General features: G+C 54.4%; 5 protein-coding genes across 7 annotated transcripts in view; 4 read left to right on the forward strand and 1 right to left on the reverse strand.

Moving 5' to 3' along the window:
* The first annotated feature begins 1789 nt into the window (after positions 1–1789).
* SMARCD3 (SWI/SNF related, matrix associated, actin dependent regulator of chromatin, subfamily d, member 3) lies at positions 1790–29686 on the forward strand. 2 transcript variants are annotated; one of them, XM_040643793.1, is made up of 13 exons: positions 1790–1915; positions 23381–23592; positions 25303–25345; positions 26193–26315; positions 26437–26559; positions 26785–26880; positions 27037–27138; positions 27350–27511; positions 28275–28372; positions 28525–28660; positions 28947–29069; positions 29189–29290; positions 29511–29686. In XM_040643793.1, the coding sequence occupies exons 1-13, from the start codon at positions 1877–1879 to the stop codon at positions 29562–29564; spliced, it is 1413 nt and encodes a 470-aa protein (XP_040499727.1). In that variant the 5' UTR covers positions 1790–1876; the 3' UTR covers positions 29565–29686. The 2 variants fall into 2 exon arrangements, with proteins under 2 accessions (XP_040499727.1, XP_040499726.1); XM_040643792.1 differs by lacking the exon at positions 1790–1915 and adding an exon at positions 20244–20483.
* Positions 29687–29817: 131 nt separating this feature from the next.
* Positions 29818–35535, reverse strand: CHPF2 (chondroitin polymerizing factor 2). Of its 2 annotated transcripts, none has more exons than XM_040643791.1 (5): positions 35434–35535; positions 33709–34911; positions 32723–33287; positions 31944–32126; positions 29818–31270 (listed from the first exon to the last, which is right to left on the reverse strand). In XM_040643791.1, the coding sequence occupies exons 2-5, from the start codon at positions 33993–33995 to the stop codon at positions 29963–29965; spliced, it is 2343 nt and encodes a 780-aa protein (XP_040499725.1). In that variant the 5' UTR covers positions 33996–34911; positions 35434–35535; the 3' UTR covers positions 29818–29962. The 2 variants fall into 2 exon arrangements, with proteins under 2 accessions (XP_040499725.1, XP_040499724.1); XM_040643790.1 differs by having other exon boundaries at positions 35364–35516.
* A 5071-nt stretch (positions 35536–40606) lies between these two features.
* On the forward strand, positions 40607–55032 carry LOC103660948 (ATP-binding cassette sub-family F member 2). Its single transcript, XM_040643794.1, has 15 exons — positions 40607–40731; positions 41388–41586; positions 45791–46003; positions 46492–46674; positions 46758–46929; positions 48085–48180; positions 49008–49110; positions 50298–50393; positions 50563–50682; positions 50766–50855; positions 51228–51338; positions 51996–52058; positions 52261–52389; positions 53073–53276; positions 54410–55032. Exons 2-15 carry the CDS (start codon positions 41430–41432, stop codon positions 54545–54547), a joined length of 1875 nt encoding a protein of 624 aa, XP_040499728.1. The 5' UTR covers positions 40607–40731; positions 41388–41429; the 3' UTR covers positions 54548–55032.
* A 2284-nt stretch (positions 55033–57316) lies between these two features.
* LOC103660949 (histone H2B type 2-E1) lies at positions 57317–60221 on the forward strand. The gene is made up of 2 exons (XM_008688605.2): positions 57317–58035; positions 59951–60221. The coding sequence occupies exons 1-2, from the start codon at positions 57904–57906 to the stop codon at positions 60185–60187; spliced, it is 369 nt and encodes a 122-aa protein (XP_008686827.1). The 5' UTR covers positions 57317–57903; the 3' UTR covers positions 60188–60221.
* A 1864-nt stretch (positions 60222–62085) lies between these two features.
* IQCA1L (IQ motif containing with AAA domain 1 like) overlaps positions 62086–67032 on the forward strand; it is a 13317-nt gene continuing 8370 nt past the window's right edge. Inside the window, exons 1-5 of the mRNA XM_040644528.1 lie at positions 62086–62096; positions 62733–63060; positions 64015–64134; positions 64457–64642; positions 66782–66853. Of these exons, the coding sequence (XP_040500462.1) occupies positions 62086–62096; positions 62733–63060; positions 64015–64134; positions 64457–64642; positions 66782–66853 (717 nt within the window). The remainder of the gene's footprint in view (positions 62097–62732; positions 63061–64014; positions 64135–64456; positions 64643–66781; positions 66854–67032) is intronic.

A 67032-nucleotide genomic window follows, 5' to 3' on the forward strand; every position in this document is an offset into this window, starting at 1 on the left:
CATCCCTCCTTCCCCTGCCTGGCATCCCTCCTCCCCCCTGCCTGGTATCTCCTCTGCTCCCGCCTGCCTGGCATCCCTTCTCCTCCCTGCCTGGCATCCTCCTCCCCCCTGTCTGGCATCTCCCCCTGTCTGACATCCCCCTCCGCCCCCCTGGCCTCTCCCCGTTCTCCTCCCTGCCTGGCATCTCTCTGGTCTCCCCACTGCCTGACACCCCTCCTCCTCCCCTGCCTGGCATCTTCCTTCTCACCCCTTCCTGGCACCTTCCTCTTACCTGGCACTTCCCTTTACCTGGCACCCCCCTCCCTGCCTGGCATCTTCATCCCCTCCTCCTTTCCTGATCTCTCCCCCCACTCCTCACTCTCTTCCTCCCCCTGCCTGGCACCTCCCCCACCCTCAGCCTGGTATCTCCTCCTCCTACCCCCTTTCTTGCACCTCTTCCATGACTGGCAGACTCCCATCTTACCTCCTCTCTGATACTTCCCCCTTCTCATCTCTGCCTGGCATCTTTCCTTCCTTCCCCTACCTGGTACCTTCCCATCCTCCCTCCACCTGCATTTCCCCTCCTTCCCTTTGCCTGGCACTCTCCTGCCTGGTACCTTCCTCTCCTCCCTCATGTCTGGCACCTTCCCTCCTCCCTGATTGCCTTGCACCTACTTCTCCCCCTCGCCTGCCTCCTCCTCCCTGCCTAGCATGTTCCCATCCTGCTCCTGCCTGGCATCCTCTCCCTCCTACCCACTCCCCTGCCTGGCACCTCCCCTCCTTCCCTCCGCCTGGCACCTCCTCTCCTCTCCCCTGCCTGGCACCTCCCCTCCTTCCCTCTTCCTGGCACCTCCCCTCCTCCCATCCTGCCTGGCACCTCCCTCCTCCCCCCACCCCCCGCCTGGCACCTTCCCTGTCTCCACTTGACACCCTCCTGCCTGGATACTTCTCTCCCATTCAGGTTGTCCCCCTGTCTTTAGCCTTCCTGCAGGGCACCCCCCCCCAACCATCCCTGGGCAGGTAACCTCTCCCCCATTGGCATCTTCCTCCTCTCATTGTTCGCCCTGCCTCCTCACACTTCTTGGAGTTGCCTCCTGGCCAACACCACCTACGTGTGACCCTGACCCACTCTCAAGCCCCCCGCCCCATACCTATAACACTGCCTTTTACTTGTCCCCCACACTCCACCTGCTCAAGGACTTGAGTTCACAAGTTGAGTCCTGACCCCAGCCTGTGGCCTTGCTGCTCTTGCAGGAGGGGTGAAACCAGAGGAGAAACCAGGGGTGAAACAGGGAGGGGCCGGCGTGAGCGCAATGGGCAGATTAAGAACAGGCCTACTCAACGTGCCTGCCACCCCTGGGATTCCCTCAGATGTCCCTTCTGGGCTCCAGAAGCCATCCAGGTCCCATCTGGGCCTGACAGTCATGCCCTGTACCTCCAATGCTCAGGTCCCTCTCCCCTGCCTATTGCCAAGTCCCCAGAACTTGCCTCCCCTGCTGGGCCTAGGTCTCACCTGGGTTCTCTGCTCTGTCCTTATAGCTCAGTCCTGCAAGACCTGGTCTCTGCCGACTGCTTCCTGCTCTCACACTGCTCCTGCCCTGTGATCCCCGTGCAGCCCTCTATCCTGGTCCCTTTCTGCACACCTCCTGTTTTCTTTCTCAGACCTCCTTGTCACAGAGTTTGGTCCACCCAGCTGACCCCCTCAGGCTTCCTCACCAGCCCTCGGAGGTCCATCTGGACTCTGCCTTTGGGGCTCAGGTTCTGGCCCACCCCTCCCACTGCCCTCTCCTTTCAGATTCTCCTCACAATGGCCCTTGGTGCTGCAGGTGCAGTGGGCTCCGGGCCCGGGCACCGAGGGGGCACTGGATGACTCCCCTGCTGCAGGACCCTTCCACCTATGACTCCAGGCCTTCAGCACCCACCCGCCGTGGTACAGGTAGGCGCTGCCCCCATGGCCCCAAACCCAGAAGCAGGAGCCCTGGGACCCCACTGAGAGGTGCTGGCTCTTGACCTCCAGTCATAACCCAAGGCCCCCTCTTGGCATTTCTGTCCCGCCCAAGCCGTACCTATGACATGCTTCTTCCCATCCCCTCCCACTGCTGGGCCATCCCCCAGATCCTGCTGACATCTCCTCCCACCCTTCCACTACCCCTTCTGAGTGCCTTCTCCTCCTGGCTCCCTGGGTTCTGCCTATCAAAGCCATTCGGAGCCAGGAAGCAGCGAGCCTGAAACCAGGTTTTGGCTCTGGTGAAAATGGTCTGGGGCTGTGGCTCATTCCATTTCCTCCACTCGTAGACACGCAGACACACACCTCCTCCATCCTCACCGGCGTGTGCGCACGCATGCTCTCTGCTAGCTGGGGGGGGCCTGCTGACACCCAGCACAACTTAGGCTCTAGAAACCTAACCCCAAACCTTCTTTGGCAAACCTCTAAAATCCTTCCAGAATCCAGGCAGGGGTTTGTTCTTGGTGGGAGGGGGAGGTGGTGGCAGCCTGTTGCGTGGCCTTGGGTGGGGCCAGCCCTGTGCTACCACCAGGCAGGCCTCAGACTCAGAGATGCTCCAGGCCCATCGCATGTGAGTTGGACTTCCTGGGCCTCCTCTTGGCAAAGTGTAAGGAGGTTGGCCGGGCTAGTACCGTATCGGTGCCCCTGGTCCAGAAGGAGGCACTGAGGCACTGGGTGGAAAGGCTGCCTGCCTGAGAGCCCTGTTCAGCTGTGGGAAGGGGCAGGATCTGGGTCTGAGGCCTGCCCAGCCCCACCTGTCACCCTGGCTGCCTCACCAGTGGGAGTCTCCTCTGACAGGCTGGGTGCTAGGGGACCCTAGAGGTGTGAAGGACTTTGTCCTTACCCTCAGGACCGGAAGTCCAGCAGGGGGACAGACTTGGGAAAGCCCACGAGAAGTGCTACAGCAGACAGTTCAGGCCCCAGGGCTCTGAGGAGCGGAAAGGCCCCAGAGGAGCAGTGTGAAGTGGGCTTTCAGAGGAAAAGGGGCTGGGTGAAATGAGGGTGGCTTTCCCAACTTCTTCCTCAGAAAGGGCCGAGGAACTCTCTCTATCCTGCCTGGGCTGTTCCCCTCCCTCCCACCCCTGTGGCTGGCTTGTGCCTCCAGGAAGATGGTGCTGTGGCTGGCTGCCAGGGGAGCCCAGTGCTGTCACCTGGTGCTGGCCACGGGGCAGACAAACGCTGGGCGGTGCAGGAAAGTCAGTGCCCCACACAAAGGTCCTGCCTTAGCTTAACTGCGGGCCTGTCTCCCAGCTTGCAGGGGTTGGTTTTTTAATGCAGAAGCCTAAAGAAAAGGCCTAAGCCGGTGTACTTGCTGGGCAACTCTAAAGTTCTTGGTGTCTGAGGGTGGAGGCTTGCCGAGCAGCTGGGGTCCCTGGGAGGTACCCTAGAGCCAGGGGCCCCCATGTGGTGAGTCCTTGTAAGTCGTGGCTGATTTGGGGTACACTGAGCTAAGCCCTAAGCTGGCTCCCCAGCAGCACTAGTTCGGTGCCCTGGGTTGATCCAGACCTTGCCTGAAGGAGGTGATCACCCTGAAGGATGGGCAGCAGGGGAGGGGAGGCATGGGAAGCCTGGGGGGTTGGAGGCTCTGAGAGCTGTGGGTACATCCTAGCGACACCTGGTCCCGGAGTGGCCTGGTCACAAGGTGAACGGAGGGTCCGTCCTGAAACTCCTGGGGGCCTCCCCATGTGATGAAGGAGGCAAGGGGTGAGGTGCTGGGGAAGTTTCTGGCGCATTGTTTTAGAGCCGCATTAACATGAGATGGGGCTTCATTCAGCACGTGCAGTCCCAGGCATGGAGACGGCTTTGACGCTTGGCGGCTCGGGCACGTGCTGTCATTTGGATGCTGACAGGCCCCGTGCTAGCGTCTAGACGGCGCGGTGGGCGCACTCCCAGGCGGGCAGCAGCTGGAGGCTGTCTTCGCCCCGAGTGCTGGCAGTGTGATTGCAAGTGAGAGCTCGTTATTAGTGAGCGTGAAGTGGTGGAGGTAATGAGCTGAAGGTGTCACCAGGAGGGGGTGTCATGGGAGGAGGTGTCAGGAGGTGTCACGAGAGAAGGTGGAGTCGCAGACACGTGGGCTGAGTGAACGGCCCTCAGGTTCCGCTGGATTCTGTGCCCTCTCGGATGACCGTGCCAGAGGCGTCGGCCCGCTTCTGGTGGGCACTCTGGCTGACGGACACCTGGGGAGGCCAGGGCTGTGGCTGCCAGTATCCCCTGCTGGTGAGGGATGTGCAGACCCTTGGTCACTTGTGAGGACCCTGCAGGAGAGGAATTGCTCACTTCAGCCTGGCCCACCTCTTGATTTGCTTCCCAAGCTGTGAACCAATTTCTTTGTTACCTAAACTTAACTTCCAGGAAATTTGAGAATGTGTCTTATGAGCATGTGTCCCGCTCATGCCTTTCCTGGAATTTACAAACTTGGATCATCTCCCATGTCAACCTTCTTTCCAGACCGAAGAACATTCTGGGGCCTGGAGTGAGGAGCAGCGTGCTGTGGGGAGGGGAGAAAGGCAGAGACAAGAAGACACAGGAGGATGTGCTGTGCTCCACCTTACTCCAGAAGGGGTCGGGGGCACTTGGCAAAGACACATGTAGTGAGCAAGTCAGGACATTGGAAATACAGGGAGGGAATATATGGGGCAGCCAAGGATGGCATTAGTGCACAAGGCACAAGCCGCAAGGCCCGGAGGCCCCATCCACAGTGGGAGAACAGGGGCGCTCATGGCATTCGCACCGCCTAGAAGCCAGACCGTTTGCTCCAAGACGCTGTGATTTCGGGCCCTGTGACCCCGAGAAGTGTCTCCTATGTGATGACGTGAGGGGGACACTGGGTGACAGAGCTAAGCACAGGTTTCCTAGGCCAAGGCAAAGACCAACACAATAGTATGCAGCCAAATAAATATTGCTGATCATGGTCAATCCCAAGATAAAAGTTAGAAGGACTAGAGGAAGACATCGCCTGCCTTCAGGAAATGATCTACACTTTAATATTTCCAACAACAGTTTTGAGAACTGTCAGGCAGCAGGAAGGTTTATTTAAAATCGGGAATTAACTACAGAGTCCCACACATTCTTGGGGAAGGGTAATATCCTTGTAGGAACATAGAGACCTCAACCAGCACACATGCCCAGCAGGTGAGTTTGGGTATAGCGTGGGCCCAGTCACTCGCCTTCCACCGTAGATCGTGAGCCCACGTGTCAGGGACATATCAGCTTTATTGCAGGGCCAGCCGGACTAGAGAAAGAAGCTTGAACCTGTGTTTGCTTATCTGGGGCGTAGGAAAAGGTTAAGATGGGCTCCCTCCTGCCAGCAGACACACCCCAAAGGGAAGGGCAGGCTGCACGGAACAGCCCTGATGTCACCACCCCTGACCCAGGAGAGGAACTTGTCCAGCAGACGTCAGACGCCCCCAGCTCCTCAGGCAGAGAGCCCCTCCCAAGGGGTGGGAGAGGTGGCAGGATTATTCCAGAGTCTTCTCTCCAGAGGAATAGAGTAGAGGTCTCCCCGTGAACCCATGATGACAAGAGCACAGGGTTCCCTCCATGGTTGGGTGTGGGGCTAGCCATCTTGCTGACAGCGACACCAAAGCTCAAGTCCTGACCTGGGAGTGACATTTGACCCTCCCCCTTCTCTCTCCATTGGGACAATCACCTCTTCCTTTGATTTGATTTCCTAGACATGTCTTAGTTCCATCCTCTTATGTCTCCGTAATGACGCTGTTGTCTCCTACCTGGACCACTGAGGTAGCCACCCAAGTCGTGGCCCACTCTCAGTCTGGACCCCTCCTCCCAACCCCAGCCCACTGGGGTAGCCAGGGTTCCTGCAACACAGACCTGATCTGTTCTCTCTTCCGTTTCCTCACCGGCTTCAAGGGCCTGCCCTCACTCAGGGCCTTCCCACATGCTGTTCCCTTGGCCTGCAACACACTTCCAGCTCCCTTCACCTCTCTAAATCTGCCCATCCTTCAAGTCTCTACTTAAACGCCACTTCTTCCAGGGACACTTTCTCCCACACTGATTAGGTATGACGTCCTAACTTCTTATGGCTTATAGCGTGTACCAAAGGTTTAAAGATTGCATCATACTGCTCCTTAAAGGCTCAGACTGCATCTGTGGTGTTCCGCACAGTACAGAAAAACATTTCGTGAATGAATGAGGCAGGGGGTGGGAGGAGGTGGCTCTGACAGTTGATCTTAAGAGGACCATGAGGGGCGGGGCGCCTGGGTGGCTCCATCGTAAAGCCTCTGCCTTCAGCTCAGGTCATGATCCCAGAGCCCCTCATCAGGCTCCCTGCTCAGTGGGAAGCCTGCTTCTCCCTCTTCCACTCCCCTTGCTGGTGTTCCCTCTCGCTGTGTCTCTCTCTGTCCAGTAAATAAATAAAAATCTTAAAAAAAAAAAAAAAAGAGGATCCTGAGGGGCACCTGGGCAGCTCAGTCAGTTAAATGTCTGACTCTTGATTTCGCTTCAGATCATGATCTCAGGGGTGTGGGCTCGAGCCCCACGTCAGGCTCTGTGCTGGGCGTGGAGCCTGCTTGGGATTCTCTCTCTCCCTCTCCCTCTGCCCCTTCCCTGCTCTCTTGCTTACGCTCTCTCTGTAAAAAAAAAAAAAAAAAAAAAAAAAAAGAGGACTCTTGGTGATCCCCTTTGTATGGTTGGTCCTGCTCCTCTTCTACCCAAGACACCCAAGGGTAGCCTTCTTTAACTACCCACCTTGGCCTGGTTGACACTCAGAGCAGCCTTGGCCTCATGCCTGGGCAGCAGTCCCCTTTGCAGTATGACCTGTTCACCATGTTCACAGACGCTCCTTCCATATTTAGTTGTTTGGTTTTTTTAAAAAGATTTATTTATTTATTTTAGAGAGAGAGAAAGAGAGCAGGCCTGGGGGAGGGGAGGGTGGGGAGAGGGGGAGGGGCAGAGGGAGAGAGAGAATCTCAAGCAGACTCCCCACTGAGCACAGAGCCCAACATGGGGCTTGAGCCCCCCCCAAACCCACCCCCCCACCCTGAAATCATGACCTGAGCCGAAATCAAGAATCAGATGCTTAACCGATTGAGGCACCCGGGCACCCCGTCTTTAGTTGTTCTTGTGATGAGGAGAATCTTCCTTCCGGGGACCCTGGTCTTGCCCTTTGGAGTTCTAGAGAATAAACGCTCTTCTGCTTCCATGACATCTGACTGCCTCCAGTCGTTTGCCTCCCCTCCCCGGGTCCGCTCTCAGGAACATTCAGGTCTGGCTTCCTCAAATGTTCCTCACCTGGGGGCCCGTGCAGGCTGCTCTCGCCCTTGGTGCCCACTGCGAGAGCCAGAGGGGGGTGCTGCCTGATGCCGGCAAACAGGCTTCGGGGCTCCCGGGGCTCCGTTGGAAGGTGGGCTCTGCCCCTCATCAGCTAGGCTGATGTGGGAAGACGCACTTAGTTCTCTGAGCCTCAGTGTCCCCGTCTGTAAGGTGGGACTTGATGCCCCTTCTATAAAGATTCAGAGGGCTGCTAAGTACCGAGCACTCAGCTCAACAGCCAGCACCTGGTACCCCTCATCAGCCCGCGGGCTAAAATGTGGTGCCCGGTGCCGCCCTGCGCACTACGGCATCCAGGCGTCATCCACAGACCCTGTGACCATGTCCCCCCAGGTTCCAGGCCCAGCTTCCATTCTCGCCACCCTTATAGTGTGGGCTCATAAAGGCCTGGAGTCAGTGAGCAACCCCTGGGCCTTTCCTCCCCTCAGCTGAGAACGCCATTCTCCCTGCTCCCACATCTTGAACTCAGATGCAGAGTTAGCTTTAGCCTGGCTTCCCAGTCTGACGCAGTCTGCATATTTAAGCCTTTAATAAAGTTTCAAGTTGGAAATAAAAAGCCAGCCAGCAGGGTGGAGGAGAGAGCTCCGTGGTGCTCTGGCTGTCCTGGGCTGTAAGCAGCTGAATCCACAGCAGGGGCCCGGTGGGTGGGCTTGGGGGAGGGGCCCCAGCCATCAAGGGCCCAGAGGAGGGGCAGAAGCTGAGCTCCAGCTCCCTCCGAGGACCCCACTTCATCCCACCCAGCAGGAAGCACTCTTGCTTTTGTGCCTCAGTTTCTCCTTTGACCACTTACTTTTACCACCCCACCACCATCTTACTCTGGCCTCTTCCTTCAGGAGAAAACTGTCTCAGACACCCTTTCAAAGAATGCCCAACGGGTGGACTAGGGCCCCACCTATCCAGACTCTCCCACCCCACCCCCAACAGTCCCACCCCTCACTTCAGCAGCCCCCGGGACTCCAGAGCAGCTCCCACAGGATGGAGAAGGGCCAAGCAGGCCCAGGGCAGAAGAGTGGCAACCACTGTTGACTGAGATCTTAGTGCAGGTTTTAGGAACTGTTTTAAGAATTTGTCATGGTTTAGCTGATTTATCCTCACCGCAAGACTAAAATGATAGTATTATCATCATCACTTTCGAGATGAGAAACTGAAACACAGAGAGGTTGAGTAAACTTCCCAATGGTTAGTGCAAGAGCCCCAGTTGGGGTCTGTCCACCACATCTAGCCCCCAGAGGGGTGCAGTGACCCAAACCAGACGGGCCCTCAAAGAGACAAAGCAGCCAGCCTTTTCTGTAGACCCAGGCCAGCCCCTTGTACCCCAGCACCTAGACCCAAGGTCAAAGGCTAGTTGTCCTGGTGCTCAAAGCTCACACAACTCATTTACATTCATTGCTGGGTGCCTAGGACTTTAGAGTTTGCAACCCCCAAAATGGTGTGTGTGTGTGTGTGTGTGTGTAGTAAATTGGAGAAGTCTTGCCACTTAGAAAAGGGATAGCCCCTCCCCAATTCCATCTGACTGTTTCCAAGTATATTGGTGGGCTTGTATTGCTAGATTTCCAGGTTTTTAAGAGATTCTGGAAATCTGGCTTTTTATGTGAAATCTCTCAATTTTTAAGATTTTAAAAAGTGTTCAAGAAAGACACTATGAGTTAAGCCAAACCTGTTTGCTTTGCACCTTCCTTCTTGGGCTCCCCTCATGCCATCACCCCCAACTGGTCACCTCTTCTAGCCTTCGGGCCCAGAGCCCTAAATCAGCATTGCTAGTCCAGAGAACTCGAGGGGCCCAGGCATCATTGGACCCCAGGCTGAGAAACACCACACTGAGTTGGGGTCACTTTAAGCAGTCTCTTGCCATCAACGATTTTTAAACAGAATGCAGAGAGTCTTGTCAAAAACTTGAGAATCCTGCCCTAGAAACAGGGATCCCAATGGGGGGTGCTAATGGAAAGGACTGGAGGTAGAATCCCCAGTTGCAGAATCCCCCTCAAAGTTTGAGTTTTAAACCCAGAACAGCGGCTGGTGAGGGAATTCAGGGCACCTCTGACAACCAACGGTATGACCTTGAGATCAGAACATGGCAGTCTGAGCCCCATCTTTGACACTAGTTCCCTGTCTGGCTCTGAGTCAATCATTAACCTTGTGTTCTCATCTTTAAAATGGGTATAGTAATATTCAGCCCTTTAACTTCCTGGGATGTTGAAAGAACCAAATTAAATAATGCATACTGCACTGTTTTGTAGGCTATGAAGCTCCGTAAAGATGTATGTGTGAATTTGGAGGTGTTTGACAAAGTCTCTCCCAATATCTTGAGTGTGACACATAAACGTGGGCTGGATGCAGTAGTGTGCGGGTAAATATTTAACAACTGGCTCTTGACAGGGTGGGAAGGGGGAGCTGAAATCTGATTTGTATTATTTGCCAATTTCCATGGTATAAATACTCCTACCACGGCTGATTTTAAACTACCAACATGACACTCCAGCACATCACTGCATGTTACTACGATTGAGTAAATTTGCTGCCAATTGAAGACTCAACCCAAAGGTTGTAGATTGTCTGTCTGGAACGAGGGCTTTGTCTTTCCTCTTCCAGTACAGTCAGCACGGACCTGGGTGAGGAGAGAAGGTCATGCTCATGGATCTGTGAATGACACATAGCTGGAAAGGATGGCAAATATATCGGATTACCGAATTGAGATTCAAGGGATCTCAAGCTGGAATAATGGGCTGATTCCTACAAGATGGATATCAACAGGAATAAATATAAGTTATCTGTTCTTGAATCCAAATAGGCAATGTTAGAAGTAGGGGATGGGAGACACGTTTTGGCACAATCAGAGTAGAAAGAGAATTGAGGTTTTAATTGACAGCAAGTTCAATGAAAGTCCAAAGTGGGATGGATGGTTACCAAGGAGTGATATGCTACTAACAGTGATGGCTTCGTTTGGACCTCCAGGACTTAAAGAAAATTCCCGCATGTGTCCCCTCAGTACTGTTTTGCTATTCGCAATAAGCTGGTGAGAGAGCTGAAGTGGCAGTGTACCCATTTTAAAGATAAACAGACTGAGGCTAAGAGAAATTGACACAATGTGGCCCTTTTGTGCTCCTGTCAATTGGTGGTGGCAGAAAGACTCAACCTCAGCTGTTCTGGCCCCAGGCTTGGCCCTGCGTTGTGCCCATAAGCACGTTGTTCTCAGTGCCGTGCTTTCGGGGTCGAGGGGAGAGGCGGGTGGCCCTTGGACAGGCAGGCCGGTCACAGTGGGTGGCTTTAAGGCTGGAAATGTATTTTCTGGAGGCAGGATGCCAGAGAACAAGGTGTCGACAGGGGGCTTGGGTCCTTCTGAGGCTGTGAGGGCAGATCTGCCCCGGACCTCGCTGCTTGACTTGCAGACAGCCGTCTTCCCCGAGTCACGCGTCTTCCCTCTGTGTGTACCTGACCCTGTGTCGTAAATTTCCCCTATTTTATGATCCCGGTCATATTGGATTAGGGTTACCCTATTGACCTCATTTTAACTGGATTACCTTTGTAAAGACCCTATCTCCAAGTAAGAACACATTCTGAGGGAGGGGGGTTAGGACTCCAGCAAACGAGTTTGGTGGGGGGAGACACACTTCAGCCTGTGCTGGGGGTACTATGACGTCTGCTTCGGAATTTGGAGCTGTGTCTTATGGAGGAGGGAGAAGATGAGTTCCAGGTAGCCAGAACGTCTGGGAGGTGACCCAGGCTCACACGCACCACAGGAAGGTCCGAGGTCCCCGCTGCCCCCTGCTGCGGGGACACCAGCTCCTCCCTGGGCTGGAGCTTTCCTCACTAGGGGCTGCGTGGAGCTGGAGGGAGGTCCCGAGCCCTCTGTTCCCACAGACACCCCCGGCATTCACCAGTGTGCACTGGTACAGCCCCATGGCGGGCTCCACCACTGCCCCCCACGGGCTGCCCCTGCAACCTCTGCTGGGGCTTGGGCACAGCGACTGGGGACACCCTCGGCCATGGCTGCAGCTAGCTGCTGACTTCTCCACCACTGCCACAAGGCTGGCCACCCTGCCAAGCCACAGCCCCACTGAAGACATAGCTGTTGGGGGCTGAATGCCTCTTTTTCCCCATAAGGAAGCCCAGAGCTCTGGAATGGGGTGCACGGTGCCTGCTCCCCCCAACCCCCTGCCAGAGCAGCAGCTGTCCTGGGGCAGGAGCTGACATGAGCTTCTCACGGCTTCGATGCCGTCAGCCCCACCCTACTCTATCCAGTCCTCCAACATTGTGTCCCAGGGGCTGAGGCTGTGTCTCATGGGTGCGTGGGCAGCACTTGGCACCAAGCGCTCACACAGGAGGTGCTCACTAAGTGCGCGGCAGGATGGCAGAGGAGGAGGGGGACAGGTGCAGGAGGAGGCCCTGCTTTTCCTCCGGATGCTTCCAGCAGCAGCTCCTGAACCTCTGCTTCTCTTGGCCCGACGGTCGCCCTTACGAACTCTTCGGTGAGAGTCCAGTGGCTTTGCCACTTCTGGTGGCCTCTGAATGTCTTCCTTCCCCCCTTTCCTGCAGTCTTTACCAAGTTTTTGCACTGCATGGATAAGCTTCCCATACAAGACCCACCCTGCCTACTAATGCGCTCAAGGAGGCTTCCAGCGGTTGGGCCAGAACCCAGACTCCGCTTGGGCTCCCAGAGCCACCAGAATTAGCCACTGTGAATAATTGCCCAGCTGAGCCCTCAGACGTCCCCTCCGTGGTATTTGTGATGGTTCCTCAGCAGAGGGGCTCTGAGGGCTCCCTGTTTTCACCAGTCTCCTAGCTGGGGGTCGTTGGACAACAGGACCGCCAGGACCCAGAGATAAGGCAGGGCAGTGCAGCCTCGCCCGCAGAGTCGGGCAGGCTCAGCATCAGGAAGCTCTAAGAGCAGCAACTGTTAAGTGTCTCCTCTGTGCTGGACCCTGTGCCCAATTCTGCACGTGCACGACTTTATTTCAAGCCTCACATCGACCTGTGAGTCAGGCGTAGGGCGCCCTGTCTTGAGGACAGGGAAGACGAGGCTCGGACAGGTGAAATAACTTGTGCAAGGTTCTGAGCTGAGTGTGAACCCGGGACCATCAGACTCTAGATCAGAGGTTCTTCACCCAGGGCAATTGTACCCTCCAGGGACAAAGGACAGTGTTGGGAGATATTTTTGTTTGTTGCACTGAGGGTGGGGGTGAGGGCGGGGGGCGTGCTGGTAGAATTTCCTGGATAGAGGCCAGGGATGTTACCAACATCATGAGGCAGCCCCCACAATAAAGACTTATCCAGCCCAAAATGTCAGTGGTGCTAAGGCTGAGAAGTCCTGTTCTGGAGTCTAAGCTCAGAGTCATCGCACTGTGGTGCCTGCAGAGACCCTACCCAGGGCAGTGTGTTCAGAGCCTGGGAGAGGACAGGACCCCGAAAGAACTGGAGTGACGTGCAGGGCATTAAGGCCTCATTGTCACAGCCCGGTCCCAAGACAGACTAGGTTGCAATGGCCAAAGCAAAAGCCCAGATCTGGGAGCAAGGGCAGGGGGGCAGGGTTGGCTGAGGGGCTACCTGGAGGGGATTCACTGGGTTGGGGGGGCACCAGCTGGCCTTAATTACAAAGGACTGTGAAGCTCAGGGCTGAGCACCATGCAGGTCCTGAGGCCATCCTCCTCCATTTCCCTACTGCCTGCTCCCTGGTGAGTCTTCACGAGGCCTCTTGGCCATCACCACAGCTCTTTGAGCCCAGGAGTAAAGACGGTATGCTGTGTGGGGACACGGGGGAGACTGAGCCCTGCTTTGACTGCGAGACCTTGATCATAGAGCAGCTTCAAAGACCATCTCCTCTTGATCCCATGCACTTTTGGCCCTGTTCCCCCAAGAAACCTGCAGTCCTTTGCACACGGGTGGAGCTTTTGCCTTTTGCTCAGCTCACTTCTACCCTCCTTAGGCCCAGTGAGAGTCTCCGAGTTCTCCAGACCTATGGCCACCAAGCGGCACGGGGAGAGCAGGACAAGGTTGCTCTGGGGCTGCGCCGGAGCACTGCCCGCTTCCGGCCTATGGCTAGGACCACGCGTTCCCAAAGCAGGCAAGCACTGAGGTGGCTAGGTGGAAGTTCTTTGGAAGCTTCTGTGTCTCAGTGCAGTGAGAAGCAAGGGCGTCAGCTCAGGAAGGGGAGCAGATGTGGAAACTCGCATAGAGAGCAGAGCGGGGAAGGGCGTGCGTGGAGGAGGGACAGCGGGACAGCTGCGCAGCATGAGGCCAGGTGAAGGGGGTGCTCCTGAACAGGGAGACCCCGTCAGGGTGCTTAGGTGTCTCTCTGGCCACATTCAGGTGCCAGGTGTGGGGCAAGAGTTGGTGAAGCTGGATTTAACTCTTAAGTAAGAGAGTCAGGAGTATATGCAAAGGAGGTGAAATGATGAATTTTATGTTACGTATGTTTTATCATAATTTTTAAAAAAGAATCCTATGTAACAGTGTAGTTGTGATGAGGGGTGTGGGTCAGAGAAATGGACCAGAGGTTCCAGTGGAGTTACAGGCTTCGGGAATCAGGGAAGTGGACAGAGTGAGCTGGAAGGACAGGAGATGGTGGTCGGAGTGAGGTGTTTAAGGCTGATTTTGGGGTGTGGGGCTGCAGCTGCTGGAATGATAAGACCCAATAGGTGACCTGGAGCAAATGGCTGAGGGAGGGTGGGGGACTTCTAGAGGAGAGGTGGCCGAGGGACGAGAGACCGAGGTATGGCAAGGACCACCCATGAAGATCCCAAAAAGCAGCAAGAAGAGGACAGGCGTCAATGAGTGTCCTCGAGTGGCAGGGAGGGTCCCTACCCCACTTTGAGTCCAGGGGTGGGGAGCTCTGGAGAAAATACTGACACCACCAGTGGCAGTTTCGAGGGCAGTGGTTTCTGGAGGGCTTCTCTTGCAAGAAGGCAAAAGGGCTGTTCACAGAAGTGGCCCAGCGTTTTGGAAATTTTACTTATGACAGACCGCACAGTAGAAGGGTTCAGGTTGGGAGATGGGCCTCTGAGGGGAGTCCGGGGCCTTCTGTGGGGCTGGACTCAAGGGAGGAAGTACATCGTGACAGGAAGGCAGGTGCACTCAAGGCTGACCATGGGGAGGGACAGAGTGTCGTGTTGGGGGGGGCACTCGCAGCCCCCACCCGTGCAGTGTAAAAGTGTCCTCAGACCCTGAGGGCAGGTCGGGGCCTGCCCTTGATCCCTCACAGAGCTGCAGGTATCTGGGAGACCAGGTTCAAGGGTTGCTTCCAGGCAGGTTTTATCTGTACATTCCACTGCCCCCCAACATTTGGTTTGGTTTCACTGAAACATTTGCCAAGGGAATGTACATGAATTTTTTTCTACTCAGTTTTCTTCACTCAGGTGACATCCCAGACCTCAGAATGTAGTGGTTGGCCGAAATCCCTCGGACCACCTGGTCAGAGCAGTAGCTGAGACCTCAGAAGCTTCCCCGGGGATGAGGGGCAGGACATTAAGCCACCAGGAGACTGTCCTGACACTGGTCATGAGGGAGCAGTGAGCTGTGGGGGAGAGAGGAGAGGAATCAGAGGTGCCGGGATGGGGCTCCTTTCTGCCAAGAGAAAGGAGGGCCGGGGCCTGGGAGCCATGGGGTGCAAGCAGGGCAGGAGTGATGGCTTCAGCCAGACAGAGGGCACTGTGGGATGGGTGGGCTTCCTGGGCTCTGGCTGGGGGGCAGCCAGGAGGCTGGTGGAGGGAGGTAGGTGGTGAGAAGGAGGGGCTTGCTGCTCCTTGGAGTCTTGATAGCCTGTGAGTCCTGAGAACATGGATCCCTTGTTTTTGCCCCTGCAGCTAGCTAGATAGGCCGGTGTTGGTCTAGAGGCAGATGGGTGGGGAGCAAGGATGGTTCTGTGGACACCTACCTGCCCCCCGCACCAAGGAGAGCCCTGCCCCATGTCCCACCCCCTAGGCTGCAGGATGGGAGCTGGGGCAGTTAGAGCACACCTCAGGGTCCCACATAAATACCTCCCCACAGACCAACCCCATCCTGGCCAAAATGGGGAGCAGACCAGTGTGGCTCGTTTTTGCTCAGCATTGTAAGCCGTAGGATGTTGCTACAAGGAACCATCTCATTTAACGGCCGTCATGAGGGGAGAGTGCAAAGCTGCTACAAATCCAAAATGTGCCCCCCTCTGGGCTGGTGGGAGCTCCGGCCCCCAGTGACCAGCAGTTTCAACATGCTGCCGTTTGCAGTTATCCTGTGTATGTGAGGTGTAGGTGCGGGGCAGGGAGGGGGCACAGAGCACCCCATTAGACTGAAGAGATCCACACAGAACAAGAGAGGAAGGATTAACTCATTCCACTAACCTTTATCATACACCTGCTAACTGAGCAGGACCCTGGAGATCCCAAGGCAAGGCTTGCCCTGCTCCCAGGAGGCTGACGGCACAGTGGTGAAGGCTCACTGGAAGTGAGTGACAGTGAGTGACAAGGACCAGGCTCCACCTCGGGTTAGCAGCAGCCCTTAAATGGTGTGGGCCTATCTCTGTATGTCTCTGTCTCCCTTTCCTTCCCACCTTGTCTGCCTTGGTTCCTGTCTCTGTCTTACGGAATCCTTGGATTTCAGGGCAGGAAGGCCCTAGGAATCATCTGGCCACCCCCCTCCTTTTACTCCTGAGAAAGCTGAGGGACAGAGAGATACAGCGACTTGCCCAAGGTCACACAATTATTTTGGTGTCCTAGTTTATCTTTGCGTTTTGCTTCTTTCTATCATATTTGTCTTTCTTGTGTGTGTTTGCAAAACTGACACAGAAGCCGAAGTCATACAAAGAGGCAGACAGCCCCCTGGCTAGTAGCAGAGGGTGTCCAGGCACAGAAACATTCTCGCACAGAGAGGGAGGTACCCAGTGCTGCTCTGGCCTGGGAAGAGTAGTGGGGGGAGCCAGGAGGAGGAGGAAGATTGTGCTATGATGTCCCAGGCCTGTTCTGCCAATGTCCTGTCTGCTGGCTGGAGGAAGCCCCTCACCAGAGGTGGGGAGGGGGGGCGGTGAAGGTGCAGATTCCCTTCCACCCATCTCTGGGGACTGGGCCTGGCCCCAAGGCCTAGCTGGAGTTCCTCGGGGGCTGGGATTTAGGCCTGGTGGGTGGGCTGAGTCAGAGCTGCCTCTGGGACCCCTGGCATGCCCTGGGGTTTAATGACCAGAGGAGAAGTTGGGGGCTGAGTTTAGTGATGGGCCAGAACACGGACATCAGAGGTCCTCAGCCTGAGAGTTCCAGGTGATCTCACTGTCTCTCTGTGTCTCTGTGTCTGTCTGTCTGTCTGTCTCTCTCTCTCACACACACACACACACACATACACACACGCTGCCGTCCCAATCAGTGAGGGTAATTTCATTTTGCTAAGGAAAGCTTTATTGCTGGGGGTATACGGAAAAGGGGGCAGCAGAAAGAGGTCTCTCCCTTCAGTCTGGTTTCCTTTGTTCCTCCCTCGCCTTCCTCCCTCTCCCCTTCCCAGCTTCCCTCCTCTCCTAGCCTCCTTCTTCCATTCTCCCTCCCGTGCCCCTCCTCCCCCCTCCCCCCCCGGCCGCCACTGAGTCCTGCAGCTAGGCCCTGGGCTGACCTTCACCGGGAGGGAGGCCGCAGTGCGCATGCCCGGGCCGGCTCCCGTCCGGCTCCAGCCGCTGCCCGGGCCCCTGGCGGGCGAGGGCGAGGGAGGGAGGCAGCGGGCCGGGACGTGCCCCCCGCGCCCGGCCGCCCTCCGCTCCCGCGCGGTGGTGGTGATGGAGGGGGTGGGGGATGCCGAGGCCGTCCCGCCGGCCGCGGCGCATCTCTCCCTGAGCGGGGAGAGGCGCTTTGCCATTTGGTGCTGGTGGTGCTTCGGAGGGAAGGAGAGATGGGGGGACGGCAGGGGGGACTCCGGCTCCGAGCCGCAGGGCGGCCGCCCTCTGCCCGGACACGCGCACGGTCGTCCCGGAGCACGGCCTGGGCCGGTCGGGCCGGGGCTAAGGGCCCAGGAGGGCTGGGAGGAAGCCCCCGCCATCTGGAAGCGGGGCTTTCCCTGGGCCTCCACCGGACCGGGGCCGGAGCCTGTGGTGGTGGCACTGCTGAGCGCTCTTCTGGGGCTGAGCCGTTGGGGATCCTGGCCTTTGTGAGGTGGGAGTCTTGGCTCAGGGGGCCCACACCTGCGCCTCTGCTTTCTGGTCTTCAGGCTCCCCCGTGTCTGCACAGCTAGGGTTGCCCCCGTAAAAGCAGCATGCAAATGTACCTAGTGGCTGGTGCCTTGTCAATCGCACCTTGTGAGTGGGATGGGGAGATGGTGCAGACGTGCCTGTGTGTGCAAATCCACGTGGTTCCCTGTCCCTCTGGCATTCGCACTGGTGTGCGTGCCTGAGGGGCATGCATGCATTGTGTATCTGTTGTCTGTGCTGGAGAAGTATGTCTCCCAGAGAAATGGCTGGGATAGGTGGGGAGGAGGCCCAGAGGCTGGGGTGGCCCCGGGAGGGAGTTAGTTGTGTCTTGAGTGATACTCTCCAGCTCCTTGGGTAGCACCAGAGCCTTTGGTCTAACCACCTCCTGCAGTCTCCTCCCCACCAGGACCAGTCCCCTCACAGATGCAGGGTATTCCCACTCTCCTTCGTGTCCCTCCCTCAAATATAGCTGCCCAAGCTGGGGTGCCCATCCGCCTCTGCTGTCTTCTTTACCCAAAAGGCCTCTCCGGGAGTTGAGAACTCTGAGCTTTACACAAAGCCTAAAGCTTTACACAAAGACCTCTAAGGTCTGTGGTTCACGTGTCCATGCTAGAAGCCCCCACAGCGGGTGGGGGTGCCCATGGCGACTCACACCTTCAGGTAAGTGGCAGAGTACGAGCTCCATCCACTGGCCCACTGAGCTTTGGGTGGTTGCAAGTGTTAGCAGGCATTTGATGCTAATTCCCCGTGTCTCAGCATGGGGTTGGGTGGGGAGGGTAGATAGGGACTTAAAGACCAGTTCCAGTTTGGAAAACCAAACCTGACCTCTCAGACACTGGTCAGGCAAGTGCCAATTCATGACATAGCATAAATGGCAATGGGTATTCAAAGAAAAGAAAGGTTGGTGCACAGGAGTGGGATCAGGGAAGGCTTCCTGAAGGAGGTGGGGCCCTCACTAGGCTTTAAAGGATGAATGTGATCTGGATAGGCAGATGAGCAGTAGGTAGAGGGATTCCAGGCAAAAGAATAGTGGGAGCAGAGGCTTAGACATGGGAGGGGTTTGGAGGTTAGCAGGCAAACCGGAGAGGTCACCTCCCCAGGTCACCAGTAGCCACTTTCATGGCCTGTGGCAGCCACCCACCTGTTCCCACCCTGCCAGGACCCAGTTTCTGCATGGGTGAGTCTAAGGGGAAGCTGGGTAGAGATTTGGTGGGAAGGGGACCTCTTGGTTCCTTGCTAAGCCAGCGGAAAAGGAGAGTTATCCTGGGCCACTCTGGCCTTTCAGAGGACTGACAGTGGACACCCAACTGAACGGTGGCTGCCAGGAGCACAACTAGGGCCCAGGGAAATCAGGCTGCAGGCAAGAGGACTCTCCACACAGAACACTCCCTTGGTTCTTTGTCTGACCTCTGAAGGCGTTCTGAAGGGGTTGAGGGTGAGGATCCCCAAGTGCAATTCTGGGTCTTGAAGGTGTACCTTCAAATAAATTTTCCAACAAATTCCCCCAGGCACTGCCCCACCCTCACCTGGGTTCTGACAGTGCAGCCCCAAGAGGCACGTAAACTGGACCCACTGTCACTGTCGTCCCAAAGCCCTTGGGCTCTTCCTCCAGAAGGAGGAGAGAGGGGTGTGGCCTTTGGGGGCCTGGGTGGTGCTACGGATCCCAGCCTGGAGATCTCAGGATTTGCCCCTCCTGTTTCCTGTCCCTCCTTCACCCCAGGGAATGCCAGCTCCCTCCACACTGCCTCTTCTGGGGCTCCCTCACAATCCCACACTTAGCCCCGCTTTCTTTGGGATCTTGAGGCTGGTCCTACCATACCCAGCAGCCCCAGCACCTCTGGGTCCCCTGCCCCCACCTCATGCCCGGTTCCAAAGCCGTGAGGCTCTGCTTGCCTCATTCCCTCTGCCCATCCACCCAAGCACCCACCCCAACCCCTCTCCTTCCCTCACATTTTCTCTTCCTGTTCTCAGGAGTCGGATCCACCCCTCTTTTCCGAAATACTTCCCCTCTTGCCCTCACTTTCTCACATAGAGACAAACAAAGACTCCCATACCCAGAAATAGACTCACACAGAGCTGGAAGACACAGGCCATGTCCTGCCACACACGCACCCGCAAGCGCGCACACGCACTGGCGGCTCTCGTGGAGGGAGGCACACAGAGAAGGCATTTGTCTGTGCACGCACATAAACATCCACACCCACAGCCACCGAGCCATGCCCACACAAGGGTGCAGACACACACGGCGGGCGAGACAAGGGCGCACACATCTGTGGACCGAGGGGACACCGCCTCCCTGGGCACACCCACCACTGACGGCCTGGTGCAGGAGGAAGGCCTCCTCCGGGCTCGGCTCCCCCCGGATTCCTTCCAGCGAATGTTTCCCTACTTGGCCTGCCAGGTCTCTGGGGAAAGGGCCTCAGAAATGCAGCAGGAGCCACTTGGGGGACAGTTGGAACTGACTGTTCCCTGCCTGGCCCTGCCGGCGAATTCCCTAACCGAGAAACTATTTGTGGCGAGAGCCCGGGTGGCCGGCGAGCCCCCCGCCACCTCCCCTCGCGTCCCCTCCCCGCGCCGCCTCCCCGCGGCCCTCGGGCGGCCTCGGGCTGCAGTGCCGCTGCCCAGCGCCCGGGAGCCGGGCTTGCCGGCGTGCCTCGCCGCTTATCTGCGCTGTTTGGACAGCGAGGGCTGGAAAGGCAGGCGTTTCTGTCCCCGCCGAGTCAACAGGCAGACCCCGGGCCGCCGGACTATTTCTGTCTTATCAGTGCAGGAATGCGGCAGCCGCGGCGGCGGCGGCGGCGGCGGCGGGCGGGCGGCGGCGGCGTGGGCCGTGGGCCGTCAGGGCAGCCCTGAAGGGGCCCCCTCCCCACTCCGCTCGAGTAGAAGTGTGAGAGAGCCCAGCAGGACTCAGAGGGGAGAGTTGGAGGAAAAAAAAAGGCAGAAAAGGGAAAGAAAGAGGAAGAGAGAGAGAGAGTGAGAAGAGCCGCTGAGCCCACCCCGATGGCCGCGGACGAAGTTGCCGGAGGGGCGCGCAAAGCCACGAAAAGCAAACTTTTTGAGTTTCTGGTCCATGGGGTGGTGAGTGGGGGAAAGTTAGCGGGGGAGGGTGAGCGAGCTGGCTCGGGCTGAATGGAGGGATGATCGGGAGGGGCCGGGAGGGGGCTCTCGCTCTCCCACCCCTCTGGCAGGGGCGCCACGGCCCGCGGCCCAGCCCCAGGACTGTGCCGGCGCCCTGGCACTCGAACACGTCGTCAGGCGGCGGGCCGGGGATGGGTGCCCGGGCGGGGACGGGAGGCGTTTGCATGGGTTCTTGTCAGGGGCTGGGGGTGGGACTTGGGGACTGTCCCCCCCAAGTGTGTGGGGGGTCCCCTCTGTACCAGATGTGTTGTCTTCTGTTTTTTTCCTCGTTGGCCCAGGTGTTCCCCTGCTCTGGGGGTGGGGGTGGGGGACAAGGCTTCTGGTGGGCTGGGTTGTCTGCTCATCCGTTGGGACAGTGTCTCTGATTGTGTCTCTGGGAGCAAGGAGCAGGTGACCCTGGAGGCACTGTGCGCGGGAAGCTCTCTGGCTGAACGACCTCTGCATCCTGGCAGGAGGGCTCTGGGGCTTTGCTGATGGCCTCTGCCATCAGGGTCAGAGAGAGACCCTCTCTAGGGACAGACCCCAAGTTAAGGTGTCTGAAGATTCCCTTGGCAGACTCAGCCACCAGAAGCTGATGTCCTTCAATCCTCAAAGGTGTGAAGGAAGGGCTGGAGTCAGGGACGTGAGGCCTAGAGGCCAAAGGGGCAGGGTGGCACCTTCCTGCCAGGAGCAGACCTGGAAGGCACACAGGGAGCCTAAGGGAGCCCAGGGGGACCTGAGGGGATGGGACCCCAGGCTGAGGCAGCAGGAGCCAGGCTGGGAGAGGTGTGGAGGGCAGCAGAATGGGAGAGGCAGGGGCCGTAGGACTTGGAATGGCTAGTGGGGTTGGAGCTGGGTGCAGAGGAGGCTGTCAAGTTGACTATGGCCAAATTTGGTTGTGACCCCAAAGAAGGCACATTCTTGGAGAGGGAGGCCAGAGTCCCTAGAATCTTGGCCCTTCGTTGGGGTGGTCCCAGCAGCTGGCACAGCCCTCTGGGGGCTCTGGAAGCTTCTCTCTCAGGGCCTCTTCAGCAGATCAGCAAGTATCACTGGCCTTGAAAAATAGGAGAGCAGCTGATTGGGTAAAGGGGCTTCCCTGGGGCAGCCTGTCCTCCAGTCCCAAAGATCTCTGAAGCAACTTCCCAGGGGTGCTCGTGTCAGTCAGCCAAGTTGCCAGTCCTAACCATGCTGCTTGGTGAGGTCCCTTTAAAAAGGCCCATCTAGGGAAGAGAGGGGGCTATATGTGTGGGGTTTTTGTTGTTGTTGTTGTTGTTTTTAATTTGGCCAACTTAGAGCTTCAGTTCTTGGGTGGCTGTGAGTCCCACCGCTTCACTCCCAGTACCCCATCTGCACTGGTGGGGCTGGGCCTAGGCTCCATTCTGGGCCACCACTCTAGAGATATGAGTGACAGGATCAGGTGGGGTGGGGGAAGCAGACACATGGACGGGCAGTTTTCACTGTGGGAGAGATGGGCAGAGACAGCTGGCTGGCTGGCAGTTAGGGTTAGACCTAGTGCAGGGCAAGGGACAGGAGGGAGAGTGGGCAGTTAGAAGGAATTCACCCAGCTGGGGTTCAGGGCTCCTCCTTGTGCCTGGGGGCATCTGCACTCTAGGGGGCAAAGTGGGTAAAAGGTAATGGGGATACAGGGGCTACATCCCTTGCTCCCTAATCTCCTTCGTGCTCTCTTTGTCCCCATCACACCCACCCTCCACTTTACAGCCCCTCTGGCCTTCCCCAATCCCTCTTCTGGAATCTGGACAAGTGGGGTTTTTAAAAGTCTGTGAAACACTTCACTCAATGAATTTGCATCTCATCTACATCCCATCTGAGGTGGCAAGGGAATACACCTGCCTCATCTTGCTCTCCATGGCCCCCTTTCAGCCCTGACTTCCTACCTCACTGGGGCGGGGTGGGAAGTGGAGGAGTTCTGGAGGATGGAACCATCTCTGGTAATGCAGGCGGACAGGAAGGGAGAGATGGATGGAAGAGGAAATGCCGCTGCTTTTGAGCTCTCCAAGCCCTCTGGGCAGCCCACCTCCAGCCCAGCTGCCTCCTGTCCTGTTAGGGAGTCCTGGTAGGGTGTGACCTCACCGGCTCCCATGGCCTCCAGCCTTCCCCTTAGGAGCAAATTAGGGGGGGGGGGCTAAGTCGTCAAAGCCCCTGGGTGTGGAGGCCTGGACTCAGCCAAAGGGGGTGTGGGTTGGAGCTGAGGGGTCAAAAGCAGGGGCCCAGAGAGAAGGCTGGGTTAAGGTGGGGAGGGCAAGGGCCGGGCAGGACAACCCAGGAAGTGGACCCAGAAGCAAGGAGGGGAAAGAGGGGCAGAAGTCCTAGCAGGGAGCTGGGCCTCTAACCCGGATGAAGCTGCAGAGAGCAAACAGCCCCAGCCCCTCGGGAAACGGCCGTTCAGTGCTGCCGTTGCCAGAAGGAGCTGCGTGACCTTGGCCAGGTCGCTTTTCTCCTTGAGCCGCGGTTGCCTCATCTGTCCAGTGGGGTTGGAAGGACCCCTCAGTCTGTCTTGCGGAGGAACATGTGGATGTGAACATCCTTTGAAAAGGTTGAAAGGCGCCATTAATATTCATTTTCGCGGTACCTTCCGCAAATCCGAGGCTGGCGATGCCCAGTGCAGTTGCCTGGCTTCAGTTAGCTTCCTGCGGCGAGACGCAAAGCCCCCTCCGCCAAGTCGCGCGGTTGCGGCGCCCCTGCCCCTCCCACCCCTCGTTCGCGCTGGCGGCATCAGGGTCACCGGCCGGGGGGCTTGGGGTGAGAGAGACGCGGCTCACGGCGCCTGGAACCGGGCCCTGGTCTGACGGGCGGGCGCCTGTTTCTGCTTCACCTCCGCCCCCGCCCCCCCCCACCAGCGCCCCGGGATGCCGTCTGGAGCCCGGATGCCCCACCAGGGGGCGCCCATGGGCCCCCCGGGCTCCCCGTACATGGGCAGCCCCGCCGTGCGACCCGGCCTGGCCCCCGCGGGCATGGAGCCCGCCCGCAAGCGAGCAGCGCCCCCGCCCGGCCAGAGCCAGGCCCAGAGCCAGGGCCAGCCGGTGCCCACCGCCCCCGCGCGGAGCCGCAGGTGAGTGGGGCCCAGCGCGGAGGGGGCGGGCCACGGGACCCCAGGGACGGGGTGGGTGAGGAGCGAGATTAGAAGGAGCGAGGAAGAAGGATCAGCCAGGAACGAGCCGTCCTGGGTGGGATGCCCTCTGGGGAGGTGGGCCGAGGGGGCACTGGTCTGGTTCCTTTGTGTGCCCACCGTAGAGACTGAAGCTGCGGCCGTCGCGCCCTTCTCCTTGTCACCTGCTCGGTCCTTCTCTCCACCCCTTGTCCCCAGGTTCTGGGAGATGCTTCAGTCTTTGGGGTGGGGGTGGGGCTGGCGGCAGGACTGAGGGCTGAGCTCTAGGGACTGTGTTTCTCCAAGTGTGGCTGTCCAGTGCACGGTGCTCAGTCCCCTGGCTTGACTGTTGAAAAGCCCCACTCCAGATATTCTCAGTCTGACTCTCTGGCCAGGGGGGTGGAGCCTGGGGATTTGCCCTGTGGGTGGGTGGTCTCCTGCACAGTCCTGCTCTGGGGTGATTCCTAGGCACTCAGAGGTTGAAGAGCTGCCATAGTCTGTTCTCGGGGACCAGGTCGGCCCCCCTAGCCACCAGGGGCCAGCCCATTTCCCTGTCTGAGCCAGCTGGTGGCACCCCAAAAGCCCCTGCTGGCGTCTGGCAAGAGAGATGCCCCTCTGGGTTTCACTATTCCACCAAACACACATGCTTCCCTTTGCACCCCAGATGGAGTCCTATAACAGGAGTAATATGGATTTTACCTCATTATTAAATATTTTTTACACATCAAGGAAAATTCACCATTTATAGGAATCCCATGATGAATTCTTTTGCAAAGTGAATCATCCTTTTATACAGTAAACAAGTTCCTGGTTTGTCTGGTATAAATGGAGAGTTTCACATAGATAATTTCTTCAAAACAAATCAGACCTTTAATGAAAGGTGCTTATCTGGCCTTTGAATAGGCTTTTGGACAGGAGGGGGCAGTGGTTATCACCACACAGGGACGGTACAGAGCCATCCTCCAGGCAGGGTTCTAATCTCAACTCGCCAAGGATCTTCTGGGGGTGCTTTTGGAAATCAGAAGCAGCTAGCAGGGTCAAGAAGAGTCCAAGTCCCAGCTGCCACCCCAAATCCAGCCTCACACCCCACAGGAGAACCCTCTCTGTGGATCCCTCTGGGTGTGTTTCCGGACCGTGTTGGCAGGTGATCTGAGGGCCTGTCAGCATCCCCCTCCAAGCCCAGGGTGCCAGGGGTGCAAGTGCGCACCAGCTTCACCCATCATCTCCTGCTCCAGGGAGGGAAGAGGGTGTTGGCTCCCCTCCCTCTGAGCTCAGGCCAGCTTGGACTGTGCACCCCTGCTTAACAGAAAGGGAAAGTCCTCAGAATCCCTCCTCCCTCTCCTCTGTCCTCCCCCTCCCTAGCTTTTCTCAAACAGTTTTGCAGCTCCCCCACCCCCCCAACCCCTCCTAAGTCTAAATTTCTCTGGCCTGAGGATGTGGTGGGGTAGAAAGGGGCTCCCGGGCTAGAGAAGGGATGGGGCCACGTCTGCTCCCCACAAGAGGACATAGTGCCATGCCACACACCACTGCCCGTAGCCCCTTGGGCAGGCAGACAAGCGGGCTGTGGGAACCCCAGCCAGGCGGGTGGAGATGTCGGGATAATTTAGCAGGTGGCCTCGTTACTCCCAGATCTGTCGCCATGGTAACCTGGTTTTTTCTTTAAAAAATGTACAGTGCCAAGAGGAGGAAGATGGCTGACAAAATCCTCCCTCAAAGGGTGAGTGCCTTTCACAGCAGCCCCCAGCCCACCCCCCATCCTTTGCTGCTCTGCCTCCTCTCCCCCCACCCCACCACCCTGGGCCGCTTCCCCTCCCCCCTGAGGAGCAGAGCTTCATCGTCACAGCCACTTTCACTTTTTGTTTAAAAAGCTAATTAAGAAGTGGGGCTCCCTGGCCAGAGGGAGGGGGTGGGGCAGAGGGAAGGAGCGGATCCGCAAGAGGTAGGGTACTGGGCCCCGGGGGTGCAGTGGACTGAGCTCCAGCTCCCCGCAGACATAAATAAAGGTGTGGGACAAAGAGGCACAAGAGCTAGGGGACCAAAGGCTGGCAGGGGGAGAGAAGGGAGCTGAGGCTGGCCAGAAGGCCTGGACGTCATAAGTGAACCCAGGCCGAGCTAGGCGTGGGGGTAGTACGGCTGAGATGTCAGGTGGAGCGACAAGGTGGGGTGTCAGGGTAGAGGCAAGCAGCAACATCTTCTGTCTCAGGCACCCCAGGGTCCTAGGCACTTTGCAGACACCCCAGGAAGGTCCAGAGGCCATGTGACAAGGGCAAGGACAAGATGAAGAGGTGAAGCCGTATGCTGGGCTCCGTGGCTGCTACGGCCTCTCCTAGTGATGAAGTGCTTCTCCCTCAAGGGAGAAGCAGCTTGTATCCCTGCATGTCGAGGTCCTTTCTGCTGGATATGCAGTTCTGGGGAGAAGTCCCCGTTTGCACTCTCAAAGTTGCGTGCCTGGAACCTGGCCAGCTCCCCTCTATGCTCTTTGTACCCTGGGACCGCATGACATGCACTTTCCACCTACAAGACTGGCTGAGCCCCTCGTTCCCGCCTTGCTCCTTCTCTTCCAGATCCGGGAGCTGGTCCCCGAGTCCCAGGCTTATATGGACCTCCTGGCATTTGAGAGGAAACTGGATCAAACCATCATGCGGAAGCGGGTGGACATCCAGGAGGCTCTGAAGAGGCCAATGAAGGTGTCTTGATTTGGGGGCAGTAAGAGGGCTCTAGGTCCTGTTCCAAGAATGGAGGAGTGGGATCGCCCCGGGAATGGGAGCACACAGTGTTTGCTCTGTACTACACTCTTTATTTCTACAGCAAAAGCGGAAGCTGCGTCTTTATATCTCCAATACTTTTAACCCTGCGAAGCCCGATGCTGAGGATTCTGATGGCAGCATTGCCTCCTGGGAGCTGCGGGTGGAGGGGAAGCTCCTGGATGACGTACGTCCTGGCCCAGGTCTCTCCAGGTGTCCTGGGGTGGGTATGGGGCTGAGCTGAGGACAGAGCGAGATGTTTGCACTACGGGTTAGGGAGTCAGCCCCGGCCAGGGGTGGGCGGCCTGAAGAGACAGCCCGGGTGCAGAGGCCTGCTTCTAACCATGCTGCCCTACCCGACCGGCCCCACGGTCCCTGTCCTGCCCCCACGGTCCCTGTCCCTCTCCCACAGCCCAGCAAGCAGAAGCGGAAGTTCTCTTCCTTCTTCAAGAGTTTGGTCATTGAGCTGGACAAAGACCTTTATGGGCCTGACAACCACCTAGTTGAGGTAAGACCCAGACCTCTTCTGCCCGGGAACTGCCACCCTTCCGCAGACCACCGTTCCCTCAGCTGCACGGACCCGGATCAGGGACCACCCGAGAGCCCCTGGCCCCAGCAGCCCAGATGGGCCTGTGAAGTGACCCAGCTCTCCTCCCCCGGGCAGTGGCACCGCACACCCACCACCCAGGAGACCGATGGGTTCCAGGTGAAGAGGCCGGGGGACCTGAGCGTACGCTGCACACTGCTCCTCATGCTGGACTACCAGGTCCGTGCCCCTCCCCCAGGCATCGCCCGAGGCCCCCCACCTTGGCTTCAGGGGAGCACACATCCCGAGAGACCCCATCTCCTCCCTACCTCACCTTCTCCAGAAGCATGTTTCCCAGGAGCCCAATCATCACGTCCCCCCAAGTCCCAAGCTGCCTGGCCCTGAGCGCTTCCCACTCCCCCTTTTTTATTTTCACGGCCTCTTTTCTCAGCCTCCCCAGTTCAAACTGGATCCCCGCCTGGCTCGGCTGCTGGGATTGCACACGCAGAGCCGCTCAGCCATCGTGCAGGCCCTGTGGCAGTACGTGAAGACCAACAGGCTGCAGGACTCGCATGACAAGGAATACATCAATGGGGACAAATACTTCCAGCAGGTACCCTCTCCCCTGATCTCAGGGATGTGGGGGACAGGCAGAGGTCCCAATAAGGCAACACCACCCCCCTCTTCTAGATTCCTGGGTATCACAAATGGTAATCAGGGTCCTAGTGCAGGCGCTACCCTACCATGGCGTAGCTTTGCACTGCAGCCCATCCCTTTTAGCCAAGCCAGTTTAGAAAGATCTAGAACCTTAAAAGGCCGACAGTTTGGGGACCACAATATTCTTGGCACCTGGGAGTTAGGATGCCTGGGTTCTAGTCCTGGATCCAGACTGTACCAAAGTAGAGATTATTATTCCTAAAGCTGTTTAAATAAATACGCCAGATAAGCCTGAGGAGTAAAATAACAGTCGATGTTTATTGAGCACTTGCCGTGTGCCAGGCACTGTTGCAGGCAGCGTGGGCTCATCCACTTAGTTTTCCCAACCGCCCTGGTAGTTGCCATCCCCACTCTGGACATGAAGAAACCGAGGCCCGAGAGCTTAGGGGACTGGCTCGAGGTTGCAGTGTTAACAGAAGAGGCAGGATTTACACCTTGGCGGCCACAGACCCAGGGCCAGTGCTTACAACCACTGCCCCGTGCCAACCCACGTCCTTGTCACACTCCACCGCCCACAGACACCCTGTCCCAACCCCAGCAGCGCTGAGGAGTTAGACTTGCTCTTGGCGTCTTGTGGCCGTCCCAGAATGGAAGGATCTAGGACTATAGTTACACCCTTTTCAAGCAGATGAGATTGGTCTCTTTCTCTCCTACTTCAGATTTTTGATTGCCCGCGGCTGAAGTTTTCTGAGATTCCCCAGCGCCTCACAGCTCTGCTATTGCCCCCTGACCCCATTGTCATCAACCACGTCATCAGGTGAGGCCCCAGCTTGATCCTCAGACCAGGGAATCACTGCAGTCCTGCCCTCCCTCTTCCTCCCACCCCCGTCCCACCCCGCCATCTGCCCCCGGGACCCTTTGGCCTCTGTGGGAGCAGCACGGATGCCAAGGGCCGGACTTCCCTGGCAGCGTGGACCCGTCGGACCAGAAGAAGACGGCATGCTATGACATTGACGTGGAGGTGGAGGAGCCGCTGAAGGGACAGATGAGCAGCTTCCTCCTGTCCACGGCCAACCAGCAGGAGATCAGCGCTCTGGACAGTAAGGTGGGGCCGGAGCCCACAGCCGGAGTGGGACATTAACCCAGAAATGACAAAATACAACAGACGAGAGCACGGGCCTGTGGAGAGATGAAGGGGGCAGGTGGCCCTTCCCTGGCTACTTGGAGCTCTGCCCATCCCCCCTCCCCCGGACGCAGAGGCAGCAGGGACCTGAGGGATTGCCCTTCAAAGGAACAGCAGCCAATCCCTCCCCCCACCGGCCCCCCTCCTCCTTCCCCTCCTCTCCCACATCACCATGGCCAGGTGAAAGCGCCTGACTTTCTACCTGTAGATCCATGAGACGATTGAGTCCATAAACCAGCTCAAGATCCAGAGGGACTTCATGCTAAGCTTCTCCAGAGACCCCAAAGGCTACATCCAAGACCTGCTCCGCTCCCAGAGCCGGGACCTCAAGGTGAAGGGGACTCAGGGAGCACTGGATGGAAGACAAGCATATTGGGAAGACAGTAAAGGTTGTTACACAAGGGCTGGCGGGGGTCCGGGCTCAGGGCTGACCCCACTGCTCCCTCCCAGGTGATGACAGATGTGGCAGGCAACCCTGAGGAGGAGCGCCGGGCTGAGTTTTACCACCAGCCCTGGTCCCAGGAAGCCGTCAGCCGCTATTTCTACTGCAAGGTGTGGAGGGGCCCGGGTACCTCGGGCCTCCCCCTCCCCTCGCTCCAAGAGAAGCCTCCCTTCCCAGCCCCGTCTGTGGCCCTTGCCCCTGCACCAGCCCCTTGGCACAGAGGAGCCCTCCCTGCCCCCAGATGCTCTTCCGGGGTGGCTGGGTGGTCGGGACTGCCCTGTCACTCACCAGCAACAGCGTCACCCTGCTACTGCTCTTATTTCCCTAAAGATCCAGCAGCGCAGGCAGGAGCTGGAGCAGTCGCTGGTTGTACGCAACACCTAGGAGCCCCCGTGAAGGAGCCACCGCGGGCCTCCGGGCCTGAGCCCTGTCCCCCGGGGCTCTGCCCTCACTTCTCTGACACCTTCCGGGTGAGGCAGGGGAATGATTAAAGGTCATGCATCTGAGAGCAGCCTTGTGTGTCATTGGCAACTGGGGAGGAAGGACAAGGGGAAGGCGGTGGGTCCCTCGGGGAAAATTCCCCACCCCCTCCCTCAGATTCTTCTCTTTACTCCATTTTCCCTAGACCTAAAAACAGTTTGGCAGAAGACACTTTTAATAACATTTTTCTTATTAAAAAAATACAGCAACAAGCTCTCCATCTGTCCGTCCGTCTTGCCTTGCCCTTCCCGGGGCTGAGGCAGAAAGGGGAACGCCACGGAGGGGCAGGGCGCCAGGCTGTGCTAGGTGCTGTTGGCCTGCTCCTGCTCGAACAGCGCCATGGCGAGCTGCGCCCGGCCCCCCAGCCCCTCCAGGTTGCTGAGGCGGCAGCGGTGGTAGAGCTCCTCGCTGAGCCGGGGGCTACAGTCCCGCACGGAGAACTTCTGCACCAGCCCTGGCTCCACGGCCCGGAAGAGGTGGAGCCCTGAGAACCGGAGGAACACATCCATCACCTCCAGCCCCTCCAGGGCTTCCTCCTCTTCCTGGCCTGCCAGCTCGCCAGCCAGCCGGGCTCGGGCCGCCAGGTAGTCGGCGTTGTAGAAGCAGCCCTCCGCGGAAGCCTGTCGGTCAAACCTGCCTCCTACAGGAGCCCCCCGGGCGGGGTCAGCACCAGGGGGGGACGGGGGGTCGGGGCCAGCTCCCGGGGGCCCCGGGGGAGATCTCTGTGGTGCCAGGGCAGGGTTGAACTCCTGGAAGTGCACCGGGAAGAAGGCCTGCCAGCCGGAGATGGCATTCATTCGGCAGCGGTTGAGGACTTCGGGCCCAGGCCTGGTCCACACGGTGGTGAGAAAGAAGAGCGTGTCCACGGGGTGCTTCTTAGAGACCACGTCCATGAGCCGCACCTGGGAAGGGGCCTCGGCGCGCACGGCGAGCCAGGCCAGCCTGGTCCCAGGGTACCGTCGCTCTAACTCAGCCGCTGCCGCCTTCACCCCAAGGAACGGGTCTGGGGCCCCTCGGCCACCTTCCCGAGGCCCGTAGACCAGTAAGAGCGTGAGCAGCGCGTGCTCGCGTGGCTCCAGGACACCGGCCGCGAAGGCCTCGAGGAAAGCCAGGGCTGCGGCAGCTTCGGCCACTAGGAGCGGCAGCACGAGCTGCACGCGGGTGGCCTCTGTGACGTAGGGCATGGGCAGGATCTCCACCCGGCTCAGCGGCCGCAGCAGGCTGACCCTGCGGGCCAGGGCCCGCCGGTGGCCGCGCTGCGTCACGGCTTCCAGCAGGAGGTCCAGGGTGTACTCCATGCCCCGCGCCGGGTCGAAGCGCCGGTAGCCGTTGAGCAGCCGCTGCTTCTGAAAGCGCAGGCGGGGCTGGTAGCGCCGATTGAGCTGCTCCAGAGCAGTCTCCACGGCGTCCCCCACATCGGCCCTGCTGGCCCCCTGCAGCGGGCACTTGGGGGACCCGTCTGCGCAGGAGAACGTATGCTGCTCTGTGAAGTAGTCCCAGCCCAGCACCTCAAATCGAGAGTGTGGTGTGAAAGGGGCCGGGAGCCCAATGGGCCAGCTCAGCCCTGCCTCGCCCTCGGGGGTCAGCATGGTCAGGTTCTGGATCTGAGCCTAGGGTGGGAGGGACGCACAGTTAGTGCCCTCTAGGGAGTCAGGGCCCGGCCCGGCTCGAGCGTCCCGGGTTCTGAGCTGTCCTGACTCCGCCAACACGGAGGGAAGTGCCCCTGGGCTAATCATTTAATTCCCTTTCCATTCTTGTCTGTAAAATGCAGAAAGCACACGAATCGTCCACACCGTACACAGCTGGCGCGAGAAGGAACAGGTGGTGCTTCTGCAGAGGTGAAAGCCCCGCAGCCCTTCTCTCCCATACCCCAAGTGCGCCTTCTTCATGCCGGAACCTTGGCTTTCACCCACACTCCACCCCTCCCAACCACGATCCACTGGATTGTTCTTCCACGTCTACCTGGGCTTTTTAAGGACAGTGCTACAAATTCAGGGCCTTCTAGGCTTCCGCTTCTCCAGTGGAGGGGCACTAAAACAATCGCGTCTAAGCGCTGTACTAAGCCCCAGTGCAAATCCTTTTAACTGCTTCCAAGTCGGGCCAGGAGCTTCTCTTATGATTGACCTGGGTCCCCATGGGCCCCTTCTCCTTGGAGATGTTTACACTTAGGTCCGGTCAGCCTCTTCCTACCTCGCCAGCCTCCCCGCGCACTCAGCTGCCCCCTCACTGGGAGCCTGGACAGCTGAAGCTCCCGCTGACCTCCAACCACGGACCCAGGCTCACCTGCAGTTGCTCTATCTCGCTGTATGCCTGCTCCAGCTCCAGAGCACTGAAGCGTTTATGGAGCCTGTACATGAGGGTTCCCTCGGAGACGGGGTGCACTGCGAAGGCACTCAGGAAAGCCGAGCTCCCCTCCTTCTCAGGGTCCCTATTTTTGGCCAGTTCAAATGAACGATACTGCTGCCCCTAAAGGGACCAATCAGATCAATCAAAACCACAAACGGAGGGCTGCCTGTCCCCACCACCCTTAACCGGACTCCACATTCACACCCGCTGCTGCCACAGAAGGGGAGAGAGCAGGAGCTCGCTCCAGGGTCCCCTTAAACTTGGCCTGACTCTCACCAGATATGGGAGAAAAGAATGTGAAGTAGGCAATTAAGGATGCCCACTTTGCCCAAAGAACCCCACCGTTTCAAGAGAATGAAAGCCACAAGCCAGAAAATGTTCCCACTACTCTGATTGACCTTACTTCTTCAGGACAGTGGCCACCTCTAGGACACTCCCAGATCATTTATGACTGTGCATGTGTCAGATGAGAGGGCAAAGGGCAGGGGGGCAGATGGGAGGAGCTGGTGAGTAGAGGCACCCTTCTATCTTGCCCAGAGGGTCCCTGACAAGATGCCACTTTTGAAAGCACTAAGGTTCTAAGCCAGGGTCAGTGGCTAGGAAGGACAAAACCCCAAGGTGCTGCTGGGAAGGAGCCAGCAGCACCAGCCCTGGAGACCAATCACTCAGTCACTACGAATTGTCGGGGACCGAGATTGACTTGAAAGGGCTGTCACCTGGTGCTGTGAGACACAGCCGATGCCCAGAGAGTCGATGAGGCAGCGGCCAAGCCACTCATCAGGACGGGCACTGAGAATGTCTCCTCGGCAGCCGTCCAGATGTGGCCGCAATCGAAGCAGGAGACTCCGTGACAACAGGTAGCCAAAGCCCCCATGGCAGTACCGGGACTGCTCGCCTGCGCCAATAAACTCCTCGGCTCGGCCCAGGTACAGGTCTTGGTTGATGCTGAGGTGGCCAGCAAGGGCTGCCAGGCGGGGGGCCTGTACATACGTGTCATCCTGCATGATGAAGAACCAGTCGTAGTCGGCCCCAAAGTGTGTGTGGAGATGGCGCAGGGTCTCGGACATGAGCCAGGCTGGACGTTCGTCCCCGTGAGATACCACCTGCATCCCTGCAGGAGTCCGCGCCCCTCGCTGCCCCGTGAAGTACAGTAATCGAGGGAAGTGGTGGGCCACTGTGCGGTTGACAGCCACAGCCAGAGTGGACAGGGTAGCCCTGGAGGTCAGGACAGCCACCAGCAACCGCTCCCGAGAGCCCAGCTCTGTCTGGATGTACCGAGTCCTGCGGAGGGACCAACATGCCAAGGGTCAACTCCTTAACTTTTAGGAGCCCAGTCTGTCCAGCACATAGATCACTCTAGGAAGGGAGAGAGGAGAGACCTCCTCATCCATATCAATGAGCTAGTACAGTGAGCATCCACTGACAGTGGAATTCATTTGGGGAGGGGTCTACCAAGGACGGATTAGATGATTAGATGGTTAGATGTAATTCCTGCCCTGTTTAAGAACACCCAACACTAATTTTAACACCAATGGGCAAGACTTTCTCAACCTGAGAAGGGAAAAATAGGAACAAACCATGACGGGTAATTAGGCAAAGAATTGCTCTGGGAGCCTAACACTGATTACAGTGCAGGCAGAGGCAAAGCCTGAGAGCCACGCTGAAGTGGCGTCTGGGGACCGTGTACACACACAGCTCTCACCTGAGCACCTTCTTATAGGGCTTGTTGGGATCCCTGTAGTAAGGGACAATCCGGGGTTTGAAGTCTTCATCACTTTGGTCGAGTCCAGGTCTTGAGTCTGGATTATGTGGCACTCCCGGTTCCCCCACAGCTTCTACACAAGGATCTTCTCCCTCACCCTGGATCCAGGAGACCCGCAAGAGGCTCAGGCTGCATCCCAGAGACAGCCCTAGGATGAGGGGCAGTGCTGGTCGCAGCAGAGCCAACAGGGAGCTCAGTCGCATGGTGGTAGGCCCTGCCATGTGCATGCCCCAGAGGGCACAGCCTCAAGGATCAATCAATAGGTTGATGGGTGTCAGGCCAGCAGTAGGCCTACAGTTTTAACCAGGAAACCTGGGGTCGGTGAAGTCAACGACAGAGCAAGGTGTGTTTGCTTCCAGGTCCAGCATCCCCAGGAAGCATATGGCTGGGCTTCAGTCCTCAAGGTGCCAGACTTAGCCCTCAGTCTAAATGGCAATACATATTAGAGTCAATTTCACCCACTAATGGGATGATGGTCTGTCTTCCAGAAAGAGGAGGACAAAAACTTAATCCTGCCCAATCTAACCCAAAAAGAAGGACTACACACATCTGTAGACTGGATCTAAGTTGATACAGCAGCAGCTGATAAAGGGTTGGGGAAAAGCAAATGCTCCATCAAAACAACTGCCCCAAGGACAAGAGACTTGGTCAATAGGCCTTTTTCAAAGAGCACCTGGCTGGGGGCACATTTCTCACACAATTTATTGAAGGGGCTGCTGACGAGCTATTGAAGACCAGCACAGGGGAAGGGTTAAGGGCCTCTTTCTACTCTACTCCCGAGTGTTAAGGAAACACACAGCTACTAGAGTAACCCCTCCTCCCAGTCGAGAGTGGTCAGGAGCCGCTGGCATGGTGCACAGTTCTGCCCACCCGCATGAGGTGGACAGATAATGTGACTCAGCACTGAGAGCCTCTCAGAGGAGCACAATGGCTGATGGAACCATTTTGCAGGGCAATTCTTCTGTGAATCCCAGCTACGGAGAGGCTGGTGCGGTCCACCTTCTTCTAAGAGGAGACAGGAAGCAAATGACAGTAACTCTGGCTGTGTAACAGCAATTCGGTGTCTGGTTTTACCGGGGCCCCAGGTACCCAAGCCAAACCAAAGTGGGAGGACGAGAAGCAGCCAGAGACGACACCGGGATCCTGTGAAAGCAAACGGAGGCTCGGCTGGCTTTGGACGTCACCGCTGCCAGGACGAGCGCCCCTGCTCTACCTCTCAGCGATCAAAGCCCAATTCTAGTCCTAGAAGGAAGGCCCAAAGCGAGTTTTAGCTGTTAGTCTCAAAACAGAAATAAAACCGGCTGCGTCACGGAACTGTCGAGGAGGGGCTGGGGGACTCAGCTCGGTTTGTTCGGGCGGAGGGAATGGAGGTCGCGGCCGGGAGAGGAAGGCAAAGACCCCGTTATGAGGCCAGTCGGGGGGGCAAAGGCCCTGCCTGCGCCAGCAGGCGCGGGACAGCAGGCACACCCGAGTCCCACAGGGGGAGGCCCTGCAGCAGGGCCAGGGGAGGCGGCGGACCGGTAAAGGGCAGCCAGGTGTGGCCGATGCGGCCAGCGCCGTCCTGGGCAGCCGGGGCGAGGGCGTGGGGGTGGCACCTGCTCCTGCCGTGGGGAGCGACGCCCCTGTCGCTCCTGCAGGGGGAAGGGCGGGGAAGGGGGAACAGACCCCAGTGCCGGCCGAGGCGCCGGCTCCGCCGCTGCAGTCGCTGCCACCTCACAGCCCGGCCCGTGCCTTCCTCTTCCGCTAGCCGTCAGTCCCGGTCTCTATGGTGACAGCATCCGGTCGCTCGCCCCGCCTCCCCCCTCTAGGTGGTCTCCCCGCCCCCTTCCCCGCACCGCGCAGGCGCCGTGGGGATGACGTGGCGGCCGTGCCAGGCCCCCGCCCCCACGAGGAAGCGTGCGCCCCACGGACGCTAGTACCGGTGGACCTGAAGGCGCTCCGCATCTTCAACCTCAACTTTTGTCCGCCTTTGAAATAAAATGTCGTTCGCCTCAGTGGGCGCGCTTCTGCCTCCTCCACGACTCTCTCAATGGGCTTCGGAACCCTATCATCCACTGAGTTATTTCAGAATGTTGTTTGCCTCCTAAGTTGCAGGCCCGCGTTGAAAGTACTGAGTGAGAGACGCCTGGGGGGCTCGGTTATTTAAGCGTCTGCCTTCGGCTCAGGTCGTGATGCCGGATACTTGGATCGAGTCCTGCTGAGCAGGGAGCCTGCTTCTCCCTCTGCCTATCGCTCGCCCTGCTTGTGCGGGAGCTCTCTCTCTCAACACACACACACAAATAAATAAAATCTTTAAAAAATGGGAGAGAGAGGGAGGAAGGGAAAGGACAGGAAAGAGGAAAAGGGGGGAAAGGAAAGGAATTGAGTGAACAAGTAGTAGGTGAGGTGGGCATGGTACCTGCCCTCGGGGAGCTGAGGGTTAAAGGAGACAGACATTAAACACACAATGACATACCAAAAATATAAACAGGTAGAAATGAAATCACAACCTGTCGTTGCAGAAAGTAGAGCCCATCGGAAAAACATGACAGGAAGAATTAAATTAGATTGGGAATTTGGGAATGCTGAGATCCGAAGATTCAGTAAGTTACCTAGACAAAAAACGGAGAGGAGTTTTCTGGGCACACAGCCAAGCACATAGGCCCTGAAAGAGGAAAGACACTGCCCTAGAGAAGAACTGGGAAGGCCAGGGCCAGCTAAAGCCTTGTGAGAGAAGAGAGAACAACCCAAAAGGAGGCTGGAAGGCTCCAAAGACCACAGCTGGTTTCCACCAGGAAGGAACATTCTAATAAGCAATTGGCAAGTGCATGGGGGCAATCTAGTCCTCTGGTTGAGGGGAGGAGCCAAAAATGCTACAAATCCTGCACTTTGCAAACAGTGTCATACACGAGGAGTCACCCAGCCCTACACAGCTTTCAAAAGTTCTCCTAAATGTTCATGTAAGTGAAAAGAAAATGGTTATAATTAATCCTTGAGCCTGTGTTTTATTTTTTAAAATATTTTATTTATTTGGTGTAGAGAGAGAGAGAGAGCACACAAGCAGGGGGAGCAGCAGGTAGAAGGAAAGGGAGACGCAGACTCCCCACTGAGTGGAGAGCCTGACATGGAGCTCAATCCCAGGACCCGAGGATCGTGACCTGAGCGGAAGGCAGGCGCCACCCAGGCGCTCCAAGAGCCTGTGTTTCATATATAAAAACAAAGTAATTTTTCAGGGTTGTAACATGTGCTGAATTTTCAAGGAATGTAACTATCATGTAAATTGAAGGAAGATAGTACTTTGTTTCATTCAGGAATTTACTAAGAGTTACTGTTTTGGAGAACTGTATCACAGACAGCAGTGCACTCGTGGTGTTCTGTCTGTATTTGTACTGTCACATTCAAGGTGATCCTATATACAGGTACAAACGTATGACTAATTTTGTTTTCGAGCATAGTAAAATAATGATTATTGGAAAGGCTCTCCTTTTCTTTCTTCTGTTATGGTTAAGACTATATATATATGTATATATATATATATATATATAGTAATTTATGTGTGTAGTTAGGTTATATCATCTATGAACTTTATTTCAAAATAGTAAAGGGGTGTTATTAAAAAAAAGTTTGCTATTAAAAAGAATCACTGGGGCTGGTAGAGTTAAGAACCACCATTCTAGGAAGTATATGAGATAGAAGTTACCAGCATTTGTTTTTCTTTACTGTGTTTTGGTCTTATCCTCAGTTAGACTGCAATTTGATCTCCCCTGAGCAACTGGCACATAGTAAGTGGTAAGTCAATGATTTGTTAGACTAGACTCTGGAAAACATAGTAGGGACGCTCACCTCCACACTAGGATACAGGTTCCAGACCAGAATTGTCCAACAGAAATATGTGAGCTGTATATGTAATTTTAAATTTTCTGGTAGTCACGTTTTTTTAAAAAGCAAAAAGAAACAGATGAAATTAATTTTAATCACATATTTATTATATTATTACACATATAAAAATATAATTTCAACATAAAATCAATATAAAAAATTGAGATATTTTACATTTTTTCCACATGCAATCATCTTCTTTTTGTTTTTTTGCTTTTTAAAAAAATTCCAGTATAACATATAGGGTTATATTAGTTTCAGGTAGACAATATAGTGATTCAACAATTATATACATTACTCAGTGCTCATTATAAGTGTGCTCTTTAAAACATATATATATTTATTTATTTGAGAGAGAGAGAAAGAGTGAGCCAGAGCATGAGTAGGGCGGAGGGGCACAGGGAGAGGAAGAAGCAGGCTCTCTGCTGTAAAATACCCATACCCAGTTCTGTTCCTGCAAAAGATCAAAACCCTAGGTGAGAATGGCAGAACTTCTACGAGGCCAACAGTTTTTCTAAGCCACTCTTGTTGTGCTGAGGGAGACTCTGCCCAGCAACTGTTGATCATGGGAAATCATGGATGTGATTGGTTGCTATGTGGGTGGCTTCAGAGAAGTAGCTGGTTAGTCTTTCTCTGGCCATCCCAAGCCATTTTACAAACCAGAAGATTCCAGCCTCAAATCTGGCACTGTCTCCTACCGGCAGTGTTGTTTTATTAACAGTTCTGTGCTTTTGTTTCTAATCTGCAAAATGGTAATAATACCCACCTCAGAGTTTGGGGGAGGGGATTAAATAGGATAGCATAAATGTAAGAACATAATAAATGTTAGTTCTCTGTAACCTGCCTGTAACCACACATTTTAATGAGGCTGGGCAGGTAGGCATATTGTCAACAGTGCTCCCAAGAGGTGCTTGAATGAGTGATTTTATGTGATCCACAACCATATATAACTTCTTTGCTTCACAAAGAAAGGCTTTGCAGGGGCGCCTCGGTGGCTCAGTGGATTAAGCGCCTGCCTTCAGGTCATGATCTCAGGGTCCTGGGATTGAGCCCCAGGTGGGGCTCTCTACTCAGCGGGGTGTCTGCTTCTCCCTCTCCCTCTGTACACTCTCTCTCTCTGAAATAAATAAATCTTAAAAAAAAAAGGCTTTGCAGTCAATTAACTATTGTCTATATTATTCAGCTAAAACAATGCTTTTGCCCATAGTAGATGCTTAATATTTGTTAAATGTATTAAATTAAATAAATATCTAGTGCATACTTAGGTTAGGATTCTACTAGTAGCAGAGTTCAGCCTAGCAGAACTCCAGCTAAGTAATAATTAGCTTATTAAAAAGAAACTCTAACAACCATATGAGGTAAGTACTGTAATCATTCCCATTTTACAGAGGAGAGTTTGTATTTTGCCCAAGGTCACCCACTGTAAAGGCGGGGTTTGAATGAAGGCAGTCTGCCCCAGAACTCATGCTCTTAGTTATGCTATGTCAAGTGTGGTCCCCACCTAGGCACTCCAGCAGCATGCATAAGCCACTTGTTTTATGGCACTTATCACCTAAATGTCTGTTTACTCTTTAAATGTTCCTCTTTGGGACGCCTGGGTAGCTCAGTCGGCTAAGCGTCTGCCTTCGGCTCAGGTCATAATCTCAGGATCCTGGGATAGAGTCTGGTGTCTGCTCCTTGCTCAGCAGGGAACCTGCTTCTCCCTCTGCCTGTCCCTTCCCCTCCTTGTGCATGCTTGCTCTCTCACTCTCTCTCTCTGACAAATAAATAAAATCTTAAAAAGTTCTTTCTTAATAGTGAGCTCCCTGAGGTCAGGGAATAATTCATCTCCATTGCAACGCCAGCATCTAGCTCTGAGCCTGACGTCTAATGGGCACTTAATTGGTGGAGGGTATTCTAGAACAAGCTATATTCAAGGCATGAAGGCATGAAATAGCAACGCTTACTTGAAATACAAGTAGATTCTAGTGGAGCATCAAGTTTGAAGAGGAAAACTAGTTCCATGGGGAGAAGAGTGAGTTTTTTAGTTTTTGTTTTTTACTGATGTGGGGGCACTTTTGGAGAATGTGCTCAAAGGATTAAAAGCTTCATTTGCCTCCCTCTAGCTGTGTCACTGACGGTGGGGCGCCGCTATCAGAAGCCTGAAGAAGTAATAGGGATCACAAAAGGTCTGCCTTGTATTTGAGGCTACAAATTTGGGATTTACAATGTAGGCGATAAGAAGTCCGTGAGGGATTTTAAACAGTAGACTCAAGAGAAAAATAAAGGGCAAGGTTACAAGTCTAACTGGCGATACAGCTAAACTCAGGAAAGGTTTTTGTTGTTGTTGTTTTGTTTTGTTTTTAACTTCAGAGCTCTTACCACCAGACTTACATGGCTTTGGTGGGTATCTAACAATTCTGGAGTATGTAGGCTAATCGGCCAAGGTTCAGGAACAACGTTCGGCACCCACTAAAAGTTTGGTTAACACTGGACCAGCATCTAAAATCTCGGTTCCCTAAAACGAGGACGCCTTTCTTTCAAAGAGGAATTCTGTTCTTCGCATCACCTTCGTGGTGAAGCGCCTCTTTCTCAGCCCTCTCTTTCCAGTTGCCTCACTCTTCCTCCTCCTTCTCCCTCTACCTCCCTCCTCTCCTCTTCCCATTGTTTCGACCCACTCCCTCCTGACGCATGCTGGGAAGTGTAGTCGCTCGCCCTGCTGTTTGAGACGGCTGGGCGGCCCTATAAACTCAGTATCTGCACATAACTCCACAAATTTTTTGAGAGGTGGGGTAAAGCCTGGAAGGCCCAGCCCCTTATCCGAGGAGCAGTCTGGGAGTTGCAGTTTCCAGGGCCCAAAACCGACAGCTTCTCGGCGGGCTCTTGGACTCTAATTCCCCCATCCTCGCTCATCCTGATGACGTCACGCGAGCCCTTGCGATAGGCGGTAGTTCTCGAGGAGGGGTCTCCGCCCTAGCCGCCGCGACTCGAGAACAACACTTCCCAGGAGTCTGCGCGGCGGTGCGCCGACAGCCGCGCGATGCCGTGATTGGCTAGTGAGCCGGCCGCACGCGGAGGAGCCCAAGGAGCAGCTCTGTTGCGACAGAGGCCGAGCGGCGAGGCCCAGTGAGTTGGGGGAAGGGGCGCCGGGGGGAGGGTGCTGGCCGGTGAGGGGGGAGGGAAGAAGAGAAGAGGGAGGAGGGACGGGGTCGGGATGGAGGAGGCTGCGGAGGAGAAGAAAGGGCCCAGGGAGAGACACTGACGGGCGGGGGCTGGGGAAAGTCCCGGGGGTGGCGAGCGAGGAGACCCCGAGGGGACTCACCGAGGGGAAGACGAGTGCGTCCCGGGAAGAAGCTGGGTCCGACGGTTCGGTGGTGTGGAGGGGGACGACGGAGAGGAGGACCGAGGCAGACGGGAGGAGGAAGCCCGGGAAAGTGAGGCGGCCGGCTGGAGCGCCGAGCGCCAAGTTGTGGGGAAACCGGTGACGGGGACCTCTGCCGAGGGGGCAGAACCTGGTCCCTAAGTGGAGGCCCTGAAAGGAGGAGCGTTTCCAGAGTGAGGCAGTCCGTGGGGATTGGTGGACAAAGCCTGAGGGAAGAGATGTTAAGATTAGAAGAGCGGCCGAGGACCAGAATTGGACCCTGACAAAATTTGGAGCGGCTAGGCATGGGCGGAGCAGGGTATCCAAAGCTTGATAGGAAAATTCCTGAGCGGGATGGAGCAGGGCCCAGGCATTCTACCACAAGTTCAGAATTTGGGGGTGTTTGCCTTCCTTCCTTCAGGCTCCCTGTAAGAACAGTTTCGTACCCCTGTGGTTCATCACCATGCCCTCTGACCTGGCCAAGAAGAAGGCAGCCAAGAAGAAGGAAGCTGCCAAAGCACGACAGCGGCCCAGAAAGGGACACGAAGAAAACGGAGATACTGTCACAGAACCACAGGTGGCAGAGGAGAAAAATGAGGCCAATGGCCGAGAGACCACAGGTGAATTGAGGGACACGTGGGTTCCTGGGATGGTTGCTACAACTTAGTGGATGCCCAAACCGGAGTCAGAATCCTGACGCGGGGGCACTGGAGAATATATCTGGTGCCACAAAACTTTTCATAATGAACCAAACTGATAGAGCTGGAGCATGTGAAGTCTTGTTATTGATCAGGGAAACTGAACACAAGGTTCTCACATACCTAGGGGAAAACAAATGCACGGGTGTTGTGCTATCTTGCTGCTGTTCATGCTAGCCTGAGGAGGAGGTGAGTTCCTTGCCCTTTTCTCAGTTTCCGTTTCCACACATGGTGGTCAGTATGCCAGGTTCTTTGCCATATCATACCCCTGTCCTTCCAGGGGTAGTGACTCTACTGAGAGAGAAACTTATGAATTGCTTTTTGGGATTTTTCCTGGGAAAAGATGCTTTCCTGTTATTTATATTTTGGGAAATATTTATTGAGCACTTCTCAAGCGCTAGACACCATGCTACATACTGATGCACTTTGAACAGTTTGCTCTCTGATAACTTAGAGTCCAGCTAGGGAAACACGACAGTATGTGATACAGAATTTTTCAGGCTCTTGGAAGTCTCTTCCCAGCCTTCTTTCCTACCCCTCTGAAAATTCCCCAAACAGACCTGCTCCATCCCGACTATTACTGTCCCTTGACTAGTCATGACATTTTTGCCCTTATACACTAAGGTTCTAATACCACAATTTTTGTGCTATCTACATTTGACATTTCTCTTGGGGTGCAGCTTAGGATAGCAAAACTTTCCCCATCAAACCTGACCTTTAAAATAGTACCTTTCACTAAACCCCTGTGCTGTTGTATACTGTTACTTTTTATGTTGTGTCTTCTTCTTTTTTTTTTTTTTAAGATTTTATTTATTTATTCGACTGAGATAGAGACAGCCAGCGAGAGAGGGAACACAAGCAGGGGGAGTGGGAGAGGAAGAAGCAGGCTCATAGCGGAGGAGCCTGATGTGGGGCTCGATCCCATAACACCGGGATCATGCCCTGAGCCGAAGGCAGTCACTTAACCACTGTGCCACCCAGGCGCCCCTATGTTGTATCTTCTGTTTCTTCATCTAAATCATTTGATCTTTGAGTGCAGGGACCATGTTTCTTGGGTAATACTTTTTTGTAGGACTAACCTTGCAGATGGAATGCTAAGTAAATGTTTGAAGAGAAGAGCAAAGTTACTGATACAAATAATAACAGATAAGAATTCAGAGAGGGGGAAGTTAAAAGTGATTGAGAGGAGAGAGTTGAGTGGTAGGAATTGTCTCCAAAATAAGAATTGTGGGAGAAAGCTAGTGCAGTAAGGTCAGGTCACAGGGAAGTTTTATTCCTGGCCCGAGTAGTGGAGGATGCCAAGTTTAAAATGATGGGAGCGAATGAGGAGGTGATCTCTAAAATAGAGAGGTGGGGTCCCCTCTAGGCCCTGGTGAAGCAGTATCTGTCATCAGCTCTCTGGCTGAATTGGAAAGGTAACAAAGTGAACCCTACTTGAGACTATTGTCCACTGTTTCCATTACAAGTTTCTTGTTCACTTTTGCCCCTGGGAAAATAGGATTTCCAGGGAACCCAGCTGTGGTATCCCCATCTCAGTAATAGGAGAGCTTTGGTTTTCACCTTGCTTCCTCAGGCAGCTGCTGTTCTGAAATGTGACATCTGTTTTCCTTCCAGCCCTCTTTAAACATTTCTTATTGTCAGGGACCCGTGTCATTTCTGCTCCCTCTTCCAAGACTGGGTCCTCTCTCCTCTCTGAATTTGAGATTACTTGATGCTACAGGCCACCATTCTCCAACCTTTACTGATTGCCATTGTCACACAATCTTCCTTAGGTAGTAAGGTATGGAAATATCAAAATAAATGTCAAAGAAAATGACCTCTGACAGCGTAACCTTCTTTAGAATGTGAGACTCTTCAGGACAGACACTGGAGTTCAGCTGGTCCTCTTGTTTGGGGAGTGAGTAGAAAGGGACTTCTTGTGAAGTCTACAGTATTCTCGCTGATGAAGTTTATTCCAGAATCCCTTTTGCATTTATTCAGCGCTGTCTTTAGTGACAGTGTTTCCTGGGATGCTGTAGGCGAGGAAAATGAAGTCTGTTACTTTATGAATGAAGTCTCTTACTTTAGAAGGTTGAGAGGTGACTTAGGTCCTAGATGCTGTAAACTAGAAGAGGTCAAGAGAAAAGAATATATAGCTTTCCCTTAATTTTGATCTTCCTCTTGCCTGAGCAGATGGAGGTCTAGACCAGGGATCAGCAAACTTTTTCTATAAAGATCCAGATAGTAAATATTTGTAGCTTTGTGAGCCATATGGTCTCTGTTGCAGCTGTTCAGCTCTGCCATTGTAGTGGAAAGCAGCCACAGACACTGCAAATGATGAGTGTGGCTGTGTTCCAGTAAAACTTTATAAAAACAGGCAGTTGGCCAAATCTGGCCAGTCTTTTTTTGAGCTACCCCCCCGCTCCTATGCTAAGAATGGTTTTCTACATTTTTTAAAGCGGTTACATTTCAAATGTCTTGATTTTGCCACTTGACCTGTAAACCCATAAACCCTGAAATATTTAGCATCTGGCCCTTTAAGGAAAAGTTTACCAACTCCTGATCTAGATCATAAACTTCTTACTCCCATCTTCTCAGCATCTAGAATAGGGATTGGCATGAAGCAGAGCTGTAGGAAGTCTGATAACTCAGCCACGTAGAAAAGAGACTGAAAGTTCCTTTATTCAGTGAAAACAAAAACTTTGATCTCCATTCAAAAAGTTTTCATCAAGCACTGATTTATGACACACGAGCTGAGATGGAGATGGAGCACCTGCCATCTGTCTAGAGAAGCAGTCCCTGCCCTTAGTGTTGACTCCTTAAGGTAGGGCAGTGTTAGCCCCAAGGTGGGTAATGGGACCAGCACTAGTAATTATCTGACAGGGTGGGGTATTCAGAGAGTGTGACCTGAGACTAACCGCCCCACATTCTCTCTCTTGGAGTTGGTGTCCCCAACGAGAGAGCTCTCTTCACCCCTCTACCCCATCTTTATTCCTCCTGAGGACAAGCACATAGTCTTTTCTCATTTCAGGGATTCTGTAAAATCACTAAGGGAACATAGGTAAGGGTAACAAAGTCTAAAAAAATCAGAAAATTCTCATCATAGTGGAACCTCATGTAATTCCTGATTCCTTCCCCAAAAGGTCAATAAATAGCCTTATTTTCTTTTGGAAGCAGCTTACCAGGACTCCATCTGCCCCCATTCAGTAATACTTTATGGGCACTCTCCTTTCTGGAAAGGTAGCATAGTGACATAGGTAAGATCACCTGGTTCAAATTCTGGCTCTGTCACTAACTAGCTTTTTTGACCTTGGCTGTGTTATTTACCTCTTCATTTATAAGTATATATCTTATAGGTGTTGTAAGGATTAAGTTAGATGGAGAGTGATGACGTCGCACAGTCTCAAGCACAGAGTAAACTCAGCATAGATTAGCCATTAATATTCATCATTCTTCCCACACTAAAGATGTACTCCTGCCTGAAAAACCACAAAGGCACCACAGCTATGGTCAGTTTGCATCTCTGACACCCTCCAGATTTGGGAACATCTGGTTTTCCCAGCCTTGGCTCTACTTGTGTCGAGCCCTTTATGCATTTTCTCACAGTGGTCCCTTCTGCGCTGCTTAGAAGCGTATCTGGAATATGGAATTCCACTAGGTCATGGAATGAGAGAATTGCACTTCCGTAGTATCTGCTTTCTTTTGGGTTTTGGGACTAATTCTTAAACACATACATAATGGAGGAAAATTGGGAGTTCTAGCCATTCCCCTCATGCATTTGTGTCATTTAAAAACAGACGTTAGAATTAAAAGAACAAGTTGTGAATAAAAAGTAGCCCGCGAGAGGAGGGATTAGGACAGACCTATATACAATGTACACACTCTGTAAAGCTTGTGAAACATCTGTCAGCTCCACTCGATCTTGAAGCCAGCTCCTGCAGGGCATGCCTTTTTCAGCATTTGGGTCTTCGTAAGATAACATTTGGTCACTTAAGTAAGGGGCAAAACCCACCAATACCCAAACAGGGACACAAACCCTGGACCCTCAGTTTAAAAGTCTGATTCTCTACTGAGCTGTCTGAATGCTCTTTTAGTGCGAGGGCGGGGTCTGTCTTACCCTTTTCCTAAACTTCTTTTCTGTCTCCAGAAGTGGATTTGCTGACCAAGGAGCTAGAGGACTTTGAGATGAAGAAAGCTGCTGCTCGAGCTGTCACTGGTGTCCTCGCCTCTCACCCCAACAGTACTGACGCCCACATTATCAACCTCTCCCTCACCTTTCATGGTCAAGAGCTGCTCAGTGACACCAAACTGGAATTAAACTCAGGCCGTCGTTATGGCCTCATTGGCTTAAATGGAATTGGTGAGGCCCTTGGAAGGCGAGGTGGGAGGTATCTCTCCTTGGCTCGTCTGTCACTCAGCAAGTATTTACTTAGCACCAGCTATGTGCAAAGCAAGGAGTTTACAGTATGGGTGGGAGACCACATATGTCCAGGGAGAAGGAACTAGCAGTACAGAGCAGTATGTGGTAAGTACCACATGAGTAGTTACAGACAGTAGGTGCTGGAGAAGTGGGCGGGAGGGGCAGGAGTGGTGGTGTGTGAGGCCACTGTAGGTGAACTGACTTCACGGAGGAGGGGTGGGACAAGAATTGGAGGAAAGTTGGAAAGGTAGCCCCAGAAAGCAGGGAGGCGGGGGAATTAATAGTAGGATTTGAATAAATGAAGGAAGAAGGGTACTCAAAAAAATGGTGAGGTCATGGTTTGGCTGGAGTGGAGGAACTGAAGTAGGGGAATGACCGGCAGACCTGTGCTGAGTGTCCTCTTCCCATTCTTTGCCTGCTCTTCTCAGGAAAGTCCATGCTGCTCTCTGCTATTGGGAAACGGGAAGTGCCCATCCCTGAGCACATTGACATCTACCATCTGACTCGGGAGATGCCCCCTAGTGACAAGACACCTTTGCAGTGTGTGATGGAAGTCGACACAGAGCGGGCCATGCTGGAGAGGGAGGCTGAGCGGCTGGCTCACGAGGATGGTAGGGCTCCAGACCTACGGGTGGGGGTGGACCTCCTCCCGGGAAAGGCCCAGGGAGCCTCACGAGCCATTCACTGCCCACAGCGGAGTGTGAGAAGCTCATGGAGCTCTATGAGCGACTGGAAGAGCTGGATGCTGACAAGGCAGAGATGAGGGCCTCACGGATCCTGCATGGACTGGGTTTCACTCCTGCCATGCAACGCAAGAAGCTGAAAGACTTCAGTGGGGGCTGGAGAATGAGGGTTGCCCTTGCCAGGTGAGTTCCTTCCTCCTTCTCTACCCTCTGGAGCTCCCCATTTCCTTCAGGGTCGAATGCTTACTCCAGTGGAACTGTTTAGAATAGAGGTCAGTGGTCTGTAAGTGTGCCATACAAGACACGACATCCATGGTGTGGAGGGCGGTGGTATGCTTGGGCTCAGGAGTGAGCTTCCTGACCGAAGTGATCATTGTTGGATTTCTGGCACAGTGTTTGGGAATCCTAGGATCAGGCCTAAGTAAAATGGTAAAGTAGGTCCATTTCTTTCTTCCTGACTCCCATCCTGTCCTTTTTTGTGTTTCAGTCCTTCTAATTCTTGCTATATGAAGATAAAATATTAGGCAGTTATTAAGAAATCTGTCCTACCCTCTTGTGACCTGGACCCAAAGTGAGTTTGTAGAGCCCATCATTCCCTCAGCAGGCCCCGCAGGAAGTCCCCAGTTAAATAGGTGGCTCCGTCATCTCGCTGTTGTCTGCCAAGTGAATTGGTGAGGTTTGATACACTGCTTTAGCGAGGCTGTGTGTGTGCCTTAGGCCATGAGAGCAGTGGTTGCACGTGCTAGCAAGGATTAGCCACCTCTGGTTTCCCCTGGGAGCTTTTAGAAGTACAGATTGCCTAGCCTCCTCTTCACATCTGTGCAGTTGGAATCTTGGAATTTGGTGCCTGGAAATCTAATTTTAAAAAGCCCTGCAGTGTGGTGACTGTGGGTATAGGAACCGGTGCTGTCTCCTTGCTTCTGCTGACTTGAGATTCTACCTAAGAAGAGAACATTTTTTGGCCTCCTTGCTAAAGTCTGGCAACCCCGTCAGATAGGTTTAACTTGAATACTTTTGCTTTAGCAATTTATTTCCTCTATCCTTTTGTCTTCCTGATGGTCACCAGTTTCAGCGTAAAAGATTTGCAGACTCGTAAGGACTTTTACAACCTTATCCTCAAACTGCACCATCCTTGTGCTTCTCACCCCGTTTTCTGCCCTTTCATCTCAGCTCTGGTTTCTCTCCTCATTCTCCCCTTTCCTCGCAGTTACAGAACCTAGAATTGATCTCAGGACTCAAGCCGTGTCTGACCAGGTTTGCAGGTAGCAGGCAAGGCAGTCCCCTTCTGTGTAGCCCCCAGCAGACTGAAGGGGCTCTGTCTCCTTTCCTCTCCTTCAGAGCCCTCTTCATTCGGCCCTTCATGCTGCTCCTGGACGAGCCCACCAACCACCTGGATCTCGATGCCTGTGTGTGGTTGGAAGAAGAATTAAAGACGTAAGGGGCTGGGGATAGGGGTTGGGAGTGGGCAGGTCCTGAAGGGGGGAGCTGAGCAGAGTCTAAAGGAAATGGATGCCCAGAAACTGCAGTGATAGGAGAGCAGTGAGAAAAAGAACCGATGCAAGGCGGGGGAAGGCCAGACTGAAAACGTGGTGAGCACCTTTAGCGCAGGCTGTTTCGTGTGATTGGTTATTTGCAGTCTGAAACGTGCAAGTTGTTTTTTAAGTTTTCTTGGTTCTTCCCATTTAAAATACGACACCTTCATACTTCATACATGTCTTTAGACTGTTTTTCTCTTAACCGTATTTCTATGCATCGTGTAAAGAGGGGCTCCCACTGAAGATCGTGATGCAGTGACATACAGCCAAAGAGCTCAATAACTGGAATATTGTACCAGCTCTGAGGGCAGGCTTTTAGTGGTCTCTGCAATGACTTGGTACCGTCTTTCAAAAAGCAGAGTATAGTGATTTTTATCACACCTGCTCGGTTCTTCCCACCCACCTATTAGAGACATTTATGGATATGTTTGTGTATATATGCTTATTTTTATCGTCACTGTTAAAGTACCATCTCCACTCCATTCTTCTGAAAATTAGAACAGAAGATTGAGGAAACTCAGACTGAAAGCCTTCAAAGTCTCATTACAGATGGAATGTGCACTGGTGGCCTGGGTGGTTGCTGGGAGCCAGGAATTGGCTGTTAAATCTAAAGGGTGCTCCGGTGTAAGGATGGGAAAAGATGAAGGTTTTCTGGACCTCTCAGCTCCCCTGTTGTGGACCATCACAGTTTTGAGCACCTCCCTGACTGGTTCTCTGGCTTTACAGTTTTAAGCGCATCCTGGTCCTCGTCTCCCATTCCCAGGACTTTCTGAATGGTGTCTGTACCAACATCATTCATATGCACAACAAGAAACTGAAGTATTACACGGTGAGTAGGCCGCAGCTTCTCCACGGCAACCTCTGTGCTTACCAGCTCCTTGAAGCTCTCCTTTAAACAAAGCAAAACAAAACAGACTTAATAGCCCTTTTCTACCTATTGCTATAAAAAGATGTGGACAAGGAGTCCTGCAGCCTGTTCTATTTTAGTCTCAAAGTAGTTGCTCTCAGGTTGTAGGCCATCGATTGGCAGCCTGTGTACGTGGTGTGTTTGCCGTATGGTAAAGAGGTGGACTTTTCATGGTCCGCAGGCAGTTCCCGGTGCTCCCTGCCTCCTTGAATGACGACTTAACTCTGTTTCACAACAGTCACACAATTACCCTTCCTTCCGTGAAGAGTGGGAGTCAGGATCTCAACAGCCCACTTGTTTGCCTTTCCATTTTCTGTATTTCAAAAAAAGAAAATAGAAGTCCTTTTCATTCATACTTACACTCACTGTGGAAGTATTAATAATTTCTTATATAGTCTTCCAGAGACTTCATATATACTTGCAAGGATTTGTAGTAAATTTCATGTATACATATCAGAGCTGTAATGTTAATAATTGTTCTCTTCTCTAGGTTGCTTTTACATTTTAATATATTTTGTACTGCTTCCCATATGAATATGTATACAGCAACCTCATTCTTTTCAGTTAATTGCATAATATTTCATTGCATAGCTCTCTGGTAACTTACTTGTCAGGCCCTTTTTGATGACTATTTAGGTTGAGCCTGATTTTTTGCAGATAGAAACCATGGCAGTCCAATTGTGCAGGGTTTGCTAGGTCCTAAATCTGATTGGTCTACTGTCTTCCTTTCTGGGTGCAGTTTCTGTAGCCCACATGGGGCTTCAGCCGCTAAGTGGGGTAGGGAGGAGTAGGAGGTGCTCTTGGAAGGCTGTGAGCCTTGCGATGTCTGTATGACTGTTTTAGTCAGGACTGCTGCCAGTGCTGTGGGTGTCTTTATGGCTAACCCGAGGATTTGCTCTGGGGTCCAGCTCTGGCTAAGAGTGAGAGGCACACAATGTGAAAGACCTCAGATTCTAGGTTAGGGTCTGCTTCGTTAATGTACTTCCCCTTTCCCTGCTGCACAGTATTATAGCCAGGGCCAAGTCAGATGCCGTCCCGCATCCCCCTAAACCCTGAGAACCAGGCCGGAGGTTAAAGCTGCCTGCCTTGCCTGGCACATTTCTCTGCAGGGTAATTATGATCAGTATGTGAAGACACGGCTGGAGCTGGAGGAGAACCAGATGAAGAGGTTTCACTGGGAGCAGGATCAGATTGCACACATGAAGGTAGAGCCGAGCTCATGTTCTCCAGGAGAGTTGGATGAGGGGGTATTTGGGGAACTTAGGGTGGGGTTCTGGAAGTCAGGAAGAAGTTGTCATCAGTATTTACCCCACATTTAAAATGAGTTTTTTGGCACCCGCCCATACTCCAAGCCCTCTTTCTGGTCTCTTTCAGAACTACATTGCTAGGTTTGGTCATGGCAGTGCCAAGCTGGCTCGGCAGGCGCAGAGCAAGGAGAAAACACTACAGAAAATGATGGCATCGGGACTGACAGAGAGGGTCGTGAGCGACAAGGTGGGGCCCGCCTGGGTAAAGTTAGTGGCCTACGGTGAGGTGGGTAAGACACAACCTAACTTGATAAACTCTCCTCTTCCTAGACACTGTCATTTTATTTCCCACCGTGTGGCAAGATTCCTCCACCTGTCATTATGGTGCAAAATGTGAGCTTCAAGTATACAAAAGACGGGGTGAGTACTCCTGTGCGGTTGGGAGGCTGGGGTGCGTTTTACAAGATAAGCATCAGCTGGCTGGGAGAGTCTGCTGTTCTTTGCTGAACCCACCCGCTAACCCACATGGTGCGCAGGATATTTCAGGCATAGTAGCTTAGGTGCCTCGCCCAGGGTCTCACGGTGGCCCCTCTTCAAGTACTTGGGAGGAGAACTGCTCAGCTGAGGCAGTGGGTGCAGGCAGTAGGTTGGGGTCTGCTATGAGAGCGGCCTCCTCCTCACACTCCCAGCTCCTCACGTGGCGACTGGGGATGTGGTGGGGTTGATCTGCCAGCCAACTCGACTGATGGGTAACCTAGCGTCGTGTTCATCTCTCTCTCACGCCCACCTCAGCCTTCCATCTACAACAATCTAGAATTTGGTATCGATCTTGATACGCGAGTGGCTCTGGTGGGGCCCAATGGAGCGGGGAAGTCAACTCTTCTGAAGCTGCTAACTGGAGAGGTATGGGGCCAAGTTGGGGATTGGGATTTTTAAGAGTAGGTACTTACCGTGTCTGAGGAAGAGGGAAGGTGTGCAGGGGCCATGACGCTTGGAGGGGCTGAGCACACCGATGGTGCGTGAGCTGCTGGTGGTGAGTGAGCCAGTTCTGGGGTGGGGGATGTGGTCACTGGCAGTGCTGAAGCTTGGAGCTGTTTTCTCAGAGCGGGGGAGGGAAGGAGGATCTGTGTGTGTGTGAGTGTGAGTGTGAGAGAGAAAAAACATGCATGTGGCTCGATATTTTTCCTTGTTTTCAGTTAGAATGTTTAGAGGAACATCTGCATTTAGAGACATGTTTTTATTTGGGAAACCCTGTTGTAGGTATGTCCAAGTCCTTTGTTTTACAGGTGGCGCATTCTGTAGTAGACATTTAATTACTAAGTAGACTGTGTTGTATGTATCTTTGCTTCCCTTGAAAACATCTGTTTCAATGTAGCTTCCTCAATATTTTTAGAGTGGCCAGATGAGCAGTCTGCGAGGTGGTGATGTAGATTCTGTTTAGGAACTTAGCATCTTGTTCAGTGAACATATGTTTATTTTCCTACTCTGCCTTTGTCTGCTTCTGACCGAGTTTCCCTTTCTGTGTGCTTTTCTTTCCACCTAATACTCTTTTCTTTCTAGCTACTACCAACAGATGGGATGATCCGAAAACACTCTCATGTCAAGATAGGGCGTTACCATCAGGTAAAGAAAGGCCTTGGGGGACAGGATGGTGTCCAGGGTGTGGGAAGGGGACTGCATGTGGCCAAGTCAGCTTTTGCCTGCTTCTCCTGGAATCTTAAACAGGTGCCTGGGTAGAGGTAGAGTTACTCAGCAGTTAACCCAGCAGCACTCCTTTTGAAGTAGGACACCAGGCACATCTGAGTGGGTTCTTTTTTTCCTGTAGCATTTACAAGAGCAGCTGGACTTAGACCTCTCACCTTTAGAGTACATGATGAAGTGCTACCCAGAGATCAAGGAGAAGGAAGAAATGAGGAAGATCATTGGTCGATATGGTCTCACTGGGAAACAGCAGGTCAGCGGGGGGGCGGAGGGGTGGATGTGGGGAACAACCCCAGATAACTGGGAGATTGTGGCTGTGAGGTCAGGGAATGCTGTCCCTGGTGTCCCTGGGGGGTTGGGAGCTATCCCAAAGTCTCTTCTTTTTTTTTTTTTAACCTTATAGTAGGCTCCACAACCAACGTGGGGCTTGAACTCACAACCCTGAGATCAAGAGTTGTGTGCTTTACTGAAAAGTGTCTTCCTTTGATTCTAGCATCCAAGAGAACCCAACAGCTTTCCTTTTCCCTAGGTTGTATGTACTGGAATATTCAGGTCTCCTTATGGGGAGGGGCAGGGATAGCACCCAGTCTCTGACACGCCCTGGCCTCACACTACAAGATAAACCACAGTGCTTGAGGGCGAGGGAAATTCAGCTCTGGATTGAGGATCCACCATATTGTTTCAATTAGTTAACGATTTAAGTGCAGAGAGAGAGCAAGAGGTATGGCCTTAGTGACGGCAGGTGCTTCAGGCCTCCACATTTGTCCCTACAGGCCTTGAGAGACTGGTAGCTGTGTCACTGTCTCACTCTGTGATCTTGGGTCTTCCTTTTTGTAGAATGGTGATCACATTAGTGGAGAAAGCGGTGGGGAGTGGTGAGCCACGCTGTGTGGTGGGAGTAACACCAAGTTCTGTAAATGTCACGGTTCCCCTCAGGTGAGCCCGATTCGGAACCTGTCTGATGGGCAGAAGTGCCGAGTGTGTCTGGCCTGGCTGGCCTGGCAGAACCCCCACATGCTCTTCCTAGATGAGCCCACTAATCACCTGGATATTGAGACCATCGACGCCCTGGCTGATGCCATCAATGAGTTTGAGGGTGGTATGATGCTGGTCAGCCATGATTTCAGACTCATTCAGCAGGTGAGGCCCCTGGCTGGAGTGGGAGTCAGTGCAGGGGCATCCAGGAGAAGGCTGGGTAGAACACAGTCATAGCATGTGGCAGGGGGCACTCAATACATGTTTATTGGATGTGGGAAAAGGTCCCAGGGTGTAAACAGGGCAGGATGAGGACCAGATTTTTTTTTAAGATTTTATTTATTTTTTTGACAGAGAGCCAGCAAGAGAGCGAACACAAGCGGGGGGAGTGGGAGAGGAAGAAGCAGGCTCCCAGTGGAGCAGGGAGCCCGATGCGGGCCTTGATCCCAGGACCCTGGTATCACGCCCCGAGCTGAAGGCAGACGCTTGATGACTGAGCCACCCAGGTGCCCCAATGAGGACCAGATTTTATGGCTCTCTGAGAAATTTAGAAATTCTTAATGGAGATACTTCATTTTGTTCAGTAGTTATTCGGGGATGGTAGCCTATTTGGCACATGGCATTGTTAGCCAAAATTGGTGAGGGAGTCGGGTAGAGAACAGGGTGCTTTTACTTTACCAAGATCCTTTTTTTTTTTTTTTTTAAGATTTTATTTATTTATTTGACAGAGAGGCAGCGAGAGAGGGAACACAAGCAGGGGGGAGTGGGAGAGGAAGAAGCAGGCTTCCCGCTGAGCAGGGAGCCCAATGCGGGGCTTGATCCCAGAACACTGGGATCATGACCCGAGCCGAAGGCAGACGCTCAACAACTGAGCCACCCAGACACCCCTACTTTACCAAGTTCCTTTAGCATAGAAATAGTATACTAAGGAGGATTTGGATTAAACAAAGGTTTACCACCAGGCATTGCTGGAAAAGCTTCTGATCATTTTTCTGAAGCTTTGGGAAGGATGGGGTAGAGAAAAGGAAGCTGAGAGTGAAGTTTCTAAACATATCTAGGCCCTGTTGGGGCACTTGAGATGAGGGGACACAGCGGATATTGGCTTGGAAGGCTCCAAACATGCTGGTTACAGTACCCTTGGGTTAGGCATCCCAAAGAACCTAGAGATGGTGAAACTGTGAGCTGGATATGGAGTTGGGCGGTGGGGGTTTCTTCCTGGAGTCTCCTGGCCGTGGTCTTCTGAACAGGGACAGGGAGAGTGCTGGCCAGGATTATTAAGCCTAAGATTTGCTTTCTAGGTTGCACAGGAAATCTGGGTCTGTGAGAAGCAGACAATCACCAAGTGGCCTGGAGATATCCTGGCCTACAAGGAGCACCTCAAGTCTAAGCTGGTGGGTGAAGAGCCCCAGCTCACCAGGAGGACCCACAATGTGTGAGCCCCTGCCCAGGCTGGGCTGGGCCTCTGGGGCCATACTCCTGCATTGCTGCAATACCGCTCCCCAGCCCCTCCCCTGCCCCCACCTGCCTTAGCTGCACTCTGTGATCTTATCTACAGCTGGACAGTACCTGTCCGTTTCCTGTCCTTCCAGTTACTTTTGTCCATGTGTGGACTCGGCTGGCTGTTCTGCCAGCTCCTTGCTGGTTACTGACCTGATAGTGATGCAGCCAGAGGCACCTGAGGGTTAGCCCAAGGGCCCACATCCTGGGTTGGCCTGTGAAAGAGCTTAGGGTCCTCGTTTTCTGGGTTTTGGTGATGTTGGAGGAATACCCCCCAGCCCACCGCCCCCATTCCTTTCTGCTTCTGGTTTGGAGCTCTGGGCCAGGGCTTTAGTCCTGGTCGGTTTTTAAATAATTATTTAACAGTGTAACTTTTAGACCTGCGTGACATCTACAAAGTGTCCAATAAAGAAAGAAGAAGCCATGGTCCCTACCTTCCTTTTCTGGTCTCTGGGCCCTTCACTCCCCTCCTCCCTGCAGTGCCAATGCACTTTCCCTCAGCAGGAGCTTGGCTGGGAACTGGTGGGATGGATGCAGACTAAAGACTAGTCTTCAGGAGTTGGAATAACTCTCCTTCCCTTGATTTGAAGTTGTGCCTTGTCTTAGGCCATTGTCTCACGACACACGTCACAATCACCTGGAAGACTCATTACATCACCAGTCACTGGGTCTTGCCTCAGGGTTTGTGGTTCAGTAGGTCGGGGGTGAGACCAGGAATTAAAATATTGTAACGAGTTTCCAGGTACTGCTGATGCTGCTTGTCTGGGGGCCGAACTTTGAGAACCACTCTCCTGGGACATGTTTTGTAGAGTGGTCTGAGGCTCCTTTGCTGCGACCCGCACCTCAACACTTGGAGCCAGTGGTGCTTGTTAAAATGCAGATTACCAGGCCCCAACCTACTGATTTCATCTGGTGGGGTGGGAGAGATGCAGAAATGGTCAGGAGTCCGCATTTTCACACTGAGGTTTGTGAACCACAATTTCTGGGTGGGATACAGGAAGTTGTGTTATTTTATCTGTCCACGGCCTTAATTTTTGTTAGCATGATCTAATTTACTTCCCAGCCAGGGCTCTGCATGATCTATCCGAACTCAACTAGCACTCGCAGCCTTTGTCCACCAGGCACACCGGTGGCCAACTGCACTGGTTCGGATTCATTACACCACCTCAGCAGCCGTCCCTGTGGGGAGACCTACACAGCCATGATTTTTCAGTGCTGATTACAGTACAGCTAAGACTATGTAAAACAAAAAACAGTCCCAGATGGTGTCTAAACCCCCAAGGAGCTCACGATCTAATGGGGAAGCCGACAATGGCTAGAGAACACGACAGGGCATAAATCAGATGCTCAATTGTGACTTGTTAGGATACACAGAAGGATTCAGAAGGGGGGAAAGTTTCTTGTGAGTAGCTCTCCAGAAAGGCAGGATTGGTGCTCCAACTTGAAAGATGATTAGGACCTCAGATGACCCTGAAGTCCAAGAGCTGCCCCGGGCAGACGGAACGGTGGGAGTGAATGTGAGCTGAGAAGCTGCGGCCGAGCCCTTGGTGGCGAGGCTGGAGTCAGGCTCGGACTCCCACCCTGAGGGGCCTGGCTTTGTTGCTTTTTCTGCTCTGAGTATCCAGAGACGGGTAAGGGGGAGAATAGCCTCGAGAATGAGCTGCTGGGACGATGGGTACAGAGATGAACACTCCTGCTCCTTCAGCCAAGGGAGATCCTGGGTATGTTCCTCCCGATTCCCTTTCAAGTCCCCCAGGGTCTTACTTGAGGTGCGAAGTAAGGCTTCAGAACTGGGAGAATCAAAGGCTATTCAGCTTGCCTGTTCGCAACCCCCTCAAAAAGCCAATTTCAAAAACTTCAAGAATGCTTAAAAAGCTCACTATATATACATTTCTACAAAGGCCTAAAATTAGCAGCACTTTCTTTTGGATTAAGAATTCCCTCCTGGTCCTCTTGAACCTTAGCGCGCAAGCTGTAGCCGGCTGTTGGGGAAGCGGATGAAGAGGTGAGATTAGTGAGGTGTTGGCTGCTCAGGCTTGCTTCCACCCACTGACAGATGATGCTGGTCTTCACGACGCTCCCCCACCTCTTCCTGACTGGGAAAACCCTCTCCTCCCCCCCCCCCGCCCATACTTCTCACGTTGCTCCAGGTTTCTTTAATCACACAGCACTTAAGAACCTGAAATATCATTCACACGTAGGTGCAAAGTGAGAACTATTCCATTGAACAGCTGCCTCTTCCCTTTGCAGCGAACTTGCACAGGGAACCCGCCTCACCTGCTTTCGTGGAAAGCATCCAGCGTCCCTCTGCTCTGGCTCCTCCAGTCTGCCCAAAACCTTCCCCGGGGGGCCCTTCCAGCCCGTGGTTTCCCGCTGCCTGCATCTGGTCTAGGCTCGGGTTCTGCTCCACTTCTGCCATCCGTCCCAGCCTCATGTACTCAGCACGCATTGATTCCACTCTGCTTTTCCCACGGATTGTCCTTCTGTCATTCTCCCCAGTTAAACTGTACCCCTCCTACAAGACCAGCGTCACATCCCCATTCCTTCCATGAAGCTATCTCTGGCTACCGTAGCCTTCACTGGTTTTTCTTTTTTAAGATTTTATTGTATTATTTGAGAGAGAGAGAGAGAGAATGAGCAGTGGGGAGGGGCAGAGGGAGAGAGAGAGAGAGAAGCAGACTCCCTGCTGAGCAGGGAACCCGAAGCAGGGCTGGATCCCAGGACCTGGAGATCATGACCACGGCTGAAGGCAGACACTTAACCGACAGAGCCACTCAGGCGCCCCAGCCCTCACTAGTTTTTCTTTTCTGAACTCTCTTCGCTATGCCCCCTCTTTAGTCCTTCTACTCTTGTCTTTTGTGTGGGCTGGTCTGGCCTCTTCAGCTGTATTGTAGGGCTCTGGGGGTGCGGGGTGGGGGGTGCCTTGTGTTCTTCCTGACACTCCCCTGCATTTCAAGTCATGCTGAGCACAGTGGGTGCAGAGTGATCTCATGGCGTGGTCTGGTGCTGTGTGAACTCTCACAGGTGTGTAGTATTCTGGGAGATGATCGGTTGGCGGAGGGTACGGGGCGGGGGAGGGCTTCTCATTCAGAGACAGGAAATCACTTACGGGAGAGGTGGGAGCCATTAGTTTCTTTCAGGATTAACCCAGAGCGTGTTCTGGAGAGGGAGGGGCCACGCTCCGCCCCTCCCACCCCCTCCATCCCAGGTGCTGGCCCCCAGCCCCACCTGGTGGGCAGCTGACTCCATAAAAGCACCCCAAGGAGCAGGAGGCGGCTGCTGGAGGAGCGGGAGGATGAGCGCGGAGCATGGACGGCAGCAGCAGTCGGCGGGCCGAAGGGGCCGTAGTTCCGGCGATAAGAAGTCCAGAAAGCGCAGCCGGCGCAAGGAAACCTACTCAATGTACATCTACAAGGTGCTAAAGCAGGTGAGAGTGGGGAGCTGACGTGCGCGCGCGTGAGTGTGAGTGTGTGTGTGTGTGTGTGTGTGTGTGGAGTGTACTGGCGAAAGAGCCTTGAGAGAGCACTGGACAGAGAGTCCCCCTCTGTTTACTCCTGGCACTGCGGGGGTGGCCTCAGGCACGCCGCCGTGCGCCTCTTGCGGTGGCTCTGCTCGAGCTCAGAGGCCCCTACGACCTCTCGGTACCCGCCGTGCACCTGTGACGAGCTTTAAAGCTCACCACCACAGTCCCGAAGCTTACAGGGCTTTGGACAGACAAGATGCTTGTGTGGAACGTTAGCTGGGACGTAATCGAAAGACAGGGAAGACTGTAAGAAAGCGTGGCGCTGAAGCGTGGTCGAATGCCAACATTACGGTACCAACGAGAGGCCCTAGTTAGTGGTGGCTGGAGCCGGGAGCTGTGTGTGTGAGCTGAGGTCTCAGGGAAGGCCTTGCAGCCACACAGCCCTCGGTCACTCAGGGGCTCCGGGATCGGTCTGCTGTGCGGATGAGGACCCTAAGGTCCACGAGGGCTCCGTGCATTGACTGAGTCCTGTGACCTGGCAGCAGCGGGGGGCGGGCCCCTGGCTCCTGCTCGTCCCACCTCTTCACGCACGGGTGCTGTGGCTGCTCTCTGCTCGTGCAGCCTGCCAGGCACCTACGAGAAGCACCTACTCCTGGCACTTGCACACTGACAAATGTTTGGGGGCATCAGCGGGCACCCAACAACAGTGTGTCAAGGATACAAGGCAGCCTGGCCTCCAAGCCTCTGCCCCGCTCAGCAGAACCAGGGCCAGGGGCCGGCAGAACAGCTCCCTGGCCTGCCCTGAGTCTCTGCGACCCGAGTCTTGCCGCTTTGTTAGAGTAGATTCCAGACACGGAGCCTGGGAATGCTTTCGTGGGGTCAGGTCCGGGGTGGGACAGGGACATTGTAGAGGGCCGTAAGGGCGGCAGCAGAGGACAGACTCCAGTGACCTGAAGAACGTGGGGGTGGGAGGGAGCCCTGGTGAGCCCTGCAGCTCTGCCTAACCTTGGGGCTCAAGAACGGTGAGGCAAGGGTTGGCCCCGGGTTGCACTGGCGAAGGAGAGCTGCTAGGGAGTCACCCACGGACTGTGAAACTCACCGTGACACCCCTCCACCCCAAGGAGAAAACGATGTGATAACATGAGGGGTTTAGGCTCGGATCCCCTGCGCCGCTGACATCGAGAGGCTGTGGGGAGGGCCCGAGTTCCACTTCTGTCTCCACCACTGGCTTGATGTGTGTCATTGGCAGTGGCCCCTCCCACTTCACAGGGAAACACTTCATGTCTGCCCGCTCCCAGGTTCGGACTGTCACCAGGCCCCTATGGCTTGTGTTACTGGAGGTCAGCTAGTTCAAATCTTGTGTGACAGGGGAGGAAATTGAGGCCCAGAGGAAAGTGCCTCACTTGAGGTCATGCGGTGATTCACCGGACGGCCACGTTCCCAGGTGTTCTGACTCCTAGGCTGGTGCTGAGATCGTGTCACATGAGTGTGCCCTCCGGATAATAATCTGGTAATAATTTGCCAAGTTAAGTACGTAAACCCTTGGACCCAGTGGTCCTCCCGCCTCCGGGAACTTCACCACTAGGAGTCCCTTTCTAGCAGTAACGCGACGCAAATACACTAAACGAGGAAAGCAAAGTGCTGTGTAACTGATTGCGTTTGTCAAAGGTTGATGCTTACACGTGCTCACACAAGGCACTTGATAGCCTTACTTTCTACAGTTAGGAAAAACTTCTAGCTTGGATATAGTAGCAAACCCCTATTTCCATGTCTTGGCCTCTGGAGAGAGGCTGGTGAGGGAGTCTTGCGGTCCGGAACCTGGGGCTGGGCCGTCGGGCAGAGCCTCCTCTTAACGGAGTGGTCCCTGCTGCTTCTCCAGGTGCACCCAGACATCGGCATCTCTTCCAAGGCCATGAGCATCATGAACTCGTTTGTGAATGATGTGTTCGAACGGCTGGCTGGCGAGGCTGCCCGGCTGGCCCAGTACTCAGGCCGAACCACACTGACATCCCGGGAAGTCCAGACGGCGGTGCGTCTGCTGCTGCCCGGGGAGCTGGCCAAGCACGCCGTGTCCGAGGGCACCAAGGCCGTCACCAAGTACACCAGCTCCAAGTGACCCGGGGCCGAGCGTTAATAAAGAGTGAACTGCTCCCGCGCACTGTGGTGATTTGAGAAGGGGCGTGTGATGTGGGGCCAAGGGCGTGGTCCCTTTTTATGGCCACAGGGTGGAATGCTACTTACTCATACTTTTTGAATACTGCTTTCTGAGTGTGCCCCGTGAGCAGCGTGTGACAGTGCTTTGTACACACGCAAAGCTCTAACTCGAGCTTTAGTAAGACTTGGGATCTGGATTAGAATCCCCGATAGGCTGTGTGTTCACTCCCTTAGGCCATGGTTTCGTGATGCCTTTCCTGGCAAACTACCATCTTTGTCCTGTGCTGGGCACCGGGGCCACATAGATGTTTTTCTTCAAGATACGAAATGGAAGGCTTTTCAATAACCTGCTGGGATCTATAGGACTTGTTTGCTTTCCCCTATTGTTTTCTTCCCCCTAATTTCAGGACATTGGTAGGAATATTTGAGACCCCTCTCTTTTTCCCAAACTATGTTGAAAATCTCAAACCCACAGAACAATTGCAAGAAAGTACAATGACGACTTGTATATCCTTCCCCTAGTTTCACCACCTCACATTTGCTCACACTTGCTTTTTCTCTCTCACTCGGCCTCTGCTCTATCTTGTGGGCGTATGACCCACAAATTCCCTCCCAAGCTGTGAGGGGGTGGGGTGAAGGGGTTGCATTCAGTGAACAAGTGCAAAATCCTTTATCTTCCCTTTGCCACTGGACAGTCACAGCTTGTCCCCTTCATGTACGGAATAGGCTCACTGTAACGGGGGCTGACCTCTGGATGCCATCCTACATCCTTGACACATTTTCTTGGAGGCCAAGCCTAACCCACGTTTTAGTCCCACAGCTAGAAAGGGGAGGGCCCAGGAGATCTGGCCCCTGAGCCCCGGCTCTTCCCCACTGCCACTGCGTTTCATACCTTGCTACGGTGTGACTCAGAGACCCAAGTCAGATCAGTCAGATCGTGGAATTAGCATCTGCATTTTTGATGAGATCTCGGGTAATTTGCATGCACATGAAAGTCACGGAACTCCTCCTCTCTTGCTCCTCTTTGCTGCTCTTCCCTTTCTCTCCCTTTCCTTTGCTCTGTGCCTTATTTATTCATATGTCCCTACTTAACACCGAATCAAAAAGGTCACCCTCAGCTGACCAGAGTCAGGGTTCTGCCGCTATGTTTTGTATTTTCCAAAGAATGGTCTCCTGAGCCTGTAGCCCCGATGGGGTATCCCACAGACAGCTCAGAATGAGCCCCAAAGACCACTGGGTCCCATCTGCTACTCTTTCTAATGTCATTCTTTGCACAGGCACAGTTCACATGAACCATGTGAAGTGCGATCAGACCCCAGGGAAACAGGTGTGCTTGTGCTCATCTCAAGGGGTCGTGACCTCGAGGCCTGAACCCGGACCTTCTGACCGCAACTCCAGTGCCCCTTCCCCCTCACATCACACCTGCCTCCAGGACAGTCATCAGTAAGAGCCAAGGAGGCTGGCTCTGAATGAAGGAGAACAGGGTTCCTCCAGCTGAGAAGTGTGGTTGGAAAAATGAATGCCTTTAGGGCTAACCTTCACCCACAGCCTCACAGCTCTCAGGGTGACTTCAAACAGCAACTCTTTTATTTGATCCTCCAAGAAAAGAAGCCACGGCTGACCCCACCCTCTGCCCTAGCCTTCCAAGGCTTGCTATGGGAACATCCTCTGAGATAAGGGTCCCCAGTCCTGTACCTGCTGCCCCCTCCCCTCACAGCCTTAGAACGTTGAGACAATGGGATGGAACTCTCCAAACTGGGCTGTTCTGGCTTTGGGGGGGGAGGGTGGAGTCAAGGTGGAGCCATAGTTTCTGTGGACTGCATGACCAGCTCAAAAAGGGAACTGTGAGAAGTGGGCCCCATGTCTGAGGGGTGAGTGAGGAGCACGAGTGGAGCCCCCAGGGCCGGGGCAGGTGGATGGGAGAAGGGATGATGGGGAGACGGGGTTTCTGGGCTGGGCCAGCCCTGGCTGGGCCCCGGACATTCACACAGCGGCCCCTGGCTGCTCCGGTCTGGGGTCAGCTTTCACTCCTCAGACTTTCCTTGAACTACTGATTCCAGAATCGGGGGAAGGGACCCTTCTCTACACTCCTCCACACCCCCCCTTCCCCCTCACCATTCTAGACCCCTGCAGCATTCCTGGGCTGCACGCTCTCCCGGGAGGGACGGACTGCAGACTCCAAGAGGCCTCTTCCTTCCAGGGAGCCCCTAAGGGCCATGCCTATCCTTCATCCTCCTTGCTAATCCATTGTGGCCTTCCTCCTCCCAGTGATCCCAATGTCCCGTGTGCTCCAGGCCACGACATGTGTTCTCTTCACTGCCACCTCACGCCCCCCCCCCCAGGACCCCTCCTCACCATGAGTAACCTTACTGCACACCTCTGGAACCCCGAGTTCACACTCCTCAAAAGCCTCGGCAGAGCCCATCTTCCCCACCCCCCTTCACTGCCCCACTCCTCCAAGGCCCAGATCACCCCAGGCCTGCTGTCCCATCTCCCCTCCCCTCCAGAGCTTACCAACGCCTCTGGGACTCCTCCCACGTGACCCTGCAAGAGCTGCTGGACCAGGAGCAGCCCCTGCTGGAACCCGTGTCCCCCAGGGAGCGGCAGTCCTTCCAGTACAGGCTCTCCTCGATCTACCTGTCCTACCTCGGGCTGATGCGCCGGTTCGACACCCTCTACGACCAGATGGTACAGCCGCAGAAGCGGCGGCTGCTGCGGCGGCTGCTGGACAGCGTGGCGGGCCGCGTGCTGGAGCTCAAGGACGACCTGGTGCGCGCCGACCTGAGCGAATACCACTGCCTGGACCGCGTGCTACAGGACCTCAAGCTCACCCCGGTGCGCGGGCCACGCAGCGGAGCCACGCCCACGGGGGAGGGGGGAGGGGTGGGGGGGCTAGCCCGTGGCCTTGACCTCCCGCGGACACGGAGCCATGCCTCCACCACCTGGGGCAGGAGGGCGGGCAGAGGCTGGAGCTGGTCCTGACCTCCCAAGGACAACCCTGGTGTTGGGACCTCTGCAAGGGAAGGAGGACGGGGCAGATCAGAGGATGGGGTTTGGTCGGGACAAGGGTTTCAGAAGAGGAGGTGCATGCAAGTCGTTGCGGGGATGGCTAGAGAGTCAGACTGGAGGCCCCCCAGGGCTGGGAATACCCACCAACTTCAGGCGTTTGGTGAAGACCATTCCCTAGAGGCTTGCTTCTCAACGTGTGGTTCTTGGATCATCAACACCGGTGTTGCTAGGACTTTGCTAGAAATGCAGAATCTCGGACCACAGCTCAAACCCAGTAATCCGCTCCTGCATTTTAACAAGCCCCGAAGGTGATGTGAATGCACCAGTCTCCAGTGGGCCCTAAGGTCACGGTTCACTGCTCCCCATCGGAGGAAATCTCAGAGTTTTCAGACCGGCTGCATCACACTCAGCTGTGGACTTGAAAAAACAAACTAACAAAAGCAGATTCTCCAGCCGCTGCCATTCTGAGGTGGTAGTCTGGGGAGGGCCTAGGAGTCTGCATTGTAAGAGCTTCCCAGTTGATTCGGATGCACAGTCAGGATTGGAGCCACTGCCCATTACTATCATGATCCTCCAGAATTCAGCTCGGTTACATGGTGGGGCAGGGGGATGGAGGGATGAGCTCAGGGGCAGCTGTCCATAACCCATAAATCTCCCACCCCGGGGCTCTAAGATGAGGGAAACCATCACCAGTGTCTATATGAGCAGCTAAAATGGTAGGATCAGCCAGATGGCCCAGATTTTGAGTCCTGACCCTCCTTCCCCCATATTGTCCCAAAGGCAGACCTGGAGGTTCCAATCCCCAAATACTTTCTGCTGGAGCAGTCCACCATTCTGAAGGAGCGCGAGCTGATGCTGGCAGAGATCCTGTCCAGAATGGAGCCAGTGACCGCTAAGGGGGTAAGTCAGGGAGACACCCTCCCAGACTCCTCTCATATACCCCTCCCAGAACAGAGATGCCATCTTCCCGGACACAGAGGAGACTTGCCCTGCCCTTTACCCACCTCAGAGTGCTCTTTGGGTAATCTCTGGCCTGCTTCAAAGATGCTCTCGTGCTCCTTGAAACCTTCTGACACCAAGATAGGGGACAGGATTTGGGAACTGAGATGTTTTGGGAGGACCATGTCCCCAGCATGTCCTTTGGTGGATGGTGTCCCAGCTGCTAGCCTGGATACAAGCCCTCTCTCATCCTCTCCGGCTCATTTGCCCCTGCTGTGGCCAGGGTTTTCCAGAAATGCACCGGACCGAGGCCATAATCTTACTACAAAGGGCTGAGCGGGCCAGGCAAGGCCGGCTCCGAGCCACCTTCATGCGAGAGATTCGGAAAGAGGAGGAGCGGGATCGGAAGATTCGAGAGGACGGTTGGCACAAGTTCAATCAGAATGAAGCAGCTATCACCGTACAGAAGGTAACCCCCCAGCACCCAGGAGGAAAGTCAGAGCTGAGTCACCTCTTCCAGGAAGACTGCCTGGCTCAGCAACTGAGGACAGAGGTGCTGGTGCTTGGATTCTGTTACCCCCATAACCAGATCCTAAACTGGAGACGTAGTCAGTTAATAAGCTTGTATCTTGTGCTACATCTTATAAAAGCCCCAGAAAGAGAAGGATCATTAAAATTAGGGGAGAAAGATCCATAACAAGGTAGCAGAACAGAGTAGATGATCATTCCGGAAACTCGTAAGACTGTTAACGATGAGTCACTAAAATGGATCCTGAGACTCCTGGCAGCTGAGGTAAAAGGAATGGTGAAGAACAAAACAGAGTCTGAGAACTGATGTGACCCAGATGTCCTCAAAGGCTGTGCCATCTGGGTCACCCTTTACCATGGAAATAACATCATCACATCCCATCTGCCCCACTGCAGCAAACCCAGCCCCATCCCTAGGTGTCCCTGGGCCTTCTTACCGTCCCGGTGGTCACCCCTCTCTTCTATTCCGGGTGGCCATTCCGCAGCTCTCAGCTCTTGCTGTCCCTGTGTGTGTGTGGGGGGGGCTCTCTCATCCCTGAGTCCTGCTGACACAGGCCTACTCCGTTTGGTAGCAGTTACCAGCTTGAGGAGGCTGGAGGGGCCCTAGGAAAATTCCAGTGCAGAAAGGGAACCCTTTGCTCCTGCAGCATCATAGGTCCTGAGATCGCTGCCCTGTCCTGTCACAGGACATCCCTTGCCACTTTTTCTTTCCAGAAGTAGGCCCAGAACTGCTGGCGTGGGGCTGGTCTTTCTGTCTCCAATGAACATCTTCTCGCAGCTTCTCTCTCAAGCCCCAATGCCTCAGGGACTGTCTGCTAGCCCGAGAGAGGAAACTTAGAACTCCTTTCCACCAAAGCCCAGAAGCAAACCAACCAACTAACAAATAATAACTCAAGAAGATATATACCCTCCAAATGGGATCGATTTTTAGATTTTTTAAAAAGATTTTATTTATTTGACGGAGAGAGAGAGCACAAGCAGGAGAGGGAGTGGGAGGTTCCCAGCTGAGCAGGGAGCCCAACATGTGGCTCGATCCCAGGACCCTGGGGTCATGATCTGAGCCGAAGGCAGACGCTTCACCAACTGAGCCACCCAGGTGTCCCTAGATTTTTAGATTTTTAATCAGTGCACGGAGCATGCCCATCTGAGTCCCCTGCACCTGGGTGACTGTACTAATGCCGGGCTGGCCCATGGATGAGGAGCAGCTCCTGCTCCCAGGGCCCGCTAAAGCAAACCCTTCAAGGAGGAAGGTTAGCCCCAAAGAGAGAGCCCCTCTTCTCCCGTAAAAGCCAAAGCAAGTCATTTTGTCCCTGTTGCTAAACATCGAGAATATAGAAATACTGTGGACACAGAGGCTGCTCTCTGAGGCTCTGTTATGGAACAGAACCCACCTGGCCAGTGCCCCCTGCCCAGTGCCCCGCCCCCACCCCACTGGTACTGGGCAGTCCTTGGAGCTGAGAGTGGCCGGAGGCGTGGGAGAAGAGCACTGGGCAAGGAGTCAGGAACCCTGGCCCTGTCTGAGCTCTGCCCAAATGGGCTCTTAGACCCGGGAGAGGCCATGTCCTGTCTCCAGCCTCAGTTTCCTTGGGTCAAAACTGTAGGAATTCATCAGGGGAGCTCCACAGCCCTTACAGGACCGATGTCTACATGCCCGGGGGAGGGGGGGGATCAAGTGTGTATTCCAGATGGTGTGGGAATTCTGAGAAGTGAGAGTGGGAGTGCTTCTGGGGGAAGGTGGTATTTGAACTTGACCTCAAAAAGACACAGCAGATTAGAGGGTGGGGATGAGAAGGAGGGTATTCCTAGGGACCCCTGAGGGAGCAAAGCCTTGGAGCTGGGCCGCGTGGGTGCCTACCGGCCCCGCCCTGTCCTGGGCTGCTCCTGCTCCGGGTGCCGCTTGCCCACAGGCTGCCCTGGGAGGTGTCCTCCCTGGCACTCCTCCCCCACCTCCCACCCCAGAGCTCCCCTAGCCAGACCTTTCCTTGCGAGTGGCTGCTGCTTCTCCCTGGGGCTGATCACACAAGCTGCATCCCTGCAGAAATGCAGTGGGGGGCGTGTCTCGGCCCATGTGTCCCCCCAGGTGTGGAAGGGTTACCTCCAGAGGAAGCGTACTCAGCAGGACCGGCGAACGGAGATGGAGTTCATTGGCATGGTAAGCCCCCGCCTCACCCCGGACAGGGGCTAGGGCCGGGCTAGTGCATGGGGTCCCTCCCCTCTTTTTTGTCCCTCTGTGCCCCCCATACAGCTCCTCACTGCCCACAACTCCCTCCGCTCGGGACTGTGCTTGGCATGAGTGGAGGGGTTCAGGCCTGGGGATCCTGGTTAAAGGAT

This window comes from Ursus maritimus, unplaced genomic scaffold, assembly GCF_017311325.1.
Source record: "Ursus maritimus isolate PB19 unplaced genomic scaffold, ASM1731132v1 scaffold_3, whole genome shotgun sequence".
NCBI classification, from domain to species: Eukaryota; Metazoa; Chordata; class Mammalia; order Carnivora; family Ursidae; genus Ursus; species Ursus maritimus.

Coding starts and splice junctions, on each gene's coding strand:
- LOC103660949 (XM_008688605.2), top strand. CDS start 57,904: ATGAGCGCGGAGCATGGACGGCAGCAGCAGTCGGCGGGCCGAAGGGGC. Junction 58,036..59,950: donor TCTACAAGGTGCTAAAGCAG/GTGAGAGTGGGG, acceptor CTGCTTCTCCAG/GTGCACCCAGACATCGGCAT.
- CHPF2 (XM_040643791.1), bottom strand. CDS start 33,995: ATGCACATGGCAGGGCCTACCACCATGCGACTGAGCTCCCTGTTGGCT. Junction 32,127..32,722: donor GCTGTGTCTCACAGCACCAG/GTGACAGCCCTT, acceptor TGGTCCCTTTAG/GGGCAGCAGTATCGTTCATT. Junction 31,271..31,943: donor GCGAGATAGAGCAACTGCAG/GTGAGCCTGGGT, acceptor CTCCCACCCTAG/GCTCAGATCCAGAACCTGAC.
- SMARCD3 (XM_040643792.1), top strand. CDS start 20,406: ATGGCCGCGGACGAAGTTGCCGGAGGGGCGCGCAAAGCCACGAAAAGC. Junction 27,139..27,349: donor TCCTCATGCTGGACTACCAG/GTCCGTGCCCCT, acceptor CTCTTTTCTCAG/CCTCCCCAGTTCAAACTGGA. Junction 28,373..28,524: donor GTCATCAACCACGTCATCAG/GTGAGGCCCCAG, acceptor CTTCCCTGGCAG/CGTGGACCCGTCGGACCAGA.
- LOC103660948 (XM_040643794.1), top strand. CDS start 41,430: ATGCCCTCTGACCTGGCCAAGAAGAAGGCAGCCAAGAAGAAGGAAGCT. Junction 46,675..46,757: donor GCGGCTGGCTCACGAGGATG/GTAGGGCTCCAG, acceptor CACTGCCCACAG/CGGAGTGTGAGAAGCTCATG. Junction 49,111..50,297: donor AGAAACTGAAGTATTACACG/GTGAGTAGGCCG, acceptor ATTTCTCTGCAG/GGTAATTATGATCAGTATGT.